The 55480-nt window shown below is 34.7% G+C and overlaps 2 protein-coding genes and 1 non-coding gene across 3 annotated transcripts; 1 reads left to right on the top strand and 2 right to left on the bottom strand.

Annotated features, from left to right (window-relative positions):
• Nucleotides 1–5983: 5983 nt before the first annotated feature.
• On the bottom strand, nucleotides 5984–26549 carry sip3 (septin interacting protein 3). The gene is made up of 12 exons (XM_071597644.1): nucleotides 26220–26549; nucleotides 26050–26142; nucleotides 25809–25961; nucleotides 25665–25713; nucleotides 22348–22578; nucleotides 20292–20391; nucleotides 17365–17507; nucleotides 17029–17259; nucleotides 14418–14618; nucleotides 12305–12463; nucleotides 9694–9931; nucleotides 5984–8088 (listed from the first exon to the last, which is right to left on the bottom strand). The coding sequence occupies exons 1-12, from the start codon at nucleotides 26355–26357 to the stop codon at nucleotides 7863–7865; spliced, it is 1962 nt and encodes a 653-aa protein (XP_071453745.1). The 5' UTR covers nucleotides 26358–26549; the 3' UTR covers nucleotides 5984–7862.
• Nucleotides 26550–32363: 5814 nt separating this feature from the next.
• LOC139698831 (uncharacterized) lies at nucleotides 32364–50802 on the bottom strand. The gene is made up of 9 exons (XM_071597764.1): nucleotides 50646–50802; nucleotides 48629–48829; nucleotides 47180–47310; nucleotides 47006–47102; nucleotides 45337–45495; nucleotides 45080–45236; nucleotides 42970–43129; nucleotides 38671–38764; nucleotides 32364–34984 (listed from the first exon to the last, which is right to left on the bottom strand). The coding sequence occupies exons 1-9, from the start codon at nucleotides 50766–50768 to the stop codon at nucleotides 32678–32680; spliced, it is 3429 nt and encodes a 1142-aa protein (XP_071453865.1). The 5' UTR covers nucleotides 50769–50802; the 3' UTR covers nucleotides 32364–32677.
• A 648-nt stretch (nucleotides 50803–51450) lies between these two features.
• On the top strand, nucleotides 51451–51523 carry TRNAR-UCG (transfer RNA arginine (anticodon UCG)). The gene has a single exon. It is a non-coding gene; the product is annotated as a tRNA-Arg (tRNA).
• Nucleotides 51524–55480: the final 3957 nt, after the last annotated feature.

The following is a 55480-nucleotide window of genomic DNA, read 5'->3' as shown; positions in this document are numbered from 1 at the left end:
CAGTAATTTGACACTATTTACGAAGATATCGATTGTGGGAAGGCGAAATAATTTTCGCTGACCTCGTCCAGAAGATGCCATGATCATTAATGATCGAAGAACAGGTATTTAAGGAAAACTCCGGGGTGGCTCGCGGCGTTTAAGAGAAGAACCAGTATCCAAAGCGTTGAGTGGCAAGGTGAAGCAGCAAGTTCAGACTCAGAAGGAGAAGAAAACTTCATCGGTGACTTCAAGAAGATCGTAGTTTCTGAGGTTTACCTGCCGCAACAGGTTTTCATCGTGACAAAGCGGGATCTCTTCTGGAAAAATATACCAAAGCAAACCCATTTTACAGCAGAAGAGAATGCATTTCCCGCCCCAGGCCAATGAAAGACCGTGTCACGTTATTTCGTGTGAATGTAAGCGGCGATTTGAAAGTTAAACTCCCGCTAGTTTGCCATTCAGAAATTCCACAAACCTTCAGGAAATGTTAAGTCCAGAGGAGCAGGCCAACAGGCAGGTCATGTACACTGTGAAGCATCATACCAATAAAGCAGTGAATATGCGCGCTACAAATGTACTTAATGATAATGCCTAGTAGCATTTTCATAAAAGTTTGAAAAGTCGGCCAAACAAAGGTTTCCAGGCTGCTTTCTAACATGAAAGAATTCTGAATAATAAAGTAATTATTTCGATTATTTTTTGTTTTCTACACATCGAATTTGCATTCCAGCTTGATTCATTCCTCGTTAGAAGGTGATTCACTGTCCTAAACAATATATATATTTATATAACATAACAATATATAATATGTGTACTAAACTAAATATGTGAGTAAACATTGCACCTCATTTATATTTTTCGGCATGGGGTGCATTATCGTATTTTACATTACTTTATACGGAAAAATTCTTTCACCCTACGGCGCACATTCCGGAGTGAATTAAGCTTTGAGAGAGGTTCTACCGTACACCTATGCTTTAGAGCGACTGAACATATGCCACCTGTTTTGATCCTGACAAAAGTATATTCAGCAATAATTCTCTTTTTTTCTAGCATTGATTCCTTATTAAGTTATAGTGATAGAGTACTGAAGATGTAGCCAGTTTTGTAAGAGATGAGAGGATGATTAAAAAAAACAACCCCAAATCATGTACAAATAACTTTATACAGAGAAACCAAAGCAAAAGGTACTCATTATTAATCCACATTCAGGAGACACTTTGATTTATACCCTTAAATTACAAAGAACTGAAAAAAATTCATATTGTAAATGTTCATGGAGATTTATGCTTAATCGCCATAGGTCCTGGTTCAGACTTTGAAATTAAAAAATATCACAATGATTCCATATGCCACAGTTTTACAACATAGTTTCAGCAACTACAACAAGTCATGATACATAATGTAAATCTTCAGTATTTTGATATATATTTCCATCTTGAAACTAGAACAGAACTTTTTGCATACTCTTGAACATTTGAGGTATCAGGCGGACCAGTTTTCAAGCAATTTTTTTTGTTTTAGGATTCTTAAAAGGTGCCAAGAAAGTAATTAACCATTGCCAAGAATGGGCCACTCTTAATATCTTGATGATCACATGAAATTTTATCAGCCATGGTGGATGATTTACCTAGTTATATTTTTGGTTTCCTAATTCCAGATAAGATATTTAAACATCCTCATCATCATAGTGTGAGATCATATTTAAGCATCCAAGAGATTTCTTTAGGATGCTACGATTTTTACTTCAACACAAAATTTCCATGCCAGAATTACACTGAGGGTACATCAAGCATAACACCAATGCATGCAATGGGAAAATCTAAGTAAGAGAAGACAAAGAGAGAGAATGACACTCATTAAACTGACAAATATGGTTACAGACATAATCCACATGAAAAAGGCTAAAATTGAGGAGCATTTTTTTGTCTTAATGACCTTACATACTTCCCATGGATCAGAAAACAAAAATTATTTGACAGAGTCCAATTTGAAACCAAAACTTGTCAATTCCCCATTATTTTTCAATATCCTGAGGTTTTGAAAGAGGAGAAACAATACACGTACATGAAAAAAGCATGCTTAAGCTTGCAAAAAGTTCTCTATCCTCTGACTGCTCAGTTTTCATATGCAAGTATAAAAAACAAAGCAATTTTCTCGATAGGAGAGACCCCATCCACACCAAAAAGAATTAAAATTTGAGATTGAAAATAAATACAGGCATTTCTGTCACTAACAGTTAAATGACTGAAAGCTCAGTGAATCAATCACTCATTCAACCAGAACATTACCATATATATTTAAAACATTTTATGGTAATCTCTCCAATTGAGAAAATCAAACTAAAATCCCCAAGGAGTGTCATTTAGTAGTCATATTTTGTCCCTGCAAAATTTCACCAAGTTGACTTGTTAACCCAAAGATCACCTTGTTACCCAAAATACCTCACAGATTTTATAGACTTGTCTAGCGTGCTAACTCAATCTTAGGATTTGAATTACATAAACAATGTAGGACTAATTCAGTGCATCTGATAAAATTTCCCACTTTTTACATAGAAAAGTAAGATGAAACATTTTACACAGTTTGGGTGGCTAAAAAGAAAGACTTGTACTTTTCCACAGATTTTATTACACGGCACAACGCGTTTCACTGACTTGTGGCATCATTAGGTACGCCATCATCATACCTGATGATGCTGCAAGTCGGTGAAACGCGTTGTATCATATATTAAAATCTGTGGAAAAGTAGAAGTCCTTCTTTTTAGTATGGATATTAAATACTTCCACGAAGTGAAGCCTGAAACAATAGAATATATGAAAATATTTGAACATGCTTCTCAGATTAGAGTAGACATTCCTATATTTTATTCTCCCTCTTCTTTTTAGCAGTTGTGATTTATGACATTAAGGTAATAGATTTAAAGAAAAATGCCAATATTAAAGGCAAGAAACACATATAGCCATCCTTAATGTAAGGTATTATTAGGAGCAGTGCAATATCTCACAAGTTCTTATTTTCTTGTTATGGCCCTTACTGAATTACATGACCATAGAGCAACAGTTGCTCCTACTGTTTTCAGATTTTGGCTGGATGGATTAATGAAATCCATGTATGTATGTACCATCAGAAGAAGTATGTTAACAAAGCTACTGATGTATAAGTGAGATGAAAATATAAGGACAAAACATTAATTGAAGAATACACCAAGATGCATAAAATTCATGACTCAGGAATACAAGATAAATTATAATGAAAGGTAAACAGCATTAAATGCTTTTAATGAATTATGTAATATTTCCTGCACATTAAGCGGATCCGTTGGATTCCCCAAATTCCCTTCAGGCATACTAATGCTGACTAAAACAAGTTCATTTATGAATGTTATCACTTTACAGGAAAAAAATACTCGTTACCACCTGGCATAAATTTTGGTAGTAAAAAAAGGAAGACTTGCATTATTTTGATTCAAATTTTCCAAGCTTAATGGTAAACTATCATATTGAAGAGACAATCAGATCCTAGATGAGTGCACCACCCTGTATTCCATTTGCCCGAAGATATCAGACTACTTCTTAACTCCTTATCAAATTCTCTCCTTGACAACGTAAGGGATTCAGCAGTGCAAAGTGGGCTTGAGGCCAAAACAGTAATGTTTGAACAAAACATATGGCAAATATCTAACATGATCCAAGATATTGGAATAAAAAAATGAGCAAACAAAAATTTATGCCTCTCATACACAAAAATGCAAGGAATTGCTACGTAAAAATTTCACTGGCAAATATTTAGGCATAAATACAGAATATACTTTACATAAATCATAGATCGAAATAAATAAATTAATAACATAGAATTAAGCATGCGAATATTTTCTCAGATCTACATGCACTTCGAGCTACATTATCAGCATAAAAAAATGAAAGCATGCTTCCAAATAGGCTCAAATCATTATTCAGATGTTTTAATGGCAATTAGTAATATACCCAGAAAACAATACCAAAATCTTGATTCAAACGTATAGGAACTTCAATTTGCCACTATTCTCGTTTCTACTTCATAATTCCTTAAAATCCTTACCGATTCACTTTAAAATATTTGCCAGACTCTGATAAAAACTCAAATGCATCATTACAATGAAAAATAACTTAAGCATGAAATAAGTACAATAGTTAATAATTACATAGCACCATTAATTGAATTAGTAAATTTAATATTATGAACGTAACCATTGAAGTTTAATAGGTTGGTGCAGTAGGGAGAGAGACATTTTTTGTGGTGTGAAATAACACAAAATGTCATCAGCATTCACAGAATCTGCAAATATTTGTACAGTACGCAAAAACACAATGTTCAAGTTTTACATTAAATGTAGTGAAAACTCATGTTTTTTTCCAAATTTGAGCTAAACTACTCATCTAAATTTGAATACAGTTTTGAAGAGGATAAATTTTGATTTTCTGTTTTCAAAAGTCAATGCACTTCTACGCTTTTGTGACAGGTCATGGAGTGAGAAAATGTCCCATCTATCACACCAGATGCTACAGTCAAAGTCGTCAATGGGCACTCTATAAACGCTTAGGACTGGTGATGATGAAATGGAGAAAGTCTAATGTACTAAAATACAAAAACACATCATATGGGTACCCACTAAATTTGTATTCCTTTTTCATTATTTTCTCAACAAACATAGCATTTTTTCCCTTAATTTTTCTCTTTAATGTCTGAAATGTTAGGTAGATGCTTCAACTGAATCATTCCAAATCCCTGTGTGCCACAGGTATCACCAAAGTTGGTCCTGATACAGTTTCATTATTAACTTGAGCCTGCATACATGATGGCCAATACTAAAAAACCCAAACTGGCTTTACAACTAAAAAGAATCAACTTCAATGTGAATTCTCAATTTACATTATATATATTCCCAATTTTTTCAAAAGATTCATCCGTTTCCTCAATTTTTGATGAATTTATTGATTCCAGACTTTTCCCCAAGATACCACACGGACACTCAGTAAACATGTCCACTGCAACAGCAATTGACAAAGTTTGGATTTTATTTGGTCATGATAATAGTGCATTTCTCACAACTTAAACATTTTTTTAATAAAAAAATTGCCATTTTCTATTTTTTAACCCTAAATTACATTTTTAAATGGCAAAATATGAGAGCTTTATTTGCTATAATTTCTTAACCCATTTAGTCCAGAAACTCGAGTCAACATATCTAATTTTTACATATGTTAAAATTTGGACCATATTTGAAGAAATTTTGTGGGGATCCCATGCACCACATGAATTTTCATTCAATTGAAATTTTAAAACTTTTGTCAACACTAAACTTAAATTTTACTTCTTAATTAAGAAATAAACAATAAGTTGGATTGAGTTATCCCACAATTTTTGCCTTGCTAATCGTAAAACAATGACAAGGTTAAATTAAAAATCTTGAGCAAATGAAATGTAGAATTTACAGTAAACTTGTTAACAAAAATAAATGCTATCATTCACATTCATTGCAGTAATATCCTAGTCAAATCTTGAATATTTGTCATGATGAATGATTGAAAAATGAACAGAAATTTAGAACTGATTCCATTTGAGAAAATTTCTCATTAAAATGGTCAATAATGTGCTAAAGAAAGTCTCATATTAGGCACTGCCATCACTGGAGAAAAAGTGAAGTGTAAGCATTATTATACTAAATAAAAATCGGTTGGGAAGAGAAACATGCTAGCATGCAAATGAAATTAATTTAGTGCTACCTAGAGGAAGCCAACCTTCAAACAGGTCAGCAAATTGACAACATTAAATGTTTATGTTAGTTTTGCAAGCTATAATAGTCTTTGAGTTCAAATTTAAGTAGTTACCAGTGAGTACTTAATATGATACTTACTTATGACTGCCATATGTTGCTTAAAGTCTCTTCACTGTCAACTAGAAAAAGAGACTGATGGAATCCACATAATAAATCTTAGAATGCAATACCTAGGAGAAATGCCATCAAAACTAAAAATCCAAATTCCTCCATAACTTAATCCATATTTTTGAAGAATATATTCAACATTAATCAAATTCAAAGAAGAGCCTTAATGGTATAAGGGTCATAATTAAAAATCACTTAGAAGGGCATTGATCACTCTTCTTTACATCCGAGTATGAAAAAATTGTCATCTGCTTCTTTTAAACACTTATGTTTATATTTGAGATGGTATCCTGCAATCAAACAAAAATTTTTATGCATGTTCATAATCAAATTTTCCAAACTTGTGCATATAAATTCTTCATTAAGACCCCAACCTGAGTGGGGAAATTATATTTTCACAGTATTAATGGATTTCTTCATAAATGATGAATAAATCAATATTAAGTAATATGGGTAAATGCAGATCAGGTAATCCAATATCTGGAAAACTCAACATGGATAATCAAGAGCCTACTATACATTTATTTGAGCACTTGAGTGGCCTAAAGAAGAAGACAAACTTTAGAAGGTGGAGGCAGACAAGTTAAGGCCCATGGGCGGTTGCGGATGCACTGAGCATATTTAACTGTATGACCAAGTTGAATGCAGGGATGATGGTAAAGCACTACCTATTTAAGTAAGTTAAACCAGATAGAACATGAAACATCAAAATGCATCACATCAAAGGGTGCCAGGCTACACAGATGGTTAAAACTGTAATATCTAAGGAGAGAAGACCAAGAAGACTGGCATGCCAAGTACATAGGATAAGATGACATAATGAAATGGGATGAGAAGACAGTGATTAAAATGTACACAAGGAGACATGGATGCAGTATTAAACCTAAACAGATTGGAAGGATTTGTTGAAGGCATCCAAAGACAAGTTTTAATGGGGAAAGATAATGGGGATTCTATGCTGGGCCATCAAGGAGGCTGAAATTAATTACATTGGACTGCTACAAGGTGTGAAAGGAAACAGACAGGAATTCAATGGTAAGACAGTGTGTTTAAGTAAGAGACAAGGAAAGATATTACATTCATGCAACACATGCAAATCCTATACCCACATACTTTTACATGTCCAAATTGGAAGGTCATAATGTTTTGATTACATCTAGAAAATAAAGCAGTAATGCTTCATGCATATTGTAAATGTTTGAAAAATAAAAACATTAATTTACTTGTATTCCATTTTAATACTTTAAGAACACCTAGACAATATCACATACAGCTGAAATCTAATATTTTCATCATCAAGAAAATATAAAGATTGAACCAATGAGATGGAGTGAAGATCTGCATATGTTTTCATGACACTGGCATGGCTCTCATCAACATGACAAACACAGAAGATTGTATCTGAATATGATCATCATAGAGCAAGTGACCGTCAGGGCCTCAGATGGACATGCATGGTACTAATTGCTGAGTAAACACTCTGGGGTCACACAGATTCTACCCAATCCAAAGAATTTGCAATGCACTCAAGTTTTAAAGCATTTCAGACCTTCCTTAAACAAATGGCCATCACAAAAGTTAATTCAATACTCAAAAGTACTGATATTTAAGAGGCTATAATAAAAAAGACCCTTGCAAGTTAAAATAACTTTAAAACCAAGTGCTTGTATAGCAAAGTTTACTTGACTTCCATTGGAAATCATTAGTTGAAAACAACATTTGCTATATATCTGTAACCAGATTAGGCTTTTATTCATTGAACTTAATGTATCTCTTCTTGCTTCTTTGGATTTTGCAGTAAACACTTCCTGAGTGGCAATGGCTAAGTGTTTAGCGTGGAGAAAAACACAAACTTAACACTTCCTTGTATACAATCCATATCACTCTCAGTTGTACACAAAATTTCAATAATGTCAACCGAATTGCATTAGATCAGCAATTAAGTCAGATGGGCCTACTCAGACACATCGTTGGGCGTTTGTGCAAATTTCTGAAGCCGCCTGCGGCGTACTTCCTCCTGTTCTTGTGTCAGTGCTGGCTCACTTGGAGACTGTGTGGAGCTGGCACTTTCACTGCTGCTGGTACCAGCAGCTGCAGAAGTGGTTGCACCGGCATTGATTTTTGTTTTCACGTCTTTGGTCAGCTCCTCCTTAATTTCCTCTGTCCTCGAACTGGAAACACTGAAGTCAGAAAATAGATTTGTACCATAATGTATGCTGTGATTACTTTTTACATGATTTATGCTGGTGGAACAGGATTGCCTAAAAAAATGTGTCTTCTGAGTGACAATTATTCTATGCACAAAAGCTACAGTGGGAGTGGCACCCTTACTGAACTGAACAAAAATATTTCCTCAGTTAAATATTTGTTAATGAAAACTGTGGATTTCTCCACAATTTTTAAGAAGAATAAATGTGTTTTTATTAAACAGAATATACATTTTTTAAATTGAACTGCAAAAAGCAAACCATAGCTTTTGATTCTAGATGTCCCTTTTTCGCAGATAATGTCTGCTTTCCACTTCATGTTAAAATGGTTAACCTATATTCCAGAGTAAGACCTTTATACATAAGAACTAATCAATGCATTTACACAAGAGAGGACAACAATGTGCGGAGTAGCTTATAACAATCCCTGTTCAATTTATGGAAGACCATAGTGGTATAGGTTGGATTCCTATGAAATATTACACTAAAAGTACAAAGCTAACTAATGAGATAGCTACTTTTTAAAGGAAAGTCAAGCTAAACAATTTGTTTCACTAAAGGCAATGAATAAGGGGGCATGTGAACTTTGCTGTACTTATTTATAATATTATAATTGATCAACACTAGACACTGTATCATTTCAAATTTACTAGAACGTTTAACCTTGATTTCTTCTTGTATTTGGAGTAAAATTGCTAATGTCATCTTTCTCAATAAAATTTTTGACAAACAGAAAGGTCTTGTTTTTATTTTTGAAACAGAATTCATACTCCTAAATTCTCTTTCCGAAATTTTTCCCTGTTAGCCAAATGTAAACTGCATTGTCGTAGTCATATTCTCTTTTATATGCTCCACTTTCTAATGCTGTTTCGATTTAATCACTGGTAAGACTTAACATACTTTGTAAATTATATTTATCATAAAATGCAGATTTTATTTTGGATTTATGTAAAAAGTTGCTAATTTTAATCAAATTCTTTTGTGAGAAAGGTATTTTCCACCATTTTAGAGTTCTGTAGGCAATAGGGAGGGTTCTCTCAATGTCTTTGATGGCTAGTTTGGGGTATTTTCTGCTGTAAAATGTGTCTATGATTTTGGTAGATTAACCATTGTTCGTGGTAATTCATTTGATAACTAGCAGTTCCTTATGTAGGACTGTGACATGGATATTGGCAGCAGCCTGTGTAACATTGAAATAAAGATGCCATTTACTGTGAAAATTGATGCCTTGAATTACTGTGGATGATTTGGCCAGTTCACATAATCATGTAAAAATTTTTACCAAAAAAATTACTATTTCCTATTTGTAAAAAGAACAAATACACTGACCTAATCACCCACAGCCATTCAAGACACCATTTCTAAAAAAAATGGCCACTAAGAAAAATGAATAATGTTAAGAAAATCATGGTTTACTACTCAAAAGCATCTACATCTAATGGCATGATCCACCCTCCAGCTTTGCATGTCTAAAAATTGGAATCACCATGCCAGAAGACTTAATTGAACACATGAAGTTTTCAATATCTCTCCCATTATGGGCAGCCTTAAATCATATGCTCAATGAAATGCCCTTACCTGGCTTCTCCAGACTGCTGTTGAGCTGAAGGTCGTGATTGAGCTCCAGCATCAGCTGATGCAACAGCAGCTGCATACTGTCCCATTGCAGTGACAGCAGCATCAAGTAGAATCTGAATGGTTCTTAATGCTTCAAGCCTTGCTTCTAGTCCTTCTCGTCCAGCCATTTCCAGGCGCCTCAACTCTTCTTCTGGAAGACCAGAGAGACAGCCAACTGGAGGAGGAGGTGGGGGAACTCCTACAAAGAGCGTATGAAGATAACAATATAATGAAAACATGTGGATTTCAAAAAACCAAAGCTGTCAAGTATGGCAGAAAAAATGAAAATGCAAAAAAGAGCACTCCTCCCGAAATTACTATGCCAAAGAAGAAACTTGTCCATACTGGGATAAGTATACATTTAAAACATAGCACATGGATACTTGAGGAGCAGCAAAAATAGACTAGATAGTAGTGTGAGGAGTAAGTGGGTAACATGCGAGTGTGTCTGATAATCAAGTAATAGACAGGTACTATGATAAGTAATGTGCTTTCCTCAACCGGTTGGATTTGATCATGCTTAAAGAATGGACTAAAGCAGAATCACCAAAAATCTATACGAATAAGAATAAATAATTTGGGAGGAAGGGGTAGAACAAGAAAGCCATGGATGGACGTTACCCAAAATATTCTCAAGATGAGGAATATTCTAATCGAGGAGCATGTATGTTGCAATGTATAACCACGACAAATGAATGAAGAAGTACTGTATTATTTTGGAATTTATTGCCTTAAACTGCAGAAGTCTTGTAGAATCATTCATGAACTCATTCACACTGATTTAACCAAACTTTTACATAATTTATTTCAAGAGTGATGTTCTTTATCAAAACAAAATAGTGAATCTGAAAAGATCAACAAACATTAAAACAAACAAATATATTTTAACTATTTGATCATAATAATCAATAGCCATAAACAAAGCAATGGCTATGAGAGCATTAGCATGATTAGTTTAGGTAATGAAGAACACTATTAGAGAATGAGATGGAGTGAGGAAGTATTTGCTGTATATAGTCACTTAATGCTAGAAAATACCCTACTCTCAAAAGGACTATTCTAAACATTCTAAAATACTAAATCTGGGACTTGCCTCCGAAATAAGTCACTCTCTTTGGCATCTGGCTAATGAGTGGATATGGAGATTTTTAGTAACTTTGTGAAAATGTTGCATTTGCAAAAAAAAACCAATACCCCTTTGATTCAGCATTGATCTATCCAACTCAAGTAAATCCTAACTAATTTATCTTTCACAGTATGAGGTATATCAGGAATTTCGAAGTCAATTTAGTATTCACTCAAAGAAACTCAAGGACTCTTTTGCATAGTAATCACTAATCTTTGATGCACCAGAGATTTTTTCTTCATTTTTCTTGTCCTTTGATTCTATTATTCTACAAATACTATGCATTAAATGACTGATGTAGAAAAAATGGACTTATTGTAATGTTTATTTGTAACCACTGTCCTTATATTCAGGCAAATCAACAACAATCTAGTAAGTATCCCCTGGCCAATACTTACTCTTATGTGTATTACCATCGGCATGGTTATAATAAACAGACTATTGTTTTACAATTCCTTGCATTCATGGTGAATTTTTCATGAAAATATGTACAATGGTTTCTAAATATGAATAATCCATTTTGTAAACACATTCATTTAGTCCATTTACATGGTTTTCCCTGGTGAAAAGACTACAGAGCATAAATTTTACGTTTTGGATTTATATTACAGTTTTCTAATAGATTCAATATACTTAAATTGATCAAAAACCTAAATTTCATCATGTGGAACCTAAGGAAAATGTTTTAAACATAGTGATGGAGATTTAAAAGGTTTGGCATAAAAACAAAGGTTACTTTAATGTTATAATTTTCTGCTAATGGTGGCATATTCACTGATCTACTCTCAAGTGGAATGGAAAATACTTTTGAAAAAAATCAAATAAAGATACAAAGTTTGTTTCAGATAAGGGCAATAGATGTATGACATAAGGTCAAAATATTTAAGGGATGACATTTTTAAGCAAAGAAGAAAAGTAAGTAGGCAACATTTAAATAAGGAGAGGACATAAAGAAAAGAGTAGTATGGAAAAAAACAAAATTTCCCCTTTTAACAGGACTTCATAATACTGAAATTCCCAAGCTAACCCTTTGCTGAACAGCAAAATGGAATTTGTAAAGAAAATTTGAAAACACCTGTTGAACCCATGAAAGGAAAATAACCAATTTATTTTTTCCCAGAAATAACTTCATATTTATGCAACTAAATATTTAAACAAATTATACTAGAACCATAACCATCATGAGTAGATCAAATTTAAAATGTTTAAGCTTAAATAAATAAAGATGCAGAAAGATAACAGTGTTGTTTTATATTATGCTTAAAAGCAAGTGAGACCAGAGAAACATTCTATTGTACATTGAATCCAATAGTAATTTCAGAATTTTTTGCAATTTTCTTTTAGCCATTGGGTAAACTATTCATGGAGATAGGGTTAGTTAATTAGATTCAATTTGATCAGCAGAGATGTGAACAGCAAAAATTCTAGAATGCAAGGAAAACTCACCAAATGGCACAAAAGGGAAGGGTGGGTAAAAGAATGGTGGATTGCTCCTGGGCACCCCTTCGGCTGAACTTCCACTCTCACCAGGATTCTGGCTGGATGATGCATTCTCAGATCCACTTCCACGTGCATTAGCATCACCATCAGAGGATGTAGGATCACCTGCAGAAGGAATACACAAGACATTTGTCAGATTATTTAGTGGATATATCAATCATAGCTATATTAATCATGTATGAGTAAGGATACTAAGAAAAGACTTGGTAAAACTTTGACATGGAGCGTAGCTAAGAACAGCGCGGAAACATGGGCATTGAAGCAGGAGGATAGACGTAGATTGGATGCTTTTGAAATGTGAGTGTGGAGAAGAATGGAGAAGGTGAAATGGAACGAGATGAAAACTAATGAAGAAGTACTTGGTATGGTGGGTGAAGAGATGTGTTTGTTGGGAGCAATCCTATGGAGGCAGGAAAAATGGATGAAGGGCGTATTGATCAGCAGTGGGATTTTGAAGACTTTGATAGAGGGGAGAATGTTAGGCAAACGAGGAAAGGGCAGGAACAGGATAGGGATGTTGGACGGGATGAAGGGAGGAAGGAAGTACTCAGAGATGAAGAGGGACCTGATGTGGAGTAGGATGCTGGATTTTGTGTTTTGTTAGGAGTAACAAAATATTTATTCGGTAGTTGTGTCCATCCGAAAACCTACCTTAACCAGTAGATTACCTTATAATAATATATCAATCATGCAATGTATCATTAACAGGTAATGAAGAGCACTAGATACAAATGAAGTTAAGTAATTTTGCAGGAGTTATGTTTGAAGTTTAGGAAGACCTAATTACAATTAGAATAACTTTTTTGTCTTTTAGAAAAGGTACAGAAAAAACACTTGTAATATCCACAGATAATTTTCTTTTTAGAACCTGATTTTTGACTCCATTAGCTATCTTCAGTTATGGAATTTGAAACCTATTGACTTTATTATTACCTATCCACTGTATTTCCCGGCCCATAAGACACAATCTGATTTTACGGGTTAGAAATTTTAAAAAATAATTGTAACAGAGAGAAAAGGATCAAAGTATTTTGATGATTATACTTAATACAAAGAAAATTGAATAGTTACATCAGACAATTAGCAGCTACCTGTCCATCAACATTTATTCATTGTAGAATCCCAGAAATGCATCACTGCTGCCAAATCATTTCTGCAGTTATTTTCCCTTGGGTTGTCACTTTCCTCTTACACAATGCCATCTTCACTTGATGTGGTGCATTGCTCATTTGAGATTTTTTAAAAAGACATCATGATTGTCTCAATTTTAACTTTCCAACAGAATTTTTTCAATCAAAAACAATATCAATTGATGTCCGTTTCATTCTTCCCATCAGTATGACAGCATGAGTTGATGCTTAATAACATTTCTTCGTATTTAAGTGGCAGTTTCAGTGAAAGCTTTGACCATTAAGAGCACATGAACATAAATTTTGTTATTCATAACTACATTTACTACATCCACCTTCTTCTCCCTTTATTCTTGTATCATCATCTCAGTCAGAGGTGGGCCAGAATGACTTAAAGCTACTTTGTTTCCTTATCTTTGATTATCTGCAGTGTATATTACGATTTTATACATGATATTAGAGAATGAAAAACCTAGCATAGAGTATTATTTGGAATTGGCTTTTTTTGTTTTGATCCTAGTTCTGGTTTAGTTGCAAGAACTGGAAACTGGAGAGTCAAATGGATCCACAATTAATTTCTATAATGATATCCAGAGTTGAATACTGAAATGAGCAAAAAATACAGAGAAAATACTCTGTGAAGTAACTAGAGAAACAATAAAATACATTTTAACCTTAAAATTATATTGCTTTTTCCATTCAACTGCCATTTACTTCAAGTGATCTCATTAAGTTATAAAATCATTTTAGATATATTATCAAATATCGAAAAATGAATGGAATCACCCCAGTTTATGTAATCTTTTATCACCGGCTTGTGATTTTTCAGCTAATTTCTCACCTAGTGAGCCTACAATATTTTGGTATGATGACCCACCTCAAGAGATAGCAAAACAACTGACACCAGTAACTGTCAAAATATAGCTCACCAGACTGAGGAGTGGAAGATCTTGGACGAGATGATGTACTGGGGTCACCCTGGGGTGCATTACCAGTGTCCCCATGCTGTTGTGGCTGTTGAGGCTGTCGGAATGGAGGCCACATTGGAAATGCAAATGGAGGTGCTGGCATAGCACCACCATTCCCTCCGATCATTCCACCAGCCAGTACTTGAAATGGATTCATGAACACTGCAAAAAAGTAGTGATATTTACAGTGACAATTATCAATAGATTAAAAATTAAACACTCAATCCATTAGTGGATCAAAACAAGTCATTAGGGTCACCATGAGGTGCATGAACAATGTCTGTGTCCTGCACCTGAAAATGTTGGGATGGGGGCCACATTTAAAATGCTTATGGAGGTACTAACATTTATACAGCACTATAATTCTCTCCCAATTATTTCTCTAGCCAACACTTGACATTGATCGGTGAATGCCGCAATAAAGGTAGTGTTCTGTACAGGGGCAACTAAAATAGAGTATCTAAAAACATACGTCATGAATTGGAAAACTGTTTATTATAAAAATGAGCAGAAGGAATCCTTTGATGATTGGGTGAAGTCATAAGGGCTATGATCATGTAAATAATGATTAACCACATGGTTTCAACATTAACATGCATATAAAATCAGTAAAAGCTGCTTAAGTTCACATCTTCATGTGACACGGAATACAAAGCACTTTTTACAATATTTTATCAACATTACAGTCCTCAATAAGTGAGGGCAAACAGTCAGTGAATAACAAATGCACTAGTCTGTGTTGTGTACACTAGCACAATTGCAAGATTGGAAAAGAATCTATGACAAGAAGATAGAAAACAAATGCCACACAATAATGGAATTGGAATAACAGACAGAAAAGAAAAGAACTGAAGAGAAAGTAATTGGTGAATAACAGGAATAATTCAGTCATCAAACAATAATGGTCAAGTGTGAATCTGGTAAAGAACACCTACTTTCGAATGCCAATCAATAGGTATTCAGAGAAATGGCATCCATTGTTGTCAGATTGCAACCCTAAACTGATCTGGTCTGCAAATATTGCACACTAAATTAAAGTTTTTCCATAAATAAACCAATTAAGATTTATTTTCAGTTTCAATTAATATTAAATTGAAGCATTGTCTGACATTTTAAGGTCTTGAAACTATCATGACCTGAAAATGTCAACAAATATCTAGTTATTGCATTATGAAGTGTATCAAAATACAATGCATTTATGTAACAAGTGAATGGGCAATGGGAAAAAATTGGTAAAATTGTATAAAGAATAAAAGACGCATGGGAAGAATGGAGATAGGAATGAAAGTAAACAGGGAATATATAAAATTAGATAGGTTTGTGGATGATCAAGCTTTAGTTAGCTAGTCATCCAAGGGTTATTAGACATTGCTTAGGGACTTGGAAAACTTGGACTCGGTGTGATATATATGGGATGAGAATCAATGCAAACAAAACCAAAGTTATGTGATTTTTAAGAAAGAGGAAAGCTAAGTTAAATATTAGAATAAGATGATTTCAATAGTTTCAGCCTCAACTTTGTGGAAGTTCATTTTAATAAATGAAAAAGAAACACTTTGTTCCAATCCACCACTTTATTTCAGGTACGACTTGTTTCGACGCTACGGCGTCATCCTCAGGTACAAAGTTTAAAGTCACAATCATTGTATATATACCCTCTTCTGGAAAGGGTGGGGGAGTTGTGGGAAGAGGGGGCCAGGAGGGGAGTACGGGGGTAGGTACGAAAGAATGTGGGAGAGGGTGGGAAACACCAGGAAAAGCATTAGTGAGGGGGGGGATTGGAAGGTGGGTTAAGAAAGGGGAAAAATTGCATTGGTCGGTATGATTTGAGTCAATGGCTAATGGGGATAAAGGCACGGGTTAGGAGTCAATGGGAGGGGGAAGGGGTTAGAGGTTCAGTTTTTCTGTTATTGCTAGGGAGGCTTCCAGGAGAGGTGATACGTTCTCAAACAGAATGTCATTGAGTAAAGGATGTTTCTTCATTGTTCTCCGGATCTCCAACTCTTCCTTCTTGTCCATCCTCCTCCCTTTTTCTTCACGATGTAGACTCCCCTCCCCGCCCCCTCTTCCCACAACTCCCCCACCCTTTCCAGAAGAGGGTATATATACAATGATTGTGACTTTAAACTTTGTACCTGAGGATGACGCCGTAGCGTTGAAACTAGTCGTACCTGAAATAAAGTGGTGGATTGGAACAAAGTGTTTCTTTTTCATTTATTAGAATAAGAGATCATAAACTAGAGGAGCTGGAACAATTTGGGCAAAATACTAAGGAGGTAGGAAGGAAGTACATGTAATTGAAGAAGGGTTTACTGTAGGGTTGGATTTGAGGTTGTTTTGTTACGAGAAGCAGAAATGCATTGCTGTGCAGCCTTGTGTCCATCCAAAACCTGCCTTAAATGGCAGAATACTGATAATGTGAACATGTACACATAAATTAAATGTTATTCATCAATGGTGTTATATTTGTGACTTTAGAGAAACTTTAGGGTAGTGCACTGTTGATGATTTAAAAAAAAATTGAGGCCATTTAAGAACTATGTAAATGTTGTGGTTCCAAATTTTTGCATACCTGGCCGAGCGCCGCCAGGTGCACCAGGATTCTGAGCTTGCTGCCTCCCTGCCATTCTCTGTTGTGTATTGCCCTGTGCTGCTGCACCTCCAGGGACAGGAGGTCGAGCATTGGTCACTGGAGTAGTGCGCAGAATGTTGAGGCGGCACGTGGGGCATGTCTGCTGCCTTTGGAACCACGATCGAAGACAGGACGTGTGGAATATGTGGTTGCAAGGCAGTTTCTTTGAAGCTATATGAGAAAAGTATTCATAATAGGATGAAGATGATTGAACACACTGACTAAGCAGTTATTGAAAATATTCTAATCATTATGAAAAGATCAACCAAGTCTTACCAGTAACCATTTCTTCACGGCATATAATGCAGACATTGTCAGCTGCAGCCAGTTCCTCGGGAGTTGCATCTGGATATAGCGAGTTCATGTTCTGGATGGCTCGTCTGGAGAGGATTACGTCATTGAATGCCTTTTTGAATGCTCTGCAGAGGAACGAGAGAAGCTCATATTAAAAACAGATTCTTAAATGTTTTCTATTCACAGACTATAAACACTTCTGAAAACTGCCCAAATGAATTCTTCCCTAAGATGCTGATAAATTTTTATGATTGCTTAACCAAATGAGAAAAGATAAGCACAATATCATCTCACTGCACCATAAAAACGATTGCCAACACCGTTCTTTAACTAATCAGCTCAAACTTATAGGTCATTAGTCCTTTGGTAGGAAAGAATTATCTTGAAACCTTAAGTTCATTTCCTACCATATTTTAGTATCTATACCATAAAGATTAAAACAATAACAGATATTTTTTTTTAAACTCTCAAAGAAGTTTCATGTAAAATTGATGCCAACAAAATACCTGGAACAAAACTTCACATTTTTCATCAATGAAAATCGTGGATTTTCTAGAAGACATTTTTGGACTTCCATGAGACAAAGCCATTTATGTAAGATGTGTTTGCCCACCTTAGTTATTACACTGAAAGTATGCATGGAGATATGACTGCTTTGTTAAAATAACTTGATTTTTTAAAAGTTGATGTGAATGGCAAGAAATTATGGAATTGTCATGGAGGATAGAATTGATGCCATTAGAATTTCACACCTAAAAACCTCTTGGGATTCTATGGAATATACTCCTACCTGATATTTATCTAATATTTTGCCAATTCTGTTGCTTGAAAGCTTGATAGCTTATTATTATGCATACATGCAATGCCCTTACTTGTTCTGTCATTTCCATGATTTTTAAATGGTCTTAATTATTCCTATACAATTGATTTAAGTTATTTCATAAAATATCGTATATTATTTCATGCAATTGCATGTTTACCAATAGGTCTACTACACATTTTCTTATGTAAAACTGCTTATTTTGCTAGTGCTATCAGTTTAATGTTGGTAGATTGGTTCTAATGAAAAACATACAACCTTTCATACTATAATTTCACTGATTTGCAGGCGTTCCAGAATTTGCTATACTGTTACTAATATAATTGCCTGTCAATACCTCTTCATTTGTTGGAATTCACCCTTCTTGAAACATGTCAATGTACGTAAAGTTTATATTATATTCAGTTATTGAGAAACATACAAACTCACTCAATGTTTCTAACTTTTTGTGCAGACTTTCACTACTCACATTTAAACATATTTACCTCCCTCCCATTCAGCCCTCAGCTCAGTCAATTGCTGTTCTCAGAGTTGTAGGAGGAATGGAATATAATGCCAAATTTGATCACTGACTCACATACAACAAATTTTCCCACCCTTCACTATTCATCCACTCCATTTTAGTCTATTCAAATAGGAGTATCAAATGAACACTTTTGTACCTAATGGGTTATGTTTAACTTGTAAAATTCTAAAATTTGCAGATTGGTTGAATCCATAAGTTTAATTAAAAATTGGCAATTTTCCACAAAAGAAAATTTATTACTTATTATTAATTTTATTGTATTATACATTGTATTTCAACTGCACACAATTTATTTGTTTAATTCTTATTCTTTTGAAGTTAATTGCTTATAAGTACTTCTCCATATAGGTTAGTAACCTTGTTCACATCTTTCATCTCATCAAGTGGGTCTGTTTCTTCCTAAATCATAGTCATTCTTTTCTTCTGCATCAGTTTACATACTGCATATCATCATTACCTTGATTTTATAAATTCCTGTCTTACTACACAAATTAAGATCATGGTTGATAATGACCAACCTTTCTTTTTACCTTATCTGCTATAACCACATCTAATCTCAATTGACAGCTTGCTACTGCATTATCTCTCATTTTTAGCCTGCTCTAGTGCTATCGTCTGTCATAGATCTTTTTAACTTCTTTAAGTTACCTGTATACATATTGTGATCAAAATTCACAACATAGCAGTGAATGAGTCTATGAAAAAATCAAATATGAAATGTTTCCAGACTTTATGTTTTCTGATTATTCTAACGGTATTTAAACAAAGGTGTTGTAACACCTATTACAGGTATTTGTGACTTTTGAGAGCTACTTTTTCATTAGAAATGTTTTCATCTGAGCTTTCACTTCCTTCGTGGGCTGCATTATCACGAACAATGAGTTGCTCTGATCGCTTATCTTTGCAATATATACTTCTTTGGAGACTTAATGCTGCTTTGATTGAGAAAATTGGATTTTTTAGGTGTTTTGTAAACATTATAAATTTATAATACTAACATACACATTCTGCATAACCGCACAACAGTATCATAGAAAGTACATTTTATTATATATTCAATTAAATATCAAGACTTTACCCTCAAGTCATAAATAAATGAGTTGTTTTTCAGCATGAGGCCAAACAGCCCCCATTTCGTTATAGCTGGGAGGTGTGACCACAACAGAATAATGAAAATGATTTCTGTAGTGCAAGAAATATGTTCATAGCGTAATATTAAATGTCCCCCAATGTATTATACAGTGTTTAAGCTGTGTAATAAAAAATGATGGGGACAAAAATGTAAATCCATGATACTAATGATCAATTAGTAGCACTTTACTATTCATTTTCTATTCATTCAAAATTCATTATCAACCAGGTTTTGAAGAACTAAATCTTCTTCAGGAGTAAGCTTTCACCTGAAGATTAAGCAGAGCATCACACCCTGGTCAGTAATACCATTTCTAACTTGTGGAAAAATATGACATATGGTTATTAATGTTTTATAATTCTACCATGTCATAACTGAAGTTATGCCATTCATAAATCTAGGACCCACATACACTCATAAAAATAACTTACCGCATTGTGTAGTACATTGGCCGGAAAGCAAACAGTGGAAGGGTGTACAGCCTGATCATTATCGCCACAAATGTGAGGTACAAAACAACTTTGATGAAACCTGCAACAAAGATATTATATGAAATTAATTAACATATAAGTGGATATGTAACAGATACAAGAAGACTAAATACCAGTTCAGATACACTATACTTCCCCTGAGCTCAGTACTAAGATAAGACTTAAAGAGTTTTCCTAGCCCTTATTTGTAGACTGTTTAAGATTTAATCAAAGAGACCCAATTCTTTAGTTAGCAATCATTTTTTACTATATACCACAAACAATTTTCACTTAATGTTTAGGAAAATTTGGAAGGAAGTGTTTTTATGAACTAATTCATAGCATTTATGAGGGAGGTATTTTGGCAGGAAGATTTTATTAGATCAGTGAATTCCAATTTCAGAAAAGGCAGCCATATTTTCGGACTATAGAACGACAAGTTAAATTCATTGCACAGCTTAAGTGGTACATAGGACCACCACTTAGAGGATGAAGAGGAGGGAATATGATTATTTATGGGCTGATTTATTTGGGTTCAACAAGGGGAGGGACATTCAGCAGTGATGTCACAATAACAGAGGAATATAGAATACAATTAGGATGTATTTGTTTGTCTCATAGATTTTGAGATGGTTTTTCAGAGAGGAAACTGTGTAAAATTTATGAATGTATTGCAGAATGATGATTATATTGGAGGGATAGGGGACTTCCATGAAACTTCTAAATGCCTCAAGACTGCTTAGGTGAGAGATGCATTTGGAGAGTCAGAATAAGCAATGAAAGACGAGTAAGGCAGGGTTGTCCATCATCACCCATGTTTTCCAACATATAACTGGAGGCCATTGTAAATGAGGCATGGGAAGAACTGGAGAAAGGAATGAAACTTTGCGGGGAATCCAAGAGGTCAGGTTTACTGATGATTGAGCTTGGGTAAGCCAATTAGCCAAGGGATTTCACAGGGCATTAGAAAATCAGGGAGAAAGCTGCAGGATGAGAATCAATTTAAATGAAACAAGGATTATGAAGTTATCAAGAGGAGGGCGACTAAGCTAAACATTATATAAGAGAGAAAACACTAGAACAGGTGGACGTTTTTCTTTCTAGGCAGCTTTAGACCAAGAAGATAGAAGTAGTGAGGACTATGAAGAAAAATTACAATAGGCAAAGAAGCCTAGGAGAAGGGAATTGATGACAGGGAAAGTAGGTGAGGATGTTAAGAGAAGACTAATTGAAGCTTTGATATGGAATATGGTTTGTGTGTTTTGGAAACAAGATATACAAAGCAAGTTCTCTGAAGTGACTCATTTATCTTGGTGATCTCATTTATAGAATGAAAATAATTTTCAAAGACATTTCAAGTAATAGAAAAAAATGCCATGATCTTAGTAAATTATAAAATTAATATCCAGAACAATCCAAAAGTATCAATATTTACACATCTTAATTGCAATAACGTATTTCAGGTTTTACATTGTGGCCAGAAATAATGATTATCTGAGTTTGGGGTTTCATCATCACAAAATTGTTTCAAGTTTATTGAAATGCATATTTTGCTTTTTTTTTCATTAAATTGCTTTGCTAAAATGCACATCATCAAACTTAAATTACATTATATTCGGTGTGATATGGCAATATGAGTTGACTAGAGAAGATTTCAAATATAAAGGTAGCAGTGCAAAAATATTTTGCTTTCATAGACTATTACTTTGTGCAAAATTTCAGGCATTCTTACGTCCAGGTTGTTTAATGATTTTCTCATCCCATTTTCAGAAATTCCATTTATTACTCCATCCTACATGCACAGCGTGTAAATCTAAGCAATGCTGTAAAACATTTATGAACTTGAAATTTGGAACTAAATGATTTATAAAATGAGAAGAGTGAGAGCACATTGGGTTAACTTTTACTGGTAATGATCACTCATGTTCCACAAGTACATATGATTAAGGCTATTTTCCTAAAAGTTTTGAAAATAAATAATTTGTTAATGGGGCTCATTTAATGATCCCAAACTTACCCATCACAAGCTCAGTGTAGAGCAAAAATACAGCCTTATTTTCCCATGGATTCTCACTGGTTTGATCAATGGTATGAAGAATGTACTTGATGGTTATGTTAATCATGATTGTTAGAAGAATGGCATACTCAAAACCAAACACCAGCTGTACTGAAGCCCCTTTGGACATTGTTGATTGGTAGGCGTGCTCCACGAAGTGCTCATCCAACAATCCAAGCAATGCCAGTAAAACTGAAATATAACAAACATTAACAACCTCAAAAGCATAATGACTAAAACTATACATTCAAATTTCACAAAAATTGCAAATTTTACCAGAATTATCTTCGATTGAAAATTAGTTTTTGGAACAGTGCTAATTTAAAATAAATTGCTGAATTAGTAATAATGTTGCATGGATGATAAAACATTGTTTTTTAGTAACTCACATCAGTAATAGGTTTTCATACATTTTGGAGTCTAAAAATTTGAAAATGTTCTAATGAAAATAATAAATTTTTTTGATTATTTGGAAAAAAAAGGAGGGGGAAGTGTATTAGAATTGCTCAATGCTATCCATTGGTTCATACTTTATCAGTGGTGTTTAGTTGCCAGAGCTTTAACAATATCCCTCAAGTAACCAAGCAATAATGAAACAAATCTTTCATCTTTACATGACTCTAAATTTCCAAAAGAGCACTAGATACCACCAATATTAAGATGGCACATGTTTAAAATTCCAGGATGGCACATGTTTAAAATATCCCAACAAATCATTATTTCTCGAAAATAAGCTATAGATAGAAAAATTTGGATAACTGAATTTGAGGTTGAGGCAAAAACCAATTAAAACAGCATTAATTTGCATCTAGTGGAATTAAAAGAAGTGGACCAAAGGCTGCTCTAAAAATGTAGTATAGGAAGTATTTTCTATCCAAGGTTTTGAGGAATCACTACAGGCCCTAGCTTTCTTAACAGCTGCTAATAATTAAATATGACACACCGAGCAATATGTTTGCAATTATAAACATTCTAGTAAATAATACACTGGCCTCTTCTGTCATTGGAAGATTTTTTCTAAGCAGTTTTTTTTATGGAATTAAGTTCTACCATTTTAATTAGTTAAAGGATAGAGGAGGGAGATTTTCACGGCTTTAAAAATCATTCTCCCAGTCCAAGATTTTATTTCTAGCATAACTGGCAACAGCACTTGACTATAAATCAAGGGACCCAGATTTGAACCCAGTCAAGGCAAGTTACTATTTCAATCTGCAAAATTCCTGCCACTGATCACACACCAGCAGGTGACTCTGCTGAAATAACTACAGTTTCTTGGAACCAGTCTAAAGAGATTTAAATGCTTTTTGTGATAAAACTATAAGAGGCCATATAATGTAAACTCTTTATTTTATTGAGCATCCAAAAGATGTTAATTGATTAAGCAGCCTAGACATAACTTTTCCATAAGTAAGTCAAAGCACTATTGAATTTATAACCTACTTGGCAAAGATCTGTGTTAATTGAGGGGAAATAAATTTGGGATTAAAAATCATTCCACTTTAAGGTCAAGAATGGTTTTCAACAAAGAAAAATTAGCATACTTAAACTGCCAATTAACTATGTTCCAATAAATACTGACACAAAACATTCACTGGAAAACTCGTGGCTCCATTAACTTTAACAAGGCTCACCCAATGCCATAAGATATGAAAATTGTTTCTAAAACAGTTATGAGGTGAAAATACACATGAAGGAAAATGGTAGTGACAACATTTTTAGAATGTTGTACTAATATCCTTATGTAGACTATTGAGACTTCCATGTGAAGATGGCAAATGACTCATATTATAATACGTTGGAAAGCAAAACAGAGTTTTAACATGGAGAATGAGACAAATTAGTACATAATGAATGAATACAGTGAAATAATTGAAACAGTGGATTTATCATAACATTTTTATCAATTTTATCATGTTTGTGAACAATGGGAGAATATATTAAAATAGTTGCAAAAGCAGGCAGAGAAGTCATTATTAGCACGTGGATGTGTGTGCATATGCACACGCATATGTATGTATATAACAACAAATGCTAATCCAAGGCAGCCAGGATGGCAGTTTACCACATTTTTGTATGGAAATAAAACGAGTTATGCCAGTAAATGAGGTGGTATGGAGTACTTTCACAGCAAAAGTAGTAAAAAAAGAAATATGCTGAGATGGTGAATGTAGTCAGAGGTTCCATAGATTAAGTTTCAAGAAATGAAGAGTATGCTTGAAAGAGATTTGTACAAATTTTAAGTGTTCTGATTTAAATTAAAATGATCCTTTTTCTAATTTGTCTATCTCACCAGGGAACAGAATATAGTTTTTGTATGTATTTCAGTGTATGTGGTAAATATTAGTAGCAATAATAGTAGTCAACAATAAAAATGCAGAACTAATGGGCACAGTGACTAAAGCAACACCAACCGAAATGAATTCCTCACTTGTATCAAAAATTAATTATGCTCTACAACTGAGGATAACACACAGCATTTCTCAACCAGGAGTCAAAGGATCAAATTTAAGGAACCAAATGAAACACCGAATGGAGGGTTCCATACATTTTTAGAGCTTTCTTTACTTTTGCAATTTTATTATCCCCTTCCTGCGTTTCCATGTCCATCTTGAGTACTTTAGAAAATTAAACTTCTGGGAAAAATAGTACTCATTGGGGAGACTTGAGAGTGAGCTTTTCCAAGGTACATACAACTATCAAAGTACTAAATATTCGCTTTTTACATTTCATACGTGGAAAAGCACATCACACACGAATTATAATAATATTGAATGATAACATTTAATTTTCCGCAATACGATATTTAGGTTGCCTCTTCAAAGGCAGCTATAACATCCATAATCCATTTACTTCGTTTACCTTTGCTACTTGAACAATAAAAATGGGCACAGAGCATCCTACTCTACTGATTAAGGATGAAATGCACCCAGGGTGACAGTTAATAGTGCTACATAACACCATATTGACGCGTGAATTTCAAATGGTCGAATGAATACAATCGCACTAGTGGTAAACATGTAACAAATGTAATTAATACAATGTTGTCATTATATTGATTTCGTTGGTTTTATCAAACTGCTCAATTGCTGTAGGAAGTAAACAACATCGCAAAGTTCTCTGGTTTTTCACTGATGTAAAATTACCATTTGGTGTGGTCATTAATTACATTGGACTTCTAGGTTTATCAGGCCAGTTTAAGATGTTCTTTTATGTGGATATAACGTGAAATTTTCCGGGTCGGCAACTTACGTATTAGTAATAAAATGAAATTGACTCACTTGATACTCTGAGATGAAAAACCCAAGAAATGAACGGGCTTCTTTCCAGCTGAAAAATAAAGTTTTGACAATGTAAAGTGTAAAAAATCATTCGAAAGGAATCCAATAATTATTTATGAAAAAGATTGTCACGAAAACACTTACAAAATCTACCCTATCCTCCGCTAACCAGTGAAATGATTTCAAAAATAAGAGAACTGTAAACAAGGCTACAAATTTGGGTGTGAAATCATCTCTAAACACTGTAAAGGCTAAACATGTCTCAGTCACAGCATACCAAGAACGCTCCATTAAATGCTGAAAAGAAAAAGTTCATAAAATTCAATGTGAATAATGTTTCCACTGGACATCAAATTAGTAGGGCGTAATATTACATAATTTTTACCTCATATTCAGCGGCTCTTAACTGCCCAAAGAAGAATTTCCGCATTATTTTTCCGATCACAATTACTAGGACAAGGGCCTGGATATATATGACCTAAAAAACGGAATGCATCGTTAGTGTCGTTCGCCATGACAAAACCGACACTTTGACATAACATAAATAATACAAACCGCCATGCTCGGACTGGATCTCGTAATGTATACCACCGACGGGTAAAACTGTTTCTTCTGGTAATAGGCATTTCCAATGACACAAGCTGTCATAACGAAACTGAGGGATGTTATGGTGAAATAAGCTAATGAACGCATTTTCGTTTATTTATCGAGATCCACGGAGAGATAATTTAAATATATAAAAGGTAAACCCTACAATTCAATAGCTATGCTTTCAGGAAATGTTTAGTAAAGCCAATTTCGTAAATGACTAGAACGTTTACTCCTCTTGGATTACTGCTTTATTACGAACCAACTCGTCCCATTCGGCAATAAAACTGACGTGGGTGTAATTCTGGAGCAATCTTATTGGTGACATTGTTGCCTTGCCTTTACGCGTGGTTGCCATACACCCATTGCATGTTTCATCTCTTCGGCACATTTATAGGCGCCAGTATGAACCCTTACAAATTGCGAGCCGACGAACCGTGACTATTATTTATACCACAAACAAATATTCCATGACGCAAGAGTAACAATACCTTAAGTTTTAATTTATGTATCGGTGTTTAATTTGCAATCAATAGCGCGATTGCCTTTAAAACAGAGGCAAGGAGAAAATAAAGTTCAATTGTCACTTCTGACTTTTGTTAGGTTAATTTACTTTGCAAATAATGAAGCAAATACAACTATATTATTCATAGAATCAAAAAAATTACTCTGCATGTAGAGAAAACGGCAAGGTTATCATCTGAATTCCTATCTTAAGGAAATGGATATTTATGGTTGCATTTATAACTAATAACTTAATTAATACATATTTATAATGAAATAATCTATTTCATAATAATGAATTAATATTCATGCTACATCGATATTGCATAAATATCAACAATGAATGTGAGTGCAGTTAATTGGCATGTATCAAGACCATGCCGAAAGAGGTATGTAAAATTGTGAGTCACCATGTGTCTGTACTGATAATCACCAATCATACTAAAAATCATATCTCTCTATCAATAAAGATATAAACTAGTCGGAAAGGGGTGCGAATTGGTACTCTCCCTCACTAAAACAATGAAGGAAAATAATTTTATGCAAAATTTGAAGGGGAAATATTTTAATATAAATTACAGATTCAGGTTTGATGTGGTGGAACTGTTCCATAATAACAGAGAAAAAGACTATTACAATTTTCCAATTAACAAAGGTTCTTTGCTGCTGGAAAGGAACCCATAGACAACTAGAAACCTTTGTTCCATTTTGAAACTCAGCACACAAAATATTTACTATGGAGCCAGAACAGAATAACTCGATTAATTTCTTAGATCTAACCAACAGAAAAGAGGGCTCAACACACCAGTTCTCAATTTACAGGAAACCCACATCCACAGACCAAATTATACCACATGAATCCCTAGACCCTACTGCACAAATACCAGCCAGCTTCCACTAGATGTTACACAGACTCCTGAACATTCCACTTAAAAAATCCCACTACAAAAAAGAACTAGACACCATAAAAACTATAACCATTAACAATGGATACAGTATAAACCTAATAGACACCCTATTACACAAGAAGAGGATAACCAAAGGATTGCAGAGCATAACTTCTTTAAGCCCAGAAACATCTCCCTCCACCCAAAACTTACAACGTTGGAGCAGGATCCCCTACATCGGCCACCAGTCAAATAAAATAGCAAATAAATTCCCCAAAGATAATGAAAAAGTTTCCTTTCAAACCCCTTTAAACCTCTACAAGCTATTGAGAAATCCAAAAGACAAAGTGGACAGAATTCAGAAAAGGAGAGTATATGAACTGATATGTAACTCCTATCCCCCTAAATACATTGGCCAAACAGGCAGAGACTTCAAAACAAGAGCAAACGAGTACTGAAAAAGTCTACAGAAAGGAGATGAATCTTCAATGGTCACAAAGCACATAATTGAAACTGATCACAACTGAAACTTCAACCTCAAAATGCTACATGTCAAAGGGAAAGGGAGGAAACTAGATACTCTAGAACAATTAAAAATTTTCTCTCCCCTCCTCCTCCCAATGGACAGACTCTTCCTTGAGACCAGCCAGTAACACAGAGGCTTGGTCTCAAGCCGACGCAGGAGGACACCGACCTAGATTGGACAACGGACCCGAGCTGACACCACAGGACAACATCCTCCTTCCCCACACACCCTAGGTAGACAGGATGATGGATAAGCAATTCAGGTTAGAGGAAAAGACTGTCACATAGCAACCAACTGGACTCTTCATATTCCTTTGTCTTTCCCTCTTCCTCTACAACCCCTCATCCTCCACCCCACACTTTTACCTGTTTTTTCTCCCATCCCAAGAGCTATGGTTTTTCCCACTTGCTTAACCCCTCCCAACACGTATACAGTGAGAGCTTCACTTGATAATGATGTAGTGTACCAAAACTAGGCGGGAAATATTTTATTCTAAATGCTTCAGGGTAGATTAATATATTGACAAAATAATATATTTTTTACTATTGAGCTTTGATGGCAGCTTAGCAATTATTTCTTTTTCCCTTCAATCTATTAGGAATACCCATTAATCATGTAAAGTGATAAAAGGGAAGAGTATGTGAAAAGTCAAAATGTATCTCCTATCGGGAGGGGGAGTCATCTGGTGAATCACTTGGATGTTTATCATTTGTATGAAAATTTGGAATGGGACTAGTAGGTATTTATTTGTAAGCCAACCAATTAAAGACATGAACATTTGCTATTTGAATAGGATATAGATTCACAATTAATTGCACCAGGAAATACTCTAATCAGTTCTCTTTCAATTGCTAATAAACCCTTGCAGCAGGTTATTTCCAAGTTCATCTTAATGTGACCTTAACATCAACTCTAGGTATTCAAAATTGCAGCTGAAATTTTCCATGCTTTGGCTTTTTCATTTTTGCCAGCATGGGGAATGGATATATATCTTGTGAACATTCCTGGTAATTGTCTTCTCATTTCTTCAACCTCAACCAACTTAGTGGCCTGTTGAACAAAAATTATAAAATCATGCACCCACAGGTGTCTTTAGAGTCCTTTCTTGTGAGTTACTTGCCTGAAATGTTCTTTTTCTTTGTGAAACAATCACAAATGGATGAGTCTCAAACCAGAACAAAACTAAAATTATTTGCAATGATAAATAGTTTAGTACAATTATCAATTCACTTCCAAAATTTAACATTCGAATGTTCACTGAAAACATACATTCATCTTTGTAACAGCGTTTGAATATGTTTAAAAACAGAAGTCCCTATGTATGTATTGGCTTTTGACATTCATGGCTAGTACTCCAATCTTCTCAATAGTTTTGGCTGATGATCTTTCAGCTGTATTTCACCTTTCTAAGAGTAAACTTCATTCCTTAAGTCACATACCTTCGAAATTCATGCTCTTTTATGAAAAAAATCATAATGAACACTCATACAGTAAGATATCTTCAACACAAACACCCAATGAGCAGAAATGAGGGTCCAACTAATGGAATATATTGTCTCAGGTTAAAAATATTCCCTCCTTGTACAAATATCAAATGTTATTTCTAGCATAGTGTAGAACTGGTAAATTGAGTGAAGGTCTACATCAATAATATAAATCAACAAATTAATTGGAAAACCAGGACAGCACACATGATATTGTAATTAGCTTTATAAATATCAGAACTCTCACCCATGGCTATCTCTCAATGTTTCAGACGGACTCACAGACAGGCTAATTATTTTTAAATTTAAAACATTGAATTCAATCCATATTTTACTTTACTTTATTAGATAAGCAATCAGGACTGTATTTAGTTTATACGAGGTCTATCCAGCCATGCAATATTTTGAGAAAAATTGCTGACCTAGAAGAATAAGGCCTTAGTCCTTTTTGAAGTACTCTCCTTGGGACCTCACACACTTATCCCAGTATCTCTTCCACTTTTTAAAACTACCAGCAAAGTCTTTTTTTGGAATTGTCATCAGCTTCCTCATCACATTCATCTTGTCAACTGACAGTTGGGAAGACAGGGCTTTCATGTCAGGGTCATAGACCCATTACTCATCTCCAGTTATTACCATTTTCAGATAACCTTGGTCATAATTTTCATCCCAGGTCCCCTGCAACTGCAGCATGAAATTCTTGATGTTGATGAGATAAAAGAGAATTCGACAAGGCAGCTGATGACCATTTTGAAAAACGACTTTGCCCATTGTTTTAAAAAGTAGAAGAGATGTTGGGATGTGTGCGAGGTCCCAAGGTTATTACTTCAAGGGAACTAAAGCCTCCTTGTTAGAGGTATGTTATATTTTTCACAAAAATTGCATGGCTGGATAGTTTCTGGACAGACCTCATATATTTAAAGCTCTGTATCATGTGAAAGTCAATCAAAAAACTTAACAATAAAGATCTCACATCCATAACTAAACCATTTATGGTGAAGTGAATTTGAATACTACTTATTATACGAGGATAATTTGAAAAGTTCACGCAATGGTATAGAAATGAACGACTTACCCCAATGAAACTTCTTTTATTTTTCAATGTAGTCTTCCTGTACACTCATGCACTTCATCACCGATGTTCTCAAGTCTTGATCCCATCTCGAAAATTAGATTCCTTCAGGCCTGGAAAATACCTGTCTACTTTCGCTCATAGTTCTTTTTTTACAGAGAATCTCTGTCCAATGAAGAAAATTTTGAGCTTGAGAAAAGATGGAAATCTGATAGAGTCAAAACAGGTGAATAAGGTGGGTATGACAACATTCCGTATCTTAGTTGACGTATTTTTGCCATGGCAATGACACTTGTGTGTGGGCATGCATTGTCTTGATGAAAGAAAACTTGCTTCCTTGCCAAACCTGGCCTTTTTTTGGGTATCTTTTGCTGTAGTTGGTCCAGGAGGTTAGTGTAGTATTGCCCAGTAATTGTTTGACCACTGAGAAAATAATCTGTTGGAAAAATCCCTTAGGCATCCCAGAAAAATGAAGCCAACATGATCCTGGTCAAGCGTATTGCCTTTGCATTCTTTGATGGTGATGTATCAACATGTTTCCACTTCTTTGACTGCTGTTTTGTCTCAGGGGTATAGCAGTAGACCCAAGTTTCATCACTTAATTAATTTTTTTAATCTTAAAAGAGGTCAAACATTGTTCGGAAATTTCTGTTCTGATGCATTTGGGATCCTGTGTCAAGAGTTTTAGCATCCATCTAGGAGATAATTTTCTCATATCCAAAATGAGATATGCCCATTCAGATGACATCCCTACAGCTTCAGTAACTTCTGAGGTAGTAGCACATTTTGGCTGACCACTACACGGATCATCATCTAAGCTGTCCCTAACAAACAAACTTGTTTGTCCACAGTTAAATATAAATGAGTAGAGACCCCAGTGTTCTGAAGGTCGGCATGCATTTTCTAAGCTTTCATTCCTTTATTTACGAGGTATTTAATCACTACTCACATCTCAATTTTTTTCATCTTCAGATATCACTACGTGGGAACAACAACTGAGAGGCGTCTGCACCACAGATCTATCCCCAGAGGAGTGATGCATCACATGTTTACTTATAAAAAATTACCAATTACTATGAAGGAAACTTGTTGCACTGATTTCAAGAATCTCTCCAACTACCATTTTTGACTGTCCTCAAATTACAACTCATTCCAAAATGTGAACATTTATTTGTATATCTGGCTGGCAACTCTGTTTAAATCTAAGAATTTCCATTGTAGGCTATACACCTTGTTACTTACTATTTACTCGACTGACGAATTTTTTCAGATGATCTTAATCACATTTAAAAACTTATGTTTATAAAGTAGTTTTTATATTGATGACATTTCATATGGTTGTACCATTTATCAAAATAAATCAAGTACATATAACAATAACGGTGGTTCACAAATTTCCACAAGTAAAACTCCATGCTACTTTAAATGGATTGCGATTAAATATCACATTTTGAAGATGCACATATATGATATGACCATTTATTTTATAGGTAATCCCATTAACCTCGCTTAATAAAATGAAATATTGTTCAGATATTTTTTTAAGCGAGAGGGACAATAAGATACAGAATTATCAAACCAATTTCAAATGCAATAATTAAATACATCAACATTTTTATTAAAAATATACATGAAAAAATACAAAGTACATAGATTAAACAATAGCAAGAGAAATAACTGTACCAAATCTCAAAGTCAACACACGGTCAAGATAAAATATTTTTCTTTTCTTTACATAACCATAAGTACTGAATAGCCAAAAAAGGTGTGTAAGTAATATCACATCTGTCACCTTTTTTTCTACATACAGGTATTAAAAATCACACGAGATCATAACAAATGTTCATGGGGCTGCATCTTTCATGACAACTTAAAGACATCTCCTGTACTTAACGTTATCATTATTATGCCATAAATGAAAAAAGGGACATGCCAGTTCTTAAACATTCTTTTTACATACAAGCATTAGACATAAGCCGGGACCGTAACAAAAGTCGAGGTGACTGTCTCTTGGATGGCAATTTGGGTGTCCCGTCAGCTGAAACTAAATGAATACCTTTCATGGGAGATACTTTCCCAGTTTTTTTCCTCAATGAACTCATTGGACGCAGAGATGTGTGGCCAGATGTTAAAGGCTGTTTAATCAAAGGGCTCCCTCCAAAACTAGGAGTTCGGTGAATTTTACCTTCAAACTCATCGTTGGAATACTTTGAAAGGCCTCCAGGCATCATCGAAACAACTGAGTTATATGCAGGAGATTGCCTTTGCAATAATATTCTGTTGCTGTCTTTCAAAGGAGAAGGATGATTTAGCTTAGTCAAAACATGATCCAAACGAGAATTTTGGATATCTTTTAAGTTATTGTACTCATTTACCAAATTATCAGTCAATCTTTGAAATGGATCAGTTATATTTTCTTTACTTAGCTCGGAGCAACTATCCAAAAGATGTTTCTTATGCCTAAAAGGGCTAAAGCTTCGGTGCTTCCTTTGATGACGTTTTCCATGACCAGGCAGTTGATCATGATGCCGTCTTAGATCCCCTTGCCTGAGCACATGAGAAGCAGAATCACTTGAGGAACGCCTGGGTTTAGTTCGATCCTTATAGGAATTAATTAATTTGGCTGAAGTATTATCAGATGATAAAGAATGGCAGTCAGATTTTTGTACATTTTTCATCGAATTCTCACTTGCATTCAATTTGTATCTAAGAATAAAATTGGGATTAAGATTTGTGCTGGAGGCTCTAGAGAGGCTTAAAGCCTTTTCACTCCTAGTTCTACCACTGTGCTCAAATAGTTTGACATTGGCAAGTACTTTTCCTGCATTTTGGGCACGAAGTTTTGCCACAGATTCTCTACCTGTTACTGGCTGCTCTGAGAGTCTTGGATCACTCAGAAAGACTGCTGCAGGATGCCAGTTTGTGATGGCTGTTTCGGAGGAGGCATTACAAATTGGCTCAGAGACATTGGCTCTTGATACATTATCATAGCTTTCACATTTTTTCAGATCACCTGGTGTTTGATGACGAATATCATTTCTTGAAATTTCTACCTGATCTTGGAATGAAGAAGCCCTTTTTAGTTGGCTAGGTGTCGATACAGCTGTGGATTTCAAGTAGTCAGTTACATTCGGCTCTTTGAATTGCAAGAACCTAGGTGAGTGAAAATCAACAGTATTACTTTTCCTTACATTCAGCTTTGGTGCAGCTCCCATATCCGTGAGAGACCCAGAGATGCTTGAAATGAGTGGCACTGCACCAGCCATATTGTGCTCCTTATTTAACTGGGGGCTGCTCACAGATTTTCCTGATCTCAAATGTAGAGAAATCTCACAGTTTTGGGGATAAACGTTTCTCAAACATCCCTCCCCATCTGAATTTTGACCTGGACTTGGATGCCTAAGACCTGTGAGAATTGTGTTGGGTCGACCCCTCTTCAAACTACTGTGGTTCACTCTACTGTGACCTGACCTAGCTGTGACCTCCTGATTATGGGAATTATTCATTTGAGCAGAATTGCAAATGCTTTGAGAGGTGCTATCAGTAGATGCAAGGGCCTTTTGCTGCTTCAAGCTGTCCCTTGACCTCCGACGCAAGGAGCCAATTTTTCGAGCACTTGGGGATCGAATTATCTTGTGCTCTGCACTCCAGCGTATCTTCAACTCCCTGCTGAGCCGCTTGGCCAGTTGGTCTGCTGATGAATCACTGAATCTCTCTGCTTCTTCCAGAGTCTTTTCATACTTTGATTGCACTGAATCTAAGCCTTTTGAACACTCTGAGTTGCTAGTGTTACTCTCTTTGTTGGCAATGGTGATGGTAGCTGGGCAAGTGTTTCCTTCAGATGTGGCACCCAACCTACCAAATTCTTCCATTAGCTGATTTTCAATGGCAGAAACTTTATTTTTTATCTCTTGATACTCTTCTTCAAAGGTGGCCATTGTGAAAGAACCACGCTGTACCTTAGTTGGTGGTTCATCCTGCTGTTGCTCTACAAGTTCTTCCGAAGATGTACCCAAGTCATGACAGTCACAAGCGCTTGGCGCTACTGGCATGCCATTTTCAGAACATTCCTTATGCAGTGATTTAGTTGCTGAATTAACATCTTTCTTTGGAGAAACACAATTAGCAAGATCAATCTTTTTAGCAGCCTTGTTATTTCTGGATGAGGAAGAAAGATAACTCCATCTTCTGACTGGATTTAACTGTGACTTGCCAGTTTTTGTTTTAGTATTTGATGAGGGATGATTGTCCTCCGTTTTCTGAAAAGGAAATTACCATTCTTAATAAAAGAGGAGCTGAATTCAAATGATAGAATATGCTTTGACAAATTTTGTTATAAAAAATAGGCAATGTTTGTAATTATTTCAAACACATTTTTAAGATATTTGATTTAAAAATGATTAGGAAAATATAGGAAACTCTTATAAACCCATGTTTTTACACCATGCACACTTGATATGTTTGGCTCAAACTTGCTTTCTATTTCAATAAATATATTCTGACTAATATTGTCATTTCATTTCAAAGACAAAGTATAAAAAACATAAACAAATCAATAAAACAGCTTTTACTAGAAATAATGACTTAAGAACTGTTCCTCTTCCTGTCAAAATATAAGAAAAATGCAACAATAATTTTTTATGGCCATGACCAATGAGAAAAGAATATATACAGCATTGCGCTTATAAACCTATTTGTTATAGGGAGTCATGATTGACCATAGGAAAAAATTAAAAAAGAGATAAAATTCAGGTTGATTCCATAGCTAATAAAATACTAGATAACAACAAAGGATTAAGAAATTTCAATTAGGATAACATGAAGAAGTAATAAAATTATGTCAAAGAACAGGAAGAAACAGAAAAATTATTTCAGATCTAAAATGGCATTAGGAACTGCTTGAATACATTTATTTAGACCTTTTGCATCCTGCATATCACTTTGTTTAACCGTCTTGGACAATAAAAAATTACCACATTTGATGAAATAAAAGATTTACCTTTTTTCCAAAATTATGGTTAAAAAGACAATCGCATCTTTAGGTTCGAACTACATTGGTTAGGGCTCAATATTGAATGTTATTTTTACCCTGGATAGTCAGTATTTCCTATTTGACTCCATTATATTTAAATGATTATTTTTAATTAAATATAATATTTATTACTAAACTGAAGATTGTTGTAGCTGGGATTGTTATCAAGCTCAACACTATTATGCGACTTGAATATCATGTTGCTGGATAATGGTGTGCTGAAATGATTGCAAGGTGTGTTCTTACTGAGTGGAATTGTTTATTTTTTTGAAAATTACCCTAATAAATTACCCCTGCTTTTGCAAAGAGGTTCTTTTCTTAACTATATGCTACTTGGGTCAACACATTTTCTCCAAACTACAGTGCTTAGAGCATTTGAGATTGCCACATGATCTCACAAAATCAGAATGTCACTTCTAAGATCAGAATTAAAAGGCATTAAAATGCACAATTAATTGCATCAAAATTTTGTTTTTGCTCAAACAAATCGTAAGCCATGGCCTATGTATTGCTACAAGAGGCTTATTGAGTTTGGTTTGCCCTATAGCAAAGCTATTAGATGATTTAGGATATTTTAAGAGGGGAGAAAATTTCAAAGGAAAGAGGAACTTCCAACTGCAGTTTCTAATCTTATGGAAGTCAACATAAACACTGCTGTCATTGTAAGAATACCATCAAATAATTTTAGGGTCACTATCAGATATTGAAAATTTCATTGGGTGGAATCCACAAGTTGGTAACAAAAAACTTGACTGAGGACTCAGGAAACCTGGAGTGAAATCATGATTACCACACAAAAATCAATGTGAAGTGTGTGCCTCATCTTCGTACAGTACAGACCTGCCTCAGGAAGAATACTTAAACAAATACAATAAGACTGCAAATGGTGATGATAAAACCAATCTCTTTTCATTATAAAAGCCTAACAAATTTAGCTCTGCTTAGAAATGATGGAGATGGAGAGAGAGAAAGAAAACTAAAATTGAAGGTACGTGAGCCTCACGAGAGGTATGTGATCAACTGAAAATACAATTGAGGATAAAACCTCTGCAAAACAATGCATCACATGGTAAACTTAAGAGACAGAGGCATATGTATCACTTTGAGATGGCCTTTCAGAGGTCCCATCCCTAAATTTACTCTACCACGACATTCTTTCATACAGTGGGCCTAATTAATTAATAAAGTCACTAATGTCCTTAATCCAAAATATTTAGCAAAGCCACATCGAAGTCTTCAAGCACTACAGTCTACACAATGAATGCTTTGAAAATAATTTTTACTGCCAAATTAGGGACCACCTTCATTTTCAAGGAATTGTAAATAATATTTCTCAAATATCAGCTGAAGCAGCACAAGCAGATACTTGGTTGTATCTAACTGATATGGAGGTAGTTTGACATGATTCATCATGCCATCATTTGATGCTTATGAGTTACATGAGTAAATTATTGGAGAAGAGCAGAAAAAATATTGATTGAATGTCAGTTTGCTACCGACATTAAGGTGGGATAGAAGGGTATGTGTGAGGATTCCTAGTGTAAAGTTTAGTTTTTACTTCATTCTCTTTTGTTTTCACTATATACACTTGGATAAATTATTTTTGATGCAATCTATATGAGATCTGTCCCAAAAACAAACTTTCCCATTTCATTATTACTTCATCCATAATTCAATTTATTTGTTTCCTTCGAAATATGTACTTCCTTCCACAGTCAATGCTTTTTCCATTCATGGAATGCATCTTGGAAAAGTTTTCTTATGAAGGTCTTGTAAAGAAATTTATTTCTACCTCATCTAATACCTGGAATCGGTTATCTTTTTTGGTGGACTTCTACAATGGAAGGTATAAAAAATCAGCTAGGCTGGGAGTTGATTCAAATCTGGTGAGTTTAACTGCTGGAGTACCAAACCTGTATGATGTTTTGCCAGCAGACGCATTATTTTCTAGCAGCATCTAGGTCTTGCTTTCCCCATACCTTAACACCGCCCTCTCAAATACCTCATTAAAGTACCTCTTCATCAATAGTCAGCTCTCTAGGAATGAAACTCGTAACAAACAACCTTCCACTAAAAACACCTTTCAACATATGAGTACTCTGCCCTATTCTTTTGGGTCTCAGCAATGATTTTCACAATCATTGCAATGACTGATCTGGTTTCATATCATTCATCCCAATTTCATCACCTGACAATAACTTTCACTAAGTTTCGGTAAGCATTTGAATGATCAAAGATGTGAAAGCTTGCCTGGGACTCTTCCTGTTTATCTGTTAGCACACAAGGCACAAAATTTGTTACATATATTTGATCATCACTAATTATGTGGCCAAAATCATGTTTCAACAGCTTATACAAAAAAATACTCCCTCAGAAACTTCATTGATATTTAGTTGATGATTTACTAGGATCACTGATTACACTGTCAATAAAGAAATTATCCTTTGAATTTGAGATCGCCCAGATTTCAGAATTCCTCACAAGAGATGAACAATTCTCCACGTAAGTTAATAGTAACATTTCCCAATTTTATAAAAAAATACATAAATGTTGCACTACGAGATCCTACATGGTTTACGTAACTCAGTGAAAACTAAGGGGACTGAGCATGCTCACTCATGAGCATGTGTTTTGTTGAATAAGTGGCTTAATAGGGCCACAACTATAACAAAGGTTACCGCTCCCACTGCATAGTTCCACAGTCATTACCATGCTGTGTCGTTCCATTAATGCAACATATTATGAAGCTGAGTCCTTTTATGGACAGACTCATATGCACAATCTTTAATGGAAATGTGCATTATACATGCAAATAGAAGTAAATTTATTTAATATGCATGATTCTATTTCCCAGTTGGGGGGTGAAAGGTTTACATAGAATATAAACAGGAATAATATTAAATGAGTAATTACCTTTTTCTTTCCAATACTCTTGCACAATTCTTCATTACTCTTCCCTGGATCACCGTGGGGACAACTTCTAACACCACACATACCTGGTGATGCACTAGAAAAAAGAATGAAATGCCGAACTATAGTTTAGTGTCTCTAAGAACAAGGTAATACATAATTCATAATGCCTCCTAAGAATTTTTCAAGATTTTTCAAGCATGAATGAAAAAACTTAAGAACTTGGCTAAACAACCAGGTTATTTAACACAAAGATGGTATTATTTACTAGAAATGTGTTCACAATTCAACCCCACTGTTTTACATTCCTTAATAGACACCTTATCAGCACAGACAGCCATGGTAATTTCTCTTAAAATTCTTTAGTTTTTGTGAGAGGAAGGAGTGGGAGTATTTTATGATGATGAATGCAAAACGGTGAATTTTCTTCCTGGAGATGAAATAAATTATCAAAACAACATACGTGGGAATTGTTTTCAAGTAATTATTACTAAGAAAACAGATGTGTGGATAAACTTTATTCTTCATATTTTTTCGTTCTTATGTACCTAATGTTGTCAATTACAGCTATTAATGTTGATTTGTTTTGTTTCAGGAAGCTGTAGATTGAAGTAACTCGTCATGTAGAGAAGATAGCTAAATGTGACTTAGTTCCTTCTTTTGAAAGATTACAGTGCAAGGCAAATGCATGATAAAATGGCTATTTTTGGAAATTATAGCCATCACATGACATAGTTGTGAGGTATAAAGGAATTTCCGAACTGGCCACATGTCACTCACAGATGATCCAAGAAGTGGAAGACCATCACTCATTGATGATGCATAATTACATGTAATGGTATTTGCAGATATCAGCCTCCATTATTAAGTAGAGAAAAAAAATTATTTTCAGATGTAATTAATTAACTATTAACTTTTTTCTTATAATTTTAGAAATAATCAATAAACAATATAAACCATATCTCATAAAAATTGATAGAAATGAAATTGTAATTATAACGAGTCTTTTGAATTACTATGATCAACTAAAGCTATATTACATTATTCAAAAAATACCAACAATGCAAGACAAACAATTGCTGCAATCTAAACAAAAATGCAGAATGGGTAAAGCTTGCTGAAAACAGAAGAGAAATCAAAGTAGTAGTAGTTTTAGGGTCGGTGACCAAGAGCTAAGGTCATTTACACTATTGGGGATGGATAGGAAAGGAAGAAGGGAGGAGAGAAATCCAGCATCAGCATTTGCTTACTCTTAACGAAAGGCACCATGGGGTCCACAGTTAAATGTTTCATCCGACAGAGGGCCCACTCACTCAAAGTGCTCAACAGAAAGCACCTCAAGTAGGGATCGGGATACCACTGAAAAATCTGCGCCCACAAGGATTTGAACCTGGGCTCTCAGGGTGGAAAGCCAGCACACTAGCCTCTGCACCAACCCGACCCCCACAGAAATCAAAGCAATGCACAAAATGAAATAATTTAATTTAATGCTACTTACTTGGGGTGAATGCAAACTTTAGGAGAACATTGGCCACATGCAAGGTAAGGCATCTCAATGTCATGTGGAAAAGAAAAGCGTGCTGATTTTCGCAAAAATGACTTTGGAGTTTCGGTCATCGGGACACCAAGCCTGAAATTAACATGCATCTACATTAAGCATGCAAAATACTACTGAAAGGGGTTCTATTAAACCAAGGCTCATTATAGGCTTTGCTAACAATGTCAGTTAATATCACGGGATATTAATTTAATTTAAAATTAAGTTCATTAATATTTGTCAACAATGGATATCAAATATACATTCTTCTCCTTAACTAAACATTATGCTCCAAAGAAGTTTCTAACATTGTCAATATGATGCAACAATTTCAGAGTGTAAAAAATCATTCGCCCTAATCAGGATTCGAACCCGGATCTTTTGATGTCCAGCCATGTGCTTAAGCAAGTTAAGCTACCAAGACATCAATTGTTTCATTGTAATGCACATTTAGTGGATGACTCTGTTAAAAGTGACTGCTGCGGCATCTCTTGCAGTTTCGTGGAATTGTCAAGATGTATAAATTGTAAAAGTGAAAACTTTATGGAGAGAACTGCAGTATCAGTTGCAACAATGGAAATGACATTTTGAGACTTGGGACCAAATGTGAAATAGCACAAAAAGCTTATTAGTGTAAGCAAACCTTTTAGTGGTGTCACAAAAGCCTGCCATAGAAATTTAACACATAGATATTCAAGTTGTCATGATGGAGTTTAAAAATAAATTGATAGTACTTCAACTAAATCATAAGGTTAAAAGTATAGAGAAATGTATTATTCGAGTAGAGAGTAAATAAATGAAAGGACTAACTTTGTAGTTCCACACGAAAACAGTTCCACACCACACACAGTTTTCGTGTTGAACTGCAAAGTTAGTCCTTTCATTTATTTATAATTAATCGGTTCCATAAAGTTACGCCAGAAACCATTAATTAGAGAGTAAATCCTGAATATGAATTAATAGGAAGCAGCGATGGGTCGACTCAATTCTTTGGTGCCACCAATTCTTGAGACAAAGCTGGATGAAATTTGTAGCGCCAGGCATAATTTTTGGTAATTTATATTCATGTTTATCGAGGCACAAATACTTGGTTTTTCAAAGATTCAATCACAACAAGACCTGGGTTACTAAATAAAATGTCACAGGCATCCACAGCTGGGCATGGTATTAATCACTTTCTGATTACATGAAATTTCTCATTAACTAATCATACAAATTCTAATAAATTTGCATTCCTTTGCACTTATTTAAATTATTGCACTTTTGTTTACTGTTTCCACTACCAATAGCGTGATGCCTATCCATTTACACTGACCATCAGAACCAAGAGCTGAGACTGACACACCAACGCAAGCTAAGAATTGAATCATATTTGGAACCAAATAAAAGTTAAGTCGACCCATTGCTACGTGACAGAAATGAAAAAAGAAATGGAGAAGAAAATCAAAACAGATCTGCTTAGGGAAATAGAAGTTCTTCATTATTTTCAAGTTCTTGAAACAGTGATTGAAAACTTGCCAAAATACAAAAAAGCTCCACTACACAGCCCTGCCAAGAGCTATCAAGGCACCTATAAACTACACAAACTATTTGCACGCATAATTAAAAGTGAAAAAAAACAAGCACAAGATACCTCTTAAAAATGCTCTGCAATACTAAGAACCTTCTAGTAACAGAATCCACAACTCTAGGTAATTTACGAGTATTGGACATTCAAAAAAGTCATCATAAATATTTTGAGAGCTGGCTACAATATTGGTTGCAGTTATGTATTATGGAATCAATCAAAAATTCTAGACTTGTACTACATAATGATGTAGCCTGTTATTAAAAACTGAATCACATCCTATGAATGAGTTACAATCTAAATAGACGGGAACCAACTACAAAATATAGCATTTATATTTCAGTAATCTTCCAAAAAACTGGATTATGGAGTTAGATCCATATTGCAGTCTACATTCAATTTTAAGTATTTTTTAAGGGATATGGTTCTAGTTTCAAATTTAAGGCAACTCAAAATTCAATCCAGCATCTTTGCTGTAACTATGATAACACTTGATTGCTTCATTAAGTGTTAGCGATAAGGGCTGCATCTTTATCCTTCCATTCAACAAGGGCTCATCTACAATTATACTTTATCATTTGTCAGTTTCTATTCAAATGCATCTACAATTTGCAATCTATTTAAAATTATTTTATCAACTTGACTTATTCATTAATAATAATTTTTTAAACATCAAAAGTGCATTACAGAAAATACTCTCGGCAAAAAATTGTCATAAATTTGATTTCCCATCTAACAGTACCACAAGTTGTATTTTGTTAACGATAGTAATGCAAGTGAAAACCATCTAATTATTAATTACTTGAACCATTTAATTAAGATTTTCCTTCCAACAAAATTAAATGGGCTGGGTGAGGTTTTTCCAACGGTCAAGTTTTACTCTTTCTTATATGCAGGGATTTAGGATTAAGCTAAGGTCACACACTTCAGAAAGAAAAATATTAAAATTCCTATTTACAACCTCTCAAAATATTTACAGTCACTTTACAAACTCTATGAATACAGCAGCAGGATGTACTAATCTAGGAAGCTTCTATATCTAACTTCAATACTTCCTTGTATTATATCAAAACAGGATCCATTTTTTATATTTAATCAATCTCTTTAAAAATTTGGGGTTTCAATAAGTCTTCCTGTTAAAAAAGTAAACTTGAGTACCTAACTTGGAAAAATGGAGATAAACTACCATGTCACTTACCAACCAGCAACATGAAAAGAAGCCGAGGACTCAACAGCCTTTCGTTTCTTCACTGGTGTTTGGAATGAACTGTCTGATGATTCAGTTGAGTTTGCAGTTGATGACCCTTTGTAGGAAGTGGGAGACTTCCTAACCATCCTACGGAAGCCACTTAACACACCTGGGAAAAATATTTTTTGGCCAATTAAAAAACTGAATTCCCACACCTGCCTACTACATATGGTTAGGAATGGGTGCCACTGCAATCTGATTATGACATGGAATACACTCTCCCTGAACAGAAAGGCATTACAAAATTAAATTTTCAATTTACCAGGCTTTTCCTGGATTTTGAGACCTTTATCCCAGCTGAAAACTGTTGAACCTCATAATGCGAGCATAATCCACCCTGCGATCTTTCCCAAAAGCAAAATACCCACTTAGTGAAACGTTCCAACCTTTACCCACTTACAAAACAGTTCCTTAGTGAGGGGGAGGGTCACTTAGTTTCAACTCCCAACCGGTCGCCACCTTAACCTCAAAAAATATTATATATCACATCTCCTGTAACTTCTGCCGTGCCTTCTACGTGGGCGAATGCACAACCACACTTTCCCTCCACATGAATAACCACCGATATTCCACCAAATCTCCCACCTTCCTTAATTATCCCATCCCTACTCACACTGCTTACCACAACCTATCTTTTGATGACTGCTTCTTCATTTCGGTGACTGAAACCCTTCCCAAATTTGCTGGTATAATAGAGGTCAGAACCCGCAAGATGGTGCATATCTGGGTGACCCAGTCATTTAAACTGCCTGGGCTGAACCAAGCCCACTGAATACATCATACAGCTGCCTAGATATCCCCTCCCACCCGCTTGTTCATTTCCTGTTGGTCCCTCCTTACCTCTCCCCCACACATGTCCTCTCTGCTCTTCCCTGAGAACGCCATTCTGATGACACTCACACGATATAATGTTTGGACGGCACAATAGAACACAAATAAAATAGTAACACTTAAAAGGACACTCACATTGTAGATTGTTTAAGCTTTCGGCCTTCTTCAAGTAAGAGTGAAATATGCCGTCCAAATATTATATGTTTATACATATACACACACACACACAAATGCATATATATATGTATGTAGGTATATATATGTCCAAACAGCTTTCTTACTTACCTGTCAGTGACTCCTTATAGCCTGATAAAGGTAGCTGGGACCACCGAAATATCAAAGTTAGCTATGTTTGTATTAGCCTTTTTATCTATTATTTTAAACTAAATGAATTACATGTGTGTATCAGGAATATTTCATACATACAACCACACGTATTCAAACATGAAAAACCCACCGATCACAAACAGTCACATGGACCTATACCTGCATAAGGAAAAGGGATAGGAACACTCATTACAGACAAACACAGGAGAGTTCGGGAAGGTGAAATTGAGTAGGGCACAAGTGTTAAATGTAAAAACTTCCCTTGACCAGGACTTGAACCACGGATCTTTCGGCTTGCTGGGCCAATACTTTTGACCATTTCAGGTATTGAAGAAACGTAAATCACAATGAAAGCTGCAGGGATTTAATGTAAACATGACTCCCATTCTTTGGCCAGGAGATGGCATTCAGGGGCTATTTCACCCACTATAATATATATAATATTATATATATATATATATATATATATATATATATATATATATATATATATATATAAAATATATATATATATAATATAATGGGCTGACACAATATAACACAAATAGAAAAGAATAGACACATTTAAAAGAACACTCACACGGTAAATTGTTCTTTTAAATGTGTCTATTCTTGTCTATTTGTGTTATATTGTGTCAGCCCATTATTGTGCCGCTCGTGTGAGTTTTTCCGTACAATCGTTATATATAATATATATATATATTATATATATATATATAATTATAATATATATATAATATATATATATATAATTATAATATATATATAATATATATATATATAATATATATATAAAATATATATATATATATAGTATTTTTGGATGAGGTTCCAACCTGTCACTCTTCTTTTACAGATTCTGTAATTATGATTTTAACAGTTAAGCGAATGAAGTACACACGTGTCATAGACTCACTCCTCCTCTTCTTCTTTATTCCATCAGGCTGATCCTCTCTACTGGTGCGGGCTGTCACCTTGGAAATATCCACAAATGATGGGAGCCTCTTGATCAAATTCTCAGGAAGTTCACCCAATATGTGTGAATTTTTGATTAATAGCTGTTAGGATGAGAAGAAGGGGAGCATAACATTTTAATAAGAATCAAACAATGTTCATTACCAAATAAGAAGATAGAAAATAGACCTGAATTTACATTACCTCAATCACTTTAACGTGATTACTCAATTGAAATCCTTTTACCGCAATATTTTCAGTTATCCGTCCTTCTACAGGCATTAGGGTGGGAGCCATAATTATTGAAAGGTTGGTGATGTCCATTTTGTTTTTATCTGAACAATCAGAAACCTTCCGTAGAAACTGAAAACAATAAATAAATACATTTTATTGATCCCAGGACATTATAAAGTATAGAACAAGTTAGAGAAAAAACAATCAGCTGTTTTTACAATCAATGAAATTATTATGAATTTTTCTGAATATTTTCAGACAATGGTCATTGTACCTTTAAAGTGTAGTTCCATTTAGCTGATACCATGACCTTGTACAAACAAAGGAGGAATTTTAGCCTTTTCCCCAGCACGAGGCTAATAACAAGGGCTGACCAAAGGTTTTAAAGAATATTTTTAAAGAAAAATTGAGAATAAATATTTTAAAAGACCTTTACAAAGACAAAATCTAGCAAGTAGACACAAAAAATATGACTTTGTTTATGTGTATGTATAAATAAATATAATTGGGTGAATGATTACGCTTCCATAGATCAGTGGGTATAGCTAACATCATGCTAGACTCATGACATTATTTCCAAAATGATAGGGGAAATCATAAAGTAAGAGCTACTGATATTTTTGAAAACAAAAGAAAATCAGAGTATAAATCACCATTCATACATAGATAAATAATTCATTATCACAAATTTTCGACAACTGTAACTGAGCTTTTATTCTAAGTGAATAATTATCCTTGTGTATTATTATTATGATGATCCAGACTGGACCTTATTGATGAATTATAACTATCAAAACAAATGTCATAGTAAGCCTGCTACAATCTACAACTGTAATGCAGTCACGGATGCAAGACTGTGATTTGCATGCTCCAAAATGATCCTGTAGTTACTCGTCACTGCCAATGTCATCTCTTTGGATTCTACCCAAATGCTATGGAAATGACTTAACCCTAGTTTTTGGGTTATTTCTTTATCTTCATAATCTTTTATGGAGAAAGGCCCAACTCAAAGTATATATTGGTAAAACAGTCTAATGTACAACAGGTATATACATGAGTGATTAATTATTGAATCTTTTAAATCTCAGTCTCAGTTAAAAGTCTGAAATCTATCTAGCATCTTTTGAAACTTAAAACTGTTAAATCTCATCTATACTGCGAAATCAAAAGGGACTTTTCCTTTTAGGTTGTACTTAGTTCTGATTAATTCAAGGAATCATTGGTGTATTTTCAATAAAATCTCTCAAATGGAAGGGTATTGATTTTAAAATGTGTTTTGTTGTTTTTTAATTTGATCATTTGAGTACTGTAGACAAAAATATAATAAATGTAGAATTATAATTTAGTTATATATTCAAAGAAAAATACTGTTGCGATGAAAGGTACATAGATTTGCACAAGTGTATAATGCTTTTCTCATGTTAAATCAAAAAATGACAAATTTTAAAACGAAACGTTTCCTATGAAATTTCAAACTTTCCAGTCACTTCCATCCTAAAAGCCATACAAAATGATATAATTACGCATTCAATACTTTTAAACTAAATTAGCTCCTAAGACATTAGAAACTTCAGTTATTGATTCAGATTAATCATTTGAATACACATGACAGATATAAATAATAAACCAAATCACTTACCTGTGTAAAATAAATTAAAGTGCTAAGATGACCCATGGGAAGGAGTAGACAACAGAGAAGTAAACAATCAATGACTTTGTCTTGCATTTTCAGGCACCTAAAACAAAAATTATATAAACTAACGAGGAAGGACAGCATTCAATTTTCCATTATCTATGATGGGCCACTGCTTACCTTGAAAATGCCTCATGATAAGAGTATGGTATTAATGGTTCTGGCAGCTCACGGAAGAAATGCTTCAAGGTATTAGCTATGTCAATAACATGATATTCTTTCTTTAGTCCATTTCCTTCCTCGAGAGAAATCTGAAAAAAGGTCTCAGCTCATGAGAGAGGTATTATTTATTTCACTAATTCATTTGAAATCAAATGAACATTCATGCAATCAATTAGGTACATATCCTTAGCACCATCAGTTGCTAAAAAAGGTGATTGCAATGCATGAACATGAAATACTGATTGTGCAAGAGACAATTATAAAATAAATATATGATGATGATAAAACTATAATACTATTAAACCATAAAAATATAACGATAAAACTGTTGACTGAAAACTGAATTTTTGAAAAACATCTCCGTTTTTAAACAGATTCTGAATTTTAAAAAACATTTTGAAGGATGCATATCAATTTTCATGTGTTATCTAAACCTACAAGATATTTCTACTCAGAAACCCATTGAAAAGACACAATCACAACGCATTGTTTTCAAGTAACTTCATTTAATACTGAATTTAGACTAAAGATCATATTACTGCATTGAGGTGTTCATTATGATTATTGTTAACAAAAAAAAACAAACCAATATTTGTTACAATTGAGAAACATCTTTCACCATAAATGTAATTAAGTGAAGATTGAGATAATATCCTGCATATCACTCTTTAGTACTATGGGATGGGGTAAATAAATTGTGAATTCCAGTTCTGAAGGATAAAATGCAGGTTAAACTAGACCTATAAATTTGAACACAGAGCAGGCAATATTATTATTATCATCAGAACTAGTATTGCATATGTGACAACAGCTATTGCCATCTGATCTAAGGCTTAATAATAAAATTTGTGAATGACAAAACTTCTTAATTAGTGCTGTTTAGTAACTTCTAAACAGTGCTGCAGGAACTAGGGGAAAATAATTTATATAAACCATTTTTATCCATAAATATTCTAATGCCAATTAGCGAAATTAGGACAATGGTAAGCAACTGCATTATGTCACAATATATTTGGTAGGCTCACCCATTAGATTTTGATATGTTTATGTCAGCAGCATAAAATTAGGTTAAGTTAAATTTATAACCCGAATGTAATAATGTCATACCTGTATGCTGCAAGGATTTGTACAATTGAGGTTAGCTCTGCCCTCAACTGCCAATCTAACCTACTTGTTTACTGATGTTATTAGACATAAAACATATGATACAGAATGCTATTATGTGACATAATAAGGAAATGATTTTCAAAAGATAACATGTTAAATTAGTAATAAATATACTACCTCAATAAATTGGAAGAAACATTTGCAAGATAGCTGATAAAACATCCATAGTCCCACACTTAGAGCTATGAGTTTGGCAATCCTATTACAATTTGGAGCTTAGTCGTATAAAATTATTAATACCTTGATTTCCTTCTGTCTTGCATTGGATCCTGCTTTTCGAAACAATCCTTCAGTTGAAATATTCTCTTCAATAAATTCACAAGCATCAACAATAAATGAGGGAACTTCAACTGCAACCCCAGACTTCGATGTAATTAATTTACCACACAAAGAATGAAGTTCTACATTAAACAATTTCTTTCTCAGGCCATCCTTTTTTTCCTGAAGATTTAAGTGAGAAGTAGGTACTCATTGGAACTCAATTTAGTATTTTTAAACAAAATAAGAATTCCGACATCGTTTGGCCCTTTTTAAATTGGCTGATAAAAGTGAAAACCAATCAGCACATTCCAGAAATCGGTCATTTGCATATCACACAATGAGAATATTAAAGTTATCTCTTCATATTATGGAATGAATATGGATGAAATTATTTTGAGCGAGAAAATGAAGAAAAAAGGATTAAATGCCGATATAGGATAATAACCTATCGAATGCATTATCGTATGCTGAGGTAAAACTATGAAAGGTCGTTGGAAAACACAAGAATTTTTCTACTGGAGTATTAGGATGGAAGAAGAGATGGAAGGCTTCTCAATGAAACTACTCAATGACAAACAGCAGTTTGAAATACTAATGACAAATAACCCCAGTCTGGGTATTATTATGTCAAATCTTGAACTTAAAATTCACTCTTTTGTGGGAGCAAGATATTCCAGCGACAATGCAGTATTAGAGACAATAATAATGATAGTCATGTAAATTTTGTAAGAGCAAAGAATGAAACTTGTGACAGCAGGGGAGATACTAATCAAAAAGCCCAATTAAGAGTAGGGAATAATAAAAGTCAATTGAAAAAATGTAGATTCTGAGGCAAAATAATTTATGGAAGACTGCAAAAAGAGGGAAGAATCACAAGGGCAAGTACAGAAGAAATAATGAGATATGTAATGAAACATGAAAACAAGTTATGGAGAATTAATTAATAAATAATTGAAGACAATGGCAGAAAATGTTTATTTATGCTAATGCTTCCAATCGTTTGTCGGCAATAACGATGAAAAAGAACACATTGGCCGCAGCTCGATGAAATCAAATAGTTTTTATAAGATTACTGAAGACCATTAAATCATAAACATGTCACAACTGAGAAATCTGAATCATGAAAATATTGTCTTCTGTAACCTTATGAATACGTTTGTCATAGCCAAAGGTACTTGTATTGCCACAAGTCACATATTACACACAAAAGGAAATCATTGCTTTCAATGGAAACATTTAGAGATGTACAGTGACGCGATATTATGCACCTCACTGGAGTCAAATTCCAGACATAAAATAAATCTTGACAACAGCAGTTTGTCTTCAACATCTTCAATGAGTACCATGTGGTTGAAACAACATTTGGAGAGGGCACACACGTTAAGTAGATGACACATGACCCGTCTAACTTAAAAAACAATGACCCACAGTTTTCACCGAAATAAAATGTTTCCAACAGTTTTGTTCTGTAAAAGGAGCCTTTTCCTCACCGCTTAATGCACCTCGATTATGGGCTGGAAATTACGACCATATTATTTACAATAACTGGAGGGTATTAAATTATTGAAGCGAATTATTTGGGTTTTAATTCACCATCACTTTCAGGACAAAATGCTAAGTTCAAGTGACTGAATTGTCACAAATATAGTTCCCCTGAGAAACCAGGTATGCCGGCCAAATTAATTTTTAAAGGAAAAGTCAATTAGAAAATTACCAAATCACGGAAACGATCACCATTTCCAGTGGCAAGCTAATGATACTGTTGACTTTATCATAATCATTAAAGGAGTTTACGAATATGTATTAACCGCACTAAGGGGGTCTTAACATTTGAAAATTTCAAAATAAAGCACACATTAATAAAGGACTCACCGCATATTAGGAAAGTATGCACATAAAAAAGTATATATATGTACTAGTTGTGATAAAGAATGAGAAAAAAACTGAAATATATAATACCAAACAAGGGAGAAATATAAGAGAATATAACACTCACCTCTTCTCCTTTCTGTCGATTTTTTTTCTGTTTAAGAATATTTTTGAAACCTAATTTTCTTAACTCCTGAATTACAGCATTTTTCAATACCTCTTTATCACATAAATCGGGAAAAACATCCATTATAAGATCTCCTGTCAAACTACTTCAAATTTCGATGGTTTCGGTTATTTCAAATTACTGTATTTTATGAAACAAACGGTGAATTCCATTGGCCACTGCCTGGCCAATCAAATAAAATGACACGGAATTCCAAAACAAACCACATGCTAAAAGCGTACCATCGCGCTGTAAGGTATTGAACGTTATTCTTTAAAGAATATAGAAATAATTAACACTTCTAAAATATGAATCGATGATATTAAGCAGTTATTATAGATTTTTATTTGCGACTGTAATTATCCCTAGGCGTATTCGGTTGATTTCAGTCCGCAATAAAGCAGCTGCTTTGCGCATGCCTAAAAGAATATGCAATAATTTTCTACTACCACTGTGGCATACGTAGGAATTAAAGTATGCAGTATTAATTAATTGAGGTTATCATGAAAATATTTGGCAACCCACACAGCTCGAGTAAGAAAGCTTAAGTGGCGATTTTAACTCTGGCGCAGCAGCAGTAAATTTAAATTGAGTCAAATGATGGAAAAATTAGACGAGGCTATGGTCAAGCAGGAAGGCATATTAGAAAACAATGCTTTAGAAGAGAGAGTTTCAATTACTTCGTAAAAGACTATCGAAATACTTTCATTAAAGACCATAACATGAATGTCTAATATATATTGTTTGGTTCACCCTACTTTAGCATGACCGTGTGGCCTAATGGATAAGGCGTCGGACTTCGGATCCGAAGATTGCAGGTTCGAGTCCTGTCACGGTCGACATTTATTTTTCGCAATTTTTCAGTAGACGTGCAACATTTTGTTATCGCAGCCAAAAAGGATTTCTCAAGAATAGTTTTAATTTTTTTCGAATCTGTTATTTTCATTCAGTAGCATGAAGACGGTTCAGGTCCAGAAGTCACATTTTTTCTTACATGACCTCCCAAGATCGAAGGAACAGTACAGGGCGTTTTCACTCTCAATTACTCGGTTACAGTATGATCGACAGTTTTTTCAAAAGCTAATTTAATTGGTTCTTGAAAAACCAAAAACGATAATTTTCTTCCTTTTCAGCCTTGCACAGCAACTTTTCACATAGCCCATGTTCCTTCTCTACAGTGACTTCAAAAACATTTTTTAAAAATTGTTTTGGATCTAATGCTCTCAGGTGGAAAAATACAAGGATGAACACCCTTTCCTTGTTTTTAGATTGACCCGGGAGGTGCTTGAGCTTTAATTTCCAGTGGATCACGCATCGTATTGCCGTGGGACGCTCTTGATAGCCATAAAATGTTAGTATTAATGGTGAAAATTTGTATTTAATTCTAGAAGGTATAATATGATGCTTCCGAGATCAGTGAACTATTCATTTGTGGCGAAAAACAGCATTTTCTTCGTTTTTTGAAGCTTTGGGTTAGCAGGAGAGATAACCAGAACTGAAGATGTTTTCTTCATCATAATCATCATCATGGGTTATCCATTCGAGGATTCGACTTGAGCCACTCTCAGTGCTATTTCGAATGCTTCCAGTCTTTTATTTTCCCTCGTGACTTGTAAACTATCATACTCCATCATATAATTCTAGTAGCCCATCCTTCCAATGAAATTCTTGCCCTATACGTTTCCTTCACATGCTCCTCTTGGTGTCTATAACAGTGGCCAACTTATTTCCCTCTTTTTCGGATATTCCTACAAACAAAAACCAACAAAACTGCATCAATTACCGAAGATAGTATAAAACGTGACTTACCGTAGATAATGGGCTATTGCAAATGTGATAATGCAAAGGCTTAGTCGGAATGTGCGTAATTGGAATACAAATGTTTCAGCATCTGAATATCTCGTCACTTTTATGCTAGAGAGAAGAAGAAATACTTTGAAGAGAGTGTGTTTGAAGAGGGATGGGTAAATTGGTTTGCACCATATAAATGGGGAAAATATGATTAAATTATGAAGGTATCGGCTATGATCAGATACTTGAATTTCAATTGATTTTCTTGCGATTATATTAGTTTTTCTGATTATATAAATAAAGAAATCAACGTACAAATATACGCTAACTGGAAGATTCTACGATTTGTTGCTCACTGAGGAGTGCACCTGGCTTCCAAGGCACTCATTCTTGTTGCGATTCTACGAGGTGCCTGCAAATTCGATCTCCCAGTATTTTTCTGTCGAATTACTTTCACCAGAAAGTAGAATCTTCATTTACTTCTCAACATGATCTCCATGTAGGCTTCCACATTTGTGACATCGCCGAGACTATGATTCCATGAGGGCTTTTGAGTACCATTCTGTAGGTGTCCCTTTCTCCGCTCATTAATTGCTGATGATCCGTTGGCGAGTCTTCTTGAGTTCTTTATCGCACGATGCCCGGCCATCTTTGAACTTGAGCACCCACGAGAGCATATGTTTTACGTCCATTATACGAGGGTCATCCGGAAAGTAGTACCCGTTCGTGAAATAAAGACACAAAAGTAAATATTAACAAACATAAAAAATTTTATTTGAAAGAGGATACTTTAAACTACTTCTCAACATAATCTCCAAGCAAATTAAGGCATTTGTCATAACGTGTGACAAGTTTCTGTATTCCTGCTGCATAGTCCTTCGCCGCCAGCTCATTGAGATACGCGAGGGACCCATCTTGCACAAATTTTTGCATAATGCAGATGGTGTTTAACAATTTCATGAACAATTGTTCGAGAAACATTGGGAAAATGCTCACAGATGTCATCAATTGTGACGCGCCGATCGTTCCTCACGAATTCGTCAACTGAGCTCACCAGTTGGTCTGTAATGACAGACGGTCTACCCGAACGCTCATCGTCGTGTGTGTTCCCCCTCCCCATGTTGAAGTTGCGACACCACCGCCGAACAGACGACTCGTCCATTACATTGTCTCCATACACCTCCTTTAATTGGCGATGAATATCACATGGGCGAACGTTTCTTGCATTGAGCAATTTAATCACTGCCCTCACTTCACAACTGGCGGCGTTCTCAATTTTTTTAAACATTGTAAACAATCACAGAAACAACACAGGCAATGCTAGCGTCACGCAACTTGGCTCAGAGAAGGCAGACAAGCCACTGAAGCTATCTGACCTCGTCCAGCGGCTACTCGCGTCGTCAGCACTTCATGCGGCACGAACGGGTACTACTTTCCGGATGACCCTCGTACCATCACCACACATCTCACACAATTGACAATGTATTTTGATGAGTTTTAAACCACCCAAGCGGAGAAACAGATGATTACCCTCCGTCCATGTACACGACGACGCCATTGAAAGTATGGAAAACACTCCTTGCTATACCTGCGGTAATACAATTTTAATCTGACTCACATCTTTCTTTCTACTCCGAGTCACGAGAAAAAAAATTAGACCTCCTTAGTATTTGGAGGCAAATTGTAACAACTCACCCTTAAATTTTAAATTTAATTCCAATGAATAAATACGCTCGTCATTTAAAAATGCGTCAATTTTTCTCCAATCACACCATGTGTATACCCTTTTCCATGTTGACCTCCCTGTTTTCACTTATTGGAAGAACGGACTGAATACTTGTTGCCTATTTTCCGTCCCATTATGTCTGTTTCCTTTTACAACCCGCACGTCTGTTACCTATACGTAGGGGTAACGGAGGATATAGTGATATAAGATGTAAGTGATGTAAGACACCAAGATAGCTCTAAGATTTGTTGGAGTTGGAGTTAGATAAGGGAATCCATTATCACCTATTACATTTAACCGGTAAAATAAGGAAATAAGTTAATAAGAGCGCCTTAGGAAGAACTGGGAAGTGAGTGAAATTTGGCTAATTATTGTAATTAAATTTGCAAATGAATAAGCTCATCATTCAAGGAATTGTAGAAATTGTTGAGCACAAATTACCAATTCGGATTGAGACGAATTGGATTATTATAAAAATGTGAAGGGGATATTAACATACAGGAGGGTTAATTTAGGTGTACCTATTAGCTTGAAGTTGACTAAATTATTAAATATACTTTACTCTTTCAGGCTTCACTACGCCCATGAAATTCTTTACAATCTGGCTTCATTGGCTTTCCCACCCTGAAAGGGAAAGTTAGGAAGAGCATAAATTTACTTCTTTGAGCATCTTTAACTTACATACCTACGGATGATGATGGAAGTAGGAATGAATATATATGTCAGTAGATGGAACAGAAAACATATTTGATTGGTATTTTGTGCATGAGCGAAATACTAAGTACACTAGGGAAAGAATAGCGATGGCAATAAAAGCATTTTCTTAGCATAGAGAGAACAAAGAAATCCTATTTTCCATGTGTATGAAGGGAACGACAGATGCAAAGTGAGCATACTTCGACGACTTTATTCAAGCGTCAGCCGCCGCGCACAAATCAAAAAGATCGTCAAAACTTCGAAGGTCTAAACTCATTTACACGTCGGAATTCACAATACTCCATGAGGAGCAGCGGAAATACATATCAGGTGGGTAAAATACTCAGATAAAACCCCTTTATAGAAGAAAACTAGAGAGCCATTCGTCTGGGATGAAGAAAAACGATGGAGCTTAAGAAAAATACTAAAAACTTTGTCTGAGAAGTTGGCCTCCAACTAAGCCACATGTGCAGCAGAGTTTTAAATAAAAACCTCCAAACGACCCTTCCCAAACCACCCAACCCACCACCTGTCTGCCCCACCCTTATAGCATAGTAGTACTAAACATGTTAGAGAAGAGAGG

The sequence above is a fragment of the Hetaerina americana genome, unplaced genomic scaffold (assembly GCF_022747635.1).
Source record: "Hetaerina americana unplaced genomic scaffold, ioHetAmer1.1.p SCAF_9, whole genome shotgun sequence".
Classification (NCBI taxonomy): domain Eukaryota; kingdom Metazoa; phylum Arthropoda; class Insecta; order Odonata; family Calopterygidae; genus Hetaerina; species Hetaerina americana.
Note: the sequence above shows the minus strand (reverse complement) of the source record. Positions and strands in the feature narration are given on the sequence as shown.

Bases quoted from the DNA above. Each gene is read 5' to 3' on its own strand.
- LOC139698831 (XM_071597764.1), bottom strand. From the start codon at position 50,768: ATGGATGTTTTTCCCGATTTATGTGATAAAGAGGTATTGAAAAATGCT. The intron at 48,830-50,645 runs GTGAGTGTTATA...TTAAATCTTCAG, and splicing joins ATCGACAGAAAGGAGAAGAG to GAAAAAAAGGATGGCCTGAG. The intron at 34,985-38,670 runs GTAATTACTCAT...TTTCCTTTTCAG, and splicing joins AGAGTATTGGAAAGAAAAAG to AAAACGGAGGACAATCATCC.
- sip3 (XM_071597644.1), bottom strand. From the start codon at position 26,357: ATGCGTTCATTAGCTTATTTCACCATAACATCCCTCAGTTTCGTTATG. The intron at 25,714-25,808 runs GTAAGTGTTTTC...TTTATTTTTCAG, and splicing joins CGGAGGATAGGGTAGATTTT to CTGGAAAGAAGCCCGTTCAT. The intron at 8,089-9,693 runs GTAAGGGCATTT...TTCTGACTTCAG, and splicing joins CAGCAGTCTGGAGAAGCCAG to TGTTTCCAGTTCGAGGACAG.